At 37.7% G+C, this 72,089-nt stretch overlaps 2 protein-coding genes and 1 long non-coding RNA gene across 6 annotated transcripts; 1 reads left to right on the forward strand and 2 right to left on the reverse strand.

Annotated features, from left to right (window-relative positions):
- Positions 1-13,412: 13,412 nt before the first annotated feature.
- Positions 13,413-16,620, reverse strand: LOC130013509 (uncharacterized). Its single transcript, XR_008788674.1, has 3 exons — positions 16,465-16,620; positions 15,572-15,664; positions 13,413-13,598 (listed from the first exon to the last, which is right to left on the reverse strand). It is a non-coding gene; the product is annotated as an uncharacterized LOC130013509 (long non-coding RNA).
- A 3,465-nt stretch (positions 16,621-20,085) lies between these two features.
- On the forward strand, positions 20,086-31,399 carry LOC126827806 (uncharacterized). 4 transcript variants are annotated; one of them, XM_050557367.1, is made up of 3 exons: positions 20,086-20,226; positions 25,012-25,094; positions 27,956-31,399. In XM_050557367.1, exon 3 carries the CDS (start codon positions 28,512-28,514, stop codon positions 29,979-29,981), a length of 1,470 nt encoding a protein of 489 aa, XP_050413324.1. In that variant the 5' UTR covers positions 20,086-20,226; positions 25,012-25,094; positions 27,956-28,511; the 3' UTR covers positions 29,982-31,399. The 4 variants fall into 4 exon arrangements, with proteins under 4 accessions (XP_050413324.1, XP_050413325.1, XP_050413321.1 ...); XM_050557368.2 differs by lacking the exon at positions 25,012-25,094 and having other exon boundaries at positions 20,086-20,234; XM_050557364.1 differs by lacking the exon at positions 25,012-25,094 and having other exon boundaries at positions 20,086-20,230.
- A 9,251-nt stretch (positions 31,400-40,650) lies between these two features.
- Positions 40,651-50,399, reverse strand: LOC126827811 (hematopoietic prostaglandin D synthase). Its single transcript, XM_050557376.2, has 5 exons — positions 50,102-50,399; positions 46,353-46,445; positions 45,556-45,671; positions 44,337-44,447; positions 40,651-41,214 (listed from the first exon to the last, which is right to left on the reverse strand). Exons 1-5 carry the CDS (start codon positions 50,244-50,246, stop codon positions 41,050-41,052), a joined length of 630 nt encoding a protein of 209 aa, XP_050413333.1. The 5' UTR covers positions 50,247-50,399; the 3' UTR covers positions 40,651-41,049.
- Between the last annotated feature and the right edge of the window lie 21,690 nt (positions 50,400-72,089).

Genomic DNA, 72,089 nt, shown 5'->3' on the forward strand with positions numbered 1-72,089 from the left:
ACTGGGGTTTTGAGGGTTTTTTTGTTTTTGGGGTTTTAATTTGGGGCTTCATCTAATTGCTTATATTGCCTTACAATAAAATAAAATAAACCTATATTTCCCGTGCAATGAAAAGAAATTGAATGAAAATTATTTTTGTGAATGATAGTATGTTTAAATTATATAACCTGGGCCATTGGCAATATTATCATTATTCCAAATATATCCATATGTCGCAATAGATCCCACAACGTAGCTCTAATCAATGTTTGTTAATGTCGTGATTTTAAGTTAGAAGAGGGTGACGGCTGCCCTAATTAAGTTAAAATTGATTTTAGTTAAAATTGTCCCTAAAATAGCTTTGTGAAACGCCACTATTTTAAGTTAAGATACAATTACTTACAATATTATTTTAGTGGATTTTATCAAAAATGCTTAAAATCGTTTTGTGAAACGCATCTATCTTAAGTTAGGATGGAATTTTAGTTTAAGACGATTTCAAGGAGATTTAAGTTTTTGTGAAACAGGGCCCAGGTCTTAGAATTGTCCCCGGGTCCTTCTGGTGATTTAAAAAATACGAGTAGACTGTTTTAGAAATATTAAAATTGCGATAATTCATAAAATGTCAATAATTTCAGTTGATCACACTTTAACTGTAAATAAACATGCATAAAATGTTGGACATACCCTCTGGGTATTCTCTGCACACATCCAGTAGAAAATATTAAACATATTGGGCAGAAATATTGTATATAGAAACAAATGACCAGGTTCAAACATATGATTATTTTATGCATGTTTATTTACAGTTAAAGTGTGACCTACTGAAATTATTGATATTTTATGAAATATTAATACAGAGAAATCACTTAATATTTTTAAAACTGTCTACTCGTACTATGGGTTGATAACAATGGCCGTAACCATTTTGTGTGGAACCATTTTGATACAACAGGGCCCCGTACTACCGACCACGTAGAAGGTTGGCATTCTAAGTTGAATAAAATGACAGCATGCCATCCTAATATTTACAAGTTCATTAACTTAATAAAACAAGAACACTCTTATGTCGAAATCACCATTTCAAAGAGTTAAGAAATATCGACAACTTGATACAAGAATTGGCCATTTGAAAACACAGTTATTAAATGGCACTTTAAGTGTAAATCAGTATGGAACAAATATTTCCTATTTAGTGGTGCTGTAAAATGATTGTTATGTTGTAAGGCATTTATTTATAAATTACATAATGCTATTTAATAAAAGTTAAATGTGTAAATTGCAGTGCATTTTATATGTGTAAATTATTTAATGTTATTTAATAAAAGTTAAATTTGTTAAAATCAATACAGTTTTATTCGTAAAATAGATATGGACTATAGTTTATAACACCATTGTTCTAGGATTAACTCTGGATTAGCGGCAGTATTTGACATCAAAGCCTGCCGGTAAAGTGGGAACAGCCCATATAACAAGCCCACAATCAACTCTCTAGGGCTTCGAGGGGGGGCGGATGTGATTTTGAACGGATTGAAACACGGTCGACATTTTATAATTTTATTTAAATACGGATAATCGAGATTTTTTTTTATTATCGTAACGAATATATGGTAGCAATGAAAAATGTGATACGCTATTTTTTTCAAACATCCATAATTTGAATGATATTTTCATTATATTCCTTTTTCATTATCTATTTTTAAACTATTTTTGCGAGAACTGACATGTCTTTATTTACATCTTACATAATGCATCTATAAAATATTTTCAATATGACTTTAAAAAATGTAATTATCGCTTTAAGAAAATCTCATAAAAGGTGATTACAATCTTTAACACATTTCATCATATTTATGTTCTTATTGTTTAGTATAAAAAAATAAAATTATTTTACCTGAAAACCCAAATGTATATCCAGGGTTGGACTTTCTAGACATGTAATGTCTACATCTATAAGATCGGAATAATATTCTCGGAGTAATCCAGCATCCTGGTCACACACCATCTCATAATCAGGACAGCAATTCTTGTAGATTAAACAAAACTGGTCACATGAACAAGGCAATGAACGATATACCCCACATTGTTTACTACACGAAGCTATAACAACTTTTGAACAATTTCTCAGATCTCCCTTGGTTATTGAATTCAACGAATGTTCTTCTGTAATTGATGTTGTCGTAGCTGGTGATGTTACTGCATCATTGTCGCTATCTGTACCTGTTTCTGGTATTGACACCCTGTCTTTATCAATGCCTGAAGATGTTGTTGTCAAAGAGCCTACCTGGTTGTTACTGGCATCTTTAGCATGTGTTGTCAATAAATCTCTATCGATGTTTCTAGCGGATGTTGGTACTGTGACTCTATCAACGTTTGTAGTTGATGTTGTCACTATGTCTCTATGGACGTCTGTAACTGGTGTTGATACTGTGTCTCTATTGACGTATGTAACTGATGTTGCTGTTGTGTCTCTATTCACGCCTGTAGCTCGTGTTGTCACCGTGTCTTTATTGACGCCTGTAGCTAGTGTTGTAAATGTGTCTCTCTTGGCGTATGTAACTGGTGTTGCTGCTGTGTCTCTATTCACGGCTCTAGCTGGCGCTATCACGGTGTCTCTATTGGCGTCTGTAACTGATGTTGTCACCGTGTCTCTATTGACGTCTGTAGCAGGTGTCATCGTGTCTCTATTGGCGTCTGTAACTGGTATTGTCACCGTGTCTCTATCGACGTCTGTAACTGATGTTGTCACTGTGTCTCTATTGACGTTTGTAACTGATATTGTCACTGTGTCTCTATTGGCGTATGTAACAGATGTTGTATCTCTATGACCATCCGTTGTTTGTATATTATCATATGTTGTTACTGTGTTTCTATTGACGTATGTAACTGATGTTGTTACTGTGTCTCTATGACCATCTGTTGTGTGTATATTATCATATGTTATGTCTCTGTTGCCATCGTTAGTTGTTATTTTGTCTCTATCGATGCCTGTAGGTGCTGTTATTCCCTGGTCTCTGTTGCCATCGTTAGTTGTTATTTTGTCTCTATCGATGCCTGTAGGTGCTGTTGTTCCCTGGTCTCTGTTGCCATCGTTAGTTGTTATTTTGTGTCTATCGATGCCTGTAGGTGGTGTTATTCCCTGGTCTCTGTTGCCATCGTTAGTTGTTATTTTGTCTCTATAGATGCCTGTAGGTGCTGTTGTTCCCTGGTCTCTGTTGAACTGATTAGCTAATGATGTCCAGGTGTCGATATCGTCATTCGTCGTGTTTTGAATTAGATTATTTCCATGGGTAACAATTTTACCAATCAGATAAATAAGTAGAACACACACGAAGCGCAAGGATATTTTACCCATCTTGTGTAAACACAAAACATATTCTAATCGACAAAAGACGGTGTATATAAACTATAAGTTAGAAATCAATAATGTTGTCATTTCTTTTGCAGCTTCACATATTAAATTGATGAGATCGCGTTTCATAGTTTCATAATATTTGTCGTGGGCATTGTGATATAATGGAATTTCTTTTTTCTGTAGACTTTAGTTGCTTTTAGGAAGTTTCATTCAAAAACCCCTCAAACCATTTTAATCGGACAAAAGTGCCACATGCCGCGAGAATCTTTTTTTTGTTATTTAACCTTTTTCAGTACTTGCCTTTATTGATTAAAAATTTAATTGTAGCTTATTTTTGTCGCAAACCGCTCTCCATTTATATAAGAAATTTCCAGGATGATCACCTGCCGACTTCTTTTTAGTGGAGGTTTAATTAAAGATACATTATGGGAGATAAGATAAAGGGCTGGCACTATAATATACTCTTCAAAAAAGGGAGGGGGATATTGAAATGAAAATACCTATGCAGGTTGCTATATGATAAATAGTCATGGACATTTGACATGCTTTTAGAGTATGTTCAATAGCGCCATACACTTGGGAGGGGTTCATTGTCAAATTTGACACTTCAAAGAAGGGTAGATGAAAACTGTCGCGTGCTGGTTTATCTATCCATGCTTGCTTTTCTATTGGTTCTTGCATAAGATTTACTGTTTAGCGTATCTTTGCTTTAGTGTGTTACGTTTAATTTGATCGGGAGACGTATTCGTCGACGTCAACGGACAACACTGCAAGAATTGACCGTGGCACTTCAAGAGGAGTGGGTCAGATTGCCCCAAATCGGGATTGGACGGTTGATTAGGAGCGTGCCACGACGAATTGCTGAATGTCATTATTAAGACAAAATCATAAACGTCCATTTTCACTTTTGACGGCGTATCTCTTTGCGAGTGAAATGGGACCGTCAGATAAGCCACCCATATGAAATGTTTATGTTCATGTGTAGGCAATTGGCCTGTTATTAACATACACTGATTACCTCTAATAAAAACAGCAGTACATTTCCGCAGTTTTGTATTGTATCTGAATATCCCCTACTTTTTTATGAAGAGTATAGTTAAAACCTTGATACTTGATAATATAAAGGCAATTTGCTGAAAATTGAAATCAAATTGATTTACTATTAACCGAGAATTAAGCGATTGAAATTTCGGCCTTGTCTCGATCATCATGAATGGAAGTTGAGCAGCAAATCGGATCAAAATCCAGTAAACATCGCAGGCTAGCGTTGACATCGAGAGTTGATTATGGTCTGGATAAATTAAATAATGTCTATTTAGTAATTTAGAGAACATTTCGGGCCTAAAGAAAGACCTGCAATAGGCAGATTTAACTCTTGCATAATGTATGGTTAACTCAATGTTTTTACAACCGTTAGCCATTGTCAACACATTAGAAGCTACCCGTACATCACTCAGATAGACAGGCGGTATTGTATGGATACCCTTACATTAGAAGCGATGTGAAGTTAGCTTGTGGTTCACCAGTACCGAACCACGAACTAGTTTGTCGTAAATTACCAAAACATTCCGAAAGAAAATCGAAATGAACCGAAAAAAACGCCCAAAAAATACCAAAAAACTCTAAACACCGACAAATAACTAAATACCGAAAAAAAACCAACACTGATTACTGGAAGAAACCCTAGGTTCACACATTTTGGAGAAATGTTTTGCAAGATTTGTATTTGGAGATTTGTATTTAGAGATTTGTTTTTCGTTGTAATTCTCTGATGAAATGGAAATGTAGGCTAATTTTTGATTTTCTAAAATAAATTTTATATTTATATTGAAATACAATTAAAATACATTTTACAAATTAATATCGATCCACACATGGTTCAAGTCCCTTCTGTATCTGAAACGATATGGGGTTTAACATCACATTTTTCCATTTAGTATTTACAAAATCGAAATTTCATCGATCTATGTTGTTCGCTATGCAGTAGGCTAATGATTATCTAACATTATAGTTAAAAGTACATATTAGCTCGGATTAAGCAGTGAGAAAGTCGATTCAAATGAAGCATCGATACTTTAAGTAACAGGAGGAAAATAAAATGAGCTCAATAAGAAATCAATAGTTTTGTCATTTGCTTCCAGCTATTAATTTAATTGAGGTTTTCTTTTGTCCATTAAAACATGTTTTATCTTTACACAAGATGGGTAAAATATCTTTGTTCTTCACGTTTGCATTGCTGATTTATCTGATTGGTAAAATTGTAACCTCGGCATACAACGATAGAGCCTCGGTAACGACACACGTCGATAAGGACATAGTGACAACACCAGCTATGGACCTCGATAGGGGCACAGTATTAACACCAGCTGCAGACAACAATGGAGACATAGTAACAACATCAGCTACATACGTCAATAGCACAGTCACAACATCAGTTACAGACGTCAATAGAGACACAGTGACAACATCAACTACAGACGTCAATAGCACAGTAACAACATCATCTACAGGCGTCGATAGAGACACAGTAACAACATCAGCTACAGCCGTCAATAGAGACACAGTAACAACACCAGTTACATGCGTTGATAGAGACACAGTGACAACATCAGCTACAGACGTCAATACAGGCAAGTGACAACATCAACCACAAACACCAACAGAGACATGGTAACATCAGCTACAGGCGTCCATAGAGACGCGGTTACAGCATTAGTTACCGACGTCCATAGAGACAAAGTGACAACACCAATTTCAGTACAATCGCTGAATTCAACAACCAAAGATGCTTTGACAACACCTTCTTCAGGCATTGATAAAGACAGGGTGTCAATACCAGAAACAGGTGTAGATAGCGACAATGATGCAGTAACATCACCAGCTACGGCAACATCAATTACAGAAGAACATTCGTTGAATTCAAAGTCTAGAGCTATCTGAGAAAATGTTCAAAAGTGGTTATAGCTTCGTGTAGTCAACAATGTGGAGTTTATCGTTCATTGCCGTGTTCATGTGCTGAAATACTTCGAGAAGATTATTCCGATCTTATAGATGTAGACATTACATGTCTAGAAAGTCCAACCCGGGATATACATTTGGTTTTCAGGTAAAATAATTTTATTTTTCATACTAAACAATAAAAACATAAATTTGATGTGTTAAAGATTGTAATCATCTTTTATGAGATTTTCTTTAGTATTAAAGCGATATAGCTGTATTTTTTAAAGTCAATCAATCACCGCAATTACCAATTCTTCTAATTTTTGGTACACTAATGTGAAGGGGGTGAAGGGAGGCTGGGAAGGGGAAAAGTATAGTCGTCTGGTGGGACGAAAAACCGAGGTCAGGTGTGCACCTTGGCGTGCACGTACAAGAATCATTGACAGCTGAATTCGATATAAAAGTAGTCCGTAGTGCAAAATTTCATTCGCAGCACACAGAGGGCCTGACAAGGACCAAGGACAGCTGTCGGTGTACACATTGACGTGCACGTAAAAGATCCATTCACGGTTGGAATTCGATATAAGAGTAGGCCGTAGTGCCGCTGTCCGGGCACAATTTCCCTAATAGCACAGCGTATGGCGTATGCCCGTCTTCATTAGTCCAGTTCGGAGCAGAACAGTAGGACTTTATACACCATTTCATTGTTGCTTAGGTTCTGAAACGGATAAGGCGGCAAAAAATCGGCACCATGCTCAATTAATTATCTGGATTTCGTGCTCGTGACTACTGTGCTTGATTTTTATTATTCTACATCCAGACATGGATATGAGAATTTCGCTACCCACAAGCGCAGTGAATATCGGGAATGAAATTTCTTTAGAATAACAGCCGCAAAATATTCATATTGTCACGTCAAGCAATAGTCCATGCACAGATTTTTGAAGCCTCTGAAGAATCTAAAAGATTATTTAAAACCTGTTACATTAAGCAACACAACCCTTCATTTTATCAACCTTCATTGTCTCATCTGTAATGGCTTTAATTCTAATCATATCACCTATTGGAATCTTCAAATTATTCCCCACACAATCGATCTGGCTGGAGGTTTTATTCCCCACACAATCGATCTGGCTGGAGGTTTTATTCCCCACACAATCGATCTGGCTGGAGGTTTTATTCCCCACACAATCGATCTGGCTGGAGGTTTTGAACAGCTGATATAAGCGAGAAGAGTTTTCCGTGTGTCCGCTTCCTCAATCAGGAATTAATTTAACGTATTGTTGTAATAAAATAATTGATCACTGTGAAGCCCCAACTACCATGGCAGACAAATTTTCTAGTTCTCGTAGTTTCTATGTAAAATATGGTTCTAAGCGTACATATTGTCTTAAAATTCAGGCGATCTTACGACAATTTGTTGCTTTTATCTGAGCCACTGTTTGAACAGATATGGCAAGTGTATGCCAATAACTTGGAAGTCCACATTGAAAACTACGCGATTTTTTTTATTTGAGCGGGAGGGGGGGGGGTGTCACAAACATTCAAGTGACGCAAAAGAACTGCATCCCCTTCACTCTGAAGGAGTCGAATCTGGCACGATCATTACTTTCAAAGAAAGTATGACACACTCTGATGTAAATGCATCCCCGAACCACTTCTGTCATATTGAAACGAGATTTGATTTTTTTTTCGATTGGCTACTTCCCTTTTTTTCAAGTTTAATCATTTTACACATATTATTTTCTAGTCGTATCAAACATCATTGATACCATTTAATTCATTCCGAAATTATTTGTATGGGACTTTTAGAGAGTTCATAGCTGAAAGCAATGCTGGGCCTATTAATGATGAATCGTTTTCTCTACCTCATAAAAACCTCTCCTGCAAGTATTGGGGTGAAATGCTACACCAATGAGGTGATTTTAATGATGGTGGCTAGATTTGAGGCTTTCTATAATTCCCGTCCCAGCCTGTAAAAAATCCCTTCTAAATTATCGCTCCAGTCATCTATAAGTACTGGTGGGTGTCGTACACGACCCAATGTATGCTTAATTGTTCGATATCATTTTGGACATGATGTTTGGACATCATTTAGTATTCTCAGAAGGACGGTGTCACAGCCTCCTAGGCCGAGAGGCTAGGGAACACCACCGCAAAAGAACAGCTAGGGTATAGAGAACTTATATTTAGCTTATATTTAATGTCATAGCTGTGTATGTAGTTTCCTGTATATAACCGTTGTATTATGGATGTTATAAAGATATAAAAACATAGCTAAACCAACAAAGTGTTCCAGAGTTAATTGATCTTATACACAACGTGAAGTCAAAGTTAGTTCCTATTTGACAGTAGCGTCACTGTCCTCTATTATTGGAATCTGCGACCAGGATAGTCACGCCTGTCGCCCGTAGTGTCACAGTATTCATATTACATTATTATATGCGTTGCAACCCATTCGTGTCCATTTCTAGGTGCCAAAGAATAGCGATGTGGCTCCTTTAATAGCATGATTGTTGGCAGCTCTTGACGAGGAGTAGGGGCAATAATCTCGAGGTTATAATTACCGTGTTCCATTCCCGATGTGAACATTAACAAAACACCATGACAATTGGAAAATAATCTGAGGTAAATCTTTCTCCCTGCCACAGAAAACAAAATCACCGTATGTAAAGCCTATCTCACTGCCCGTCGTACTTGCTAGCCGTAGAGATTGTTGGTCCTGCAGACCTGCACATTCAACATTGTCACCTGTTTTCTTGCAGCTTGTCGGAGAGCTACCAATCCCTACGACCCGTGCGTGTCAAAACGTGTACGGCGCGGTATAAGCTAGGTTTAAGTCATATGTCAAAATGATCATAATATCGTGTTGTCTTTACTTTAATCGCTATTTTGTTCCTTTTTTACATAACAATGGTCGTGTAATAGGTCTTGTAATGGGACAAACAATTCTTGTCATTCATACCCAACTGAAGTTATGTAAACCTTTTACAAAGGTGTAGTATATAGAGAATCTCCTACCAGTTTTTTTTTACTTTATCAACGAGTGTTGATATTTTTTGATATCAAAAAGACGAGTAGGAGATTTTATTTATCACTCAATCCCTTCTTACATGCACAAATAGATAAATATAATTCTTTGCTGTAGATTTCACTTCTACTGAACATTACGGCGTAGTGATACATCATTTTTTGACAGCAATTCCACCAGTGCAAAGTCCTTTATATTGACCCAGTGTTTCCATCAAGGTCAATTGAATAACAATAGTTCATTTTTGATAAAAATAAAAGTTACTTTTAATAAGAAATGAACTGTCCTTTGAAAATAAAAAAAGTAGTTCCTTTACAACTGACCGATCATTTCATCTCCTAAGGAGGTATCGCAGTAGATTTTAAATATATCACACAAGCGATATCTACTGTAGAATGTATTATTGGGTGATAAAATTGCTTATTAGCCTAAACATGAAATACTTATCAACAAATTCAGTCAAGGCTATCGGACCAAGAACAGAATAACGGATTATGATATATATCACACAAGCGATATCTACTGTAGAATGTATTATTGGGTGATAAATTTTATTAGTCCATTGTTCAGATCTGGGATTTAATATATCTCTGTATAATGTCTGCTAAGAACAAAGCTACGGTACTGTCAACGACGTTTATAGGAGCCTGCAATTAATTGTTACCAATGTGGAAATGGTGTCAGAAAATCACTGTAGCCATGGGTACGGACTTACGTTTAATGTGTGGATATAGTTTATGATACATTAGTGTTGCTATAACAGTCTACATAAACATTATAAGATACAGTTGTACAACTAGGTCATATGGTTAAATTGTATTTCAATAATTCGCTTGCGCGTAGAGGCCTTTAGCAGTGGGGGAAAACCGGAGAACCCGGAGAAAACCCACGAGATTGGTACTGTATAATGACTTATGTATTAGTGCGGCTGTGAAAGTCTATATAAACATATATAATTTAACTATTGTACTGTATAATAAATTGTATATTAGTGTTGCTATAGAACTGTATGTAACTGTTGTATTGTATAATGAATACCATATTATGTATTTGTGATGTTATAGAATTCGATATAAACATTAAGAAACCCAAACCTGTGATTCTGTACGGAAAATTCTTATGATATTATAATTAGAACTTAAATAAATAACATATAAGTATATGTCTTTGGTTATTAAAATAATGGATAGAATAAATCTAACGATCTTTACGTAATCAACCAGTTCTAATGGATAATCTGATATGGGATTTGGTATTACAATTACTTAATGAACGAGCAGTCATAATTTTCATAATGACGTTAGATCTTCCCTAGCATGTTTAAAACAAAATAAATATGATATTTCCTTAATAAAATACAAAATGTAAACTTAATAATTTGTTTTTTATATTTTTATTCCCTGATTTCGTCGTAGTTACGTAGTTACCGGTAACCGAAGATGCGATAGAAAGTAAAATACCAGAATATGATCACTTTCGATATTTCTTAATTTAGAACAATAAAACTACAAACTCTTACGACATGAAAATGAAATTAAATTGAAATATAGGGGCGTGTTCAACAGGCTCATTTTCCAATAGAAAAGTCGTTCCTGTTAGCCCTAATATAAATACAACAAAGCACTTTTCCAACATGAACTCTGCAGAATTTGATCTTATTTGGTTATGATGGCGTCGTTTGGAACAACTGTAGCAAATACGATTTCTTAAAATTTGAAAATTATCATGAAAATTCCGTGAATACTTTATCCAATCTACTCTGTATTTCCCATCTGCTGAGTTAATTTGTTCCCAGATGACTTGACACACCGGGGCCAGTTTGTAGCTATAACTGCCTTGCTAGCTTATGCCATGGTAGTGCAATCAGTGTTTGAGACACTTCGAAGGACTTTAACAAGTTTTAAAGGCACCAACAACAAAAGGGGAGAATTAAGGTGAAATATTTCACTAATAAGCGTTGGCAGTGGCGCCGCTTTCCTTGAAAACATTTCATCCCATCTGAAAACTTTTCCGTGCCCCCCCCCCTTCCCGTGTCCTTCACCCCTGACATGGGGAGGCCTCACCGGAAGATCACGAGGAGCAGTATGCTAGTGACCCAGCGTCTCACTGAGCCAATGCAGTCCCCAGGAAAATCAAAACGTATTTTAATCAGCTTATGTTCTTTATCAATGCAGGGGGGGGGGGGGGTTTGTAGGATTGCTGAATGGTTAGCGTGCGCGCGCTGTATCATAAAGTCTGTCATTGAGTCGACTGGCGTGGTTTCGAATCCCCGGTTGTACGTGACAAGGAGTAGGGTCGCCTGTCCAACCTCGTGGGTTTTCTCCGGGTCCTCCGGTTTCCTCCCACTGCTAAAGACCCCTACGCCCAAGCGAAGTATTGAAATAAAATTAAAAACCATATGTTAGTCCCGAAATGACCTAGTTTGTGTCGAGTGGACGTTAAACCCCATTTCTCTCCCTCTTATCAATGCAGATGCGAAGAGGTTGACATAAACAAATATTTAATACAAATTCAATAAAAACAATGACTCTCATAAAATAAATTTCATTATAAACACAACATCGTGTATATTTTAAACAATTTTCTTGGGACTTTGTGTTCCCGGTGTTATAAGCTTTCCAAAAATGTATAGTTGGTTTATCTAAGAGGGCCATATATGGTGGAACTGTGTTTCTAAGCAACTAGAAATTTTGGCTGCATGCCAACAACAATTAAATCAGTTTGACTAGACGTTTTAAAAACTATAATTCTTAAATTGGTAGCCTTCCAAAATATGGTTTGTTTACTGTGGTTCTATGGAAGACTGGTGTGACCATTTTATAATCTCGAATTCTCACAGCGAGAAGTAGGGGAGCCGGAAGCGAGAAGTTGAGGTGCGGGATAGAGCTGGGCGATATCCCTGGAAACAAATATCGCGATATTTTTGTTTAAAATATCGCGATACAATCACTATATCGCGATATTTATAAAATGTCGATACCTTCAGTTTATCACTTTTTTAAATGTAAATAAACATGCATAAAATGTTGGAAATACCTCTGGAGTATTCACTTGACACTTTCTAGTCAATATTATTATTTCTAGTCAATATTATTTTGAGCATAAATACAGTACCGAATTCACAAACAGAATTTATTGAGCTTCTTCAAACATAAATCTATATAGCCACGAAAACTTGCTAAAGTTGTTGTTTATTACAATTTTAATTTTAAAATTATTAATTATAATGTACATATGAGGAGGCACATAAAACATAAATAAAAGTATGTTTTCTTTCAGTCGTGCATAATTTTATAGTTACGGGTACAAGTGGATGTTATTCATTTAACCTCGTTCATTTTTTCTCGTCCAAGCGTATACATTCTAGAAAATGCATTATACAATACCAGGATACTAAAACATAAGTACTATGTCAAAATGTGTTCATTGATTTAGTCAAATATTTTTTTTTTTTTCGGATCACGGACCGCCATGACACGTCCAACGCTGAATGTTCTGCTCCCAAACTGGGCTAATGAAGACGGGCATACATAAGCCATACAGTGTGCTATATCGAATTCCAACTGCCAAGGGATCTTTTACGTCACGCCAATATATACACAGGACCTCGGTTTTTCGTCCCATCCGAACGACTACTCTAGTTAAAATGGAAACATATAGATACCGCGATATTAATAAGGTAATATGTCAACATATTGTCATGACTGGACCCCTGAAAAGACAATATTTGTCTAGTTAATTAAATCAACGCGCTATTTTGTATGTCATCATATCGTTTTATATGTGCACGTTAATATTATTTCTATTTTGACGCTTTTTCAACATATTCTATGTTGCTGTAGTACAAACATGTCGATATATCAATATGCGCTATGTCGACATATTCTATAGCGAAATGGAATATGTATATAAAACACATTTAAAACACAGCGCTTTGATTCGGTTAACTAGACAACAATCGCAATATGTTGACAGAGTGAGAAGTTAAGATTGCAAACAGGCTGCAACGGGTTTCCATAGTTTGCAGTAATCAAGAACCGGGAATGCAATTACCAGAGCTAAAGCTGTTTATATATTAATATACATATTCAAAAACACATTTATGGCTTGTATTGACTGATTGTCACTCTAAGATGACGTCATTGGACGATTTTTCAGATATTCAGAAAGTCCAGGTAATGACGGCACTAATTTAAAGATGGCTGCTATTTATGGGTGATTATCTAAAACATTGAGTTTAAACGCCATTATATGATCCATCATGTCAAATACGGCAAGATCTGCCCAGGACAGCTGAAAAAGAATATATTTTTTCATAAATTGATTAACTTATGTCCCATACATAGTTTAAGGCCAATGGCTACGGAAGACCATCAGTGTAAATCAAATGAAAAACAATCTGATGATCTGGTAATTACAAGATAACTCCCATCGATATATTTTGATAAGCACAATAATTATTTTTCATTCGAGTGACCTTTTGGTTTGACTCCAACGACCATTTGATGCAGTTCAAATTTTAACTCTACATTTTATGCAAATCAACGGATAAAAATCCAATGTGCATGTACAATTTTATCAGAAAACAATATTATTCACACGTTTTGTTCAATTTATTTTATAATCGCTTGCTTGATAAAGAATGGCGTAGTTTAGATAAACCTAGGCCGCTCTCTACACGAGTTATGCCCCTTTTCTACTCGGATTTTTCGTCCATAATAGACACGATCTTTAATAAATGAAAGAAATGTATTCGGCACCTGTATCAATGAAATGGTAATTAATTATGATACGGGTTGGAATATTAGTGTAGATCTGTGTAGTATGGAAGCGTATAGGGGTCAATAGCGCGATAAATACCGCAATATTAATTTGGTAATATGTCAGCATATTGTGATTGTTCTATTGATTTTATCACTGAAAAGACAATTTTTGCCGAGTTAACTGAATAACTCTCTATGTTGTATGTAGTCATTTCGTTTTAAATGCACAAAAATTTGATACTTTTGTAGTCATGGGAACGCTCGGTGAGTAAGGCGCTGTTTTGTTTAACCAGGAATAACTATTTCATATTATTATTCATTATACCAAAATTTAGTTTGTAACATTTAAATTGCCAGTATTGCGGAGGAAGTTGGGCAGGGTAGTCCGAGGATGCCTTTTCTCCCTGACGAGAGACTTACGAGAGAAATATTTTGAAAAACTGACTGTAAATGATATTTTCTATTATATTGATGGTTCTAGCTTATGCACAAATTGAGCGTGTGACATTCTGACAAATTCGTCAAAAATGTCATGAATTGGAGACTAAAAAGGGCTCCAAAACTACTTGAGAATTTTAATTATTTCTTTATGGGCTCCAAAGCCTACCATACACGTCCGTCCGTCTTTAGGTCATCCCTAGAGTTGGGCATTTTCACTTGCTCTGATTTCTACGTCTTTCCATAAAGCCTGTCATTGAGTCAACTGGCGTGGTTTCGAATCCCCGGTTGTACGTGACAAGGAGTAGGGTCGTCTGTCCAACCTCGTGGGTTTTCTCCGGGTCCTCCGGTTTCCTCCCACTGCTAAAGACCCCTACGCGCAAGCGAATTATGTAAATAAAATTAAAACCATATGTTAGTCCCGAAATGACCTAGTTTGTGTCGAGTGGACGTTAAACCCCATTTCTCTCTCTACGTCTTTCTCAAGCGTTAACCAGATGAACAGTTCTCGTATCTGGATAATCCGGTCTACAATTGTATCTGTTAATAATTTCTCGTAGTTGTTTTTACCATCCAGACCTATGATATACTATATATAATATACAAGGATTGTTTTTAGCATCCAGACCTAAAATGTACTATACATAATATACAATAGTTGTTTTTAACATCCAGACCTAAAATATACTATACATAACATACAATAGTTGTTTCTAACATCCAGACCTAAATATACGATACATAATATTATATCATAGTATATATAGATAATGAAAATAAATGAAATGGGGGTTTAACGTCCAAGTTTTCTGCACCGATTGGGCTAATGAAGCCAAACCTGTTGACGAGAACAGTATTATTGGTTTCTTTATTTCATGTGGATAACGCAAATCAGTCCATAAATCTTGAAGACATGTCTATGAAGTCATCTCTTTCTTTTTAAAACAATAGTTTTAGTCAGGATGTCTAAATGGTATTGAGGAACGGGCCTAGATGTAAAACCCATCTCCCCAAACTAAACCCATCTATGAAGTCATCGTGAAACATTTAGGTTACAATACTTACCAAATTCACGAGCTAAATATCTGACTATTAAGACACTATCCCCAAACAACTGACCATCAAGTTCCAGAACAGGCAGAGTTCCACCAGGCATAGCTGTAATACAGAAATCAACGAAACATACAGCCGCGAAGTCGTGCGGCAGTCATTTTGTGGGTAATGAAAACACCTGTACACATGGAATACGACCTCACCTCTTGATGCAAAGATCAGTAGGATCATCCCTACTACGTTTCACACTGAATTATATGGGACCCCCTCCCCCACTTCTTGATACCATCAAAACTGGGCAGCCATTTCAGGGGTGACGAGCATCCAATCAGATAGATACGATTCTTTATTGAATTTTAAATTATCACTGTTAACTTTGATGAACAACATAATTTATGAGAATAAAAGTTTATTAAATCTGTTATTACAGAGAGGGCATCCCTTTCAAGAATTGGGGGGGTGGGATAGAATAAGAAGATGGAATAAAAATAATTAAAATAAATTATGTTTTAAAATCTGTAATAATCGCTGTTAACGTTAATTTGAATAAAAAGTTTATTTCATATGTTTTTATATATTTACAATGTGTCCCTTTCTCACTTTTCTGAGCCCAATAATTGAGACTTGCGCACATGCCACCAAGAAGTTGTTCCAGAGTACAAATAAACCTGTCTATGCCACTGCAATAAACCCAGACCTTCGGTGATACAGGCTTCTCTTGAATAGAACATCAGAGGATAAACCAACCGGCGAACAGTCCCACGCCTTTGTTGATACAGGCTTGGCTTAAATAGAACCCCAGCGGATAAATACACTCGCGTACTGCCCCAACTTACTTGGTTTTAGGTCTTTCCAGTCTGACTCGGGTTCAAACCTTTTACAACTTACCAACCTTCACAACTTACTTGGTTTAAGGTCTATCCACTCTGACTCGGGTTCATATATTTCCACTCGAATATCTTCATAATCAACACCAGCAGCGACAAACAACAATCGAGACAGCTCTCCACTGGATCCGTAGTTTTTAAAGAAATAGTACGTGTATTTGGGTGGCATTTTGTTTCGACTTCGTTCAAACTATCTGATCTGGTAATGCTTCACCTTAAAAGAAACAAAATGGGGTTTAACGTCCACTCGCACAAACTAGACCATTTCGGGACTAACATATGGTTTAATTTTATTTCAACAATTCGCTCGCGCCTTGGGGTCTTTAGCAGTGGGAGAAAACTGAACCCTACTCCTCGTCACGTACAAGTGTTGGCTAGACACCATGCAACCTGACTCAATGTTATAAGTTAAGATTGACAATATTTCCCCAGCCAGCACCCTCTTGTGTTCTACTTTCTGATAAAATAAGTTTTAGTCCTTACGTAATAATCATACTTTTCACCGGCTTATCTCAAAGGTTACAACGATATTAAATGTTCTATCTCGGATGGCTGTTCGTTTACTAAGGTTACAACGATATTAAATATTTTAATCTACTGATAATGGAAAGGTTACTATAAATAACTATATTATGATTATACATTTTATCATGATAATATGTTTGTTATTGTGATGATTAAATTTATCATCAGCTATAGAATAATCTTGATAATAGAACTCATCATGACAATACACTATTATAACTCGATGTTACACCTCACCCCCACCCTCTCTCTCTCTCTCCCTCTCTCTCTCTCTCTCTCTCTACAGAGAGGGGGTATCGCCCACTCGACACAACCTAGGTCATTTTGCGACTAATACATGATTTAATGTATGGGTCTTTAAATGTGAGAAAAAACCAAAGGACCTGGAGAAACCTCGCGAAATTGGACTAGCGACCACACTTGACTCAATAACAGACCTTATGATCTAAAGCGCACCCGTAGGAGATTTTATTTATCACCCAATCCCTTCTTACATGCACAAATAGATAAATATAGATAAATGTAGATTTCACTTTTACTGAACATTACGGCGTAGTGATACATCATTTTGTGACAGCAATTCAACCATTGCAAAGTCCTGTATATTGACCCAGTGTTTCCATCAAGGTCAATTGAATAACAATAGTTCATTTTTAATAAAGAAAAAAGTTACTTTTAATAAGAAATGAACTGTTCTTTAAAAATAAAAAAAGTAGTTCCTTTACAACTGACCGATCAAATTCATCTCCTAAGGAGGTATCGCAGTAGATTATGAAATATATCACACAAGCGATATCTACTGTAGAATGTATTATTGGGTGATAAAATTGCTTATTAGCCTAAACATGAAATACTTATCAACAAATTCAGTCAAGGCTATCGGACCAAGAACAGAATAACGGATGGGCAGCATAACGACCACGAAGTAAATTGTTATTATTTTTAACTCATGGAAACATATAAGGGCCAAGGTGGAATAGATACCTCGATATCATTTTAATATAATAATATGTCAACATATTGCGATTGTTGTCTAGTTAACCGAATCAAAGCGCTGTGTTTTAAATGTGTTTTATATACATATTCCATTTCGCTATAGTATATGTCGACATAGCGCATATTGATATGTCGATATGTTTGTACTACAGCAACATAGAATATGTTGAAAAAGCGTCAAAATAGAAATAATATTAACGTGCACATATAAAACGATATGACGATATATAAAATAGCGCGTTGATTTAATTAACTAGACAAAAATTGTCTTTTCAGGGGTCCAGTCATGACAATATGTTGACATATTACCTTATTAATATCGCGGTATCTATATGTTTCCATTTTAACTAGAGTAGTCGTTCGGATGGGACGAAAAACCGAGGTCCTGTGTATATATTGGCGTGACGTAAAAGATCCCTTGGCAGTTGGAATTCGATATAGCACACTGTATGGCTTATGTATGCCCGTCTTCATTAGCCCAGTTTGGGAGCAGAACAGTAGGACGTCAAACCCCATTTCATTTCATTTCATATTAACTAGAGTGTTAGCGAGTAAGATCAACCATTAGTGTCTAGATATTTGAGTCTACATAGTCATTCATACACACTAGTCTATGACCTCGATGTTAAAGTCACGCTGCCCTAAATATTTGGTTTGTGCTATTAATAACAATAAAGTGACACGGGTATTTATAAATATACAAGTCAGATTGTACAAGATACGTTTAACAACTTACGTTATTCACGAGAAGCAACAAACTGTACTGATGTAATTAGATTTTGTCCCGAATGTCAGGTCAATGGAAAAAGCAAACGTCTTCCACAACATGCCCCACTCCTTTTATTTCCCCAAAAAGGCGAGAGGGGGCGAATTGGGGTCATTTCGAGACAATTATATGATACAATTGTATTTATTATTAATTCGCTTCTGCGAAGGGGACTTTTAGCAGTGGCGGGAAACCGGAGGACCCGGAGACAACCATTGAAATTGATCAGGCGACCCAACTCCTTGCTACGTACAATCTGGAAATCGAAACGACGCCACCTGACTCAATGACAGATCATATGATCTGAAGCACAGGCGACAGACCACTCGGCTGCCCCGCCACATTTGTAAATAGTCAGTAGTCTTCTTAATGTGTGTGGCGTACCACACGGCTTTGTTCTTGATCCTGTCTTATTTTCCTTATGTAAAGCGTGTTTGCTTTAAATTAAACCCAAAACCCAAAACCCGATTCTTTTGTAATTTCCGAATTGATCAAGAGCAATATATTTCTGAAAACAAAAATTATGAATATCTTTAAAGTGAACGATTATACAGCTATACAGAGAGAGAGAGAGAGAGAGAGAGAGAGAGAGAAAATGGGGGAGAGAGAGACAGGGAGAGAGACAGAGAGAGAGAGAGACAGAGAGAGAGCTTAACGTTCACTTGACACAAACTAGGTCATATCGGGACTAACATATGATTTAATTTTATTTCAATGATTCGTTTGCGCATAGGGGTCTTTAGAAGTGAGAGGAAACCGGAGGACCCGGAGAAAACCCACGAGGTCGGACAGGCGTCCCTACTCCCTGTCACGTACAACCGGGGAATCGGCACCACGCCAGTTGACTCAATGACAGATCTTATGATACGGCGCCCACGTGCTAACCATTCGACCATCCCCCACCCCCATAACATGAGAAAGTTGGTTAAAATTAGGAAATGTATAGGTTTAGATGATACCAGGCTTCAATTAACGTTTTAAATTGATTGGTGTATTACAGAGAGTATCCGAGATCGTCTCACCACAGATGGAGCAACAGGTGGCAACCCATTGCTCAAAAGTACGTATAAGGTTAACATTTGCGATACACAAACTGGAAGTAAAGACCACAAAAGAGGCAATTTCCGCCCTACATATCAATCTAATTACCAACCGCTCAACTCTCGTATCCTTCCGCCTCAAAATCATGAATATTCACCAAAACCTGGCAGAGAATGGGTTTCCAAATCCTTTTCTTCGATTCTACATCACACAAAAATGGGGTAAAGGGAAAGGGAGAGAAAGAGAAAAAATAACTTTCGCCTTTTTGTGACGGCGCAGGAATATTTGGTGAGCTGTGTCCTATATGTGATGTCAATAACGCAGCGACATTCAACATATTAGGTCACTCAATACCTGTCCCATGACATCTTCTAACTTCCTGGTCAACTAGGCTAAACAGTTTTTAGAATCTTGGAGTCGGTGTCGCATGTTTTCCACATCATTCATGAGACGTAAGTAAGTAAGTGTTTATATCTACTAATAGTAGGTTACAAAAGAATGTGAATAATTGTGACAGCTCGTTGAGTGAATAAAACGATCAATAGTCATGTATGTATTAAACTACTATACATTTCTCTTTAATAGTGCAGTGTTATGTTGTTAGGCAACAAAACAACAAACCACCAAGCCATAGCGTTATTAAAGAGATAAACACTTAATGTTTCGGATTTGGGATGGGGTGGGGGGGGAATATTATGACCCATTTGATTCTGCATGTTTTCAGATATAAATGTGACCAGCATATTGTATACGTCATATAGGTATATTTATAGAAAGAAAATTTCCCCATACATCACAAAACAAGCTGTTGTAACGTTTCCTTGAAGGGATAACCACGTTTGGGGTACGGGGAGCTTGGTATCTCTGCCACCAGTGATCAATTCCTGGCTGATCACGAGCCACCGGTAAACGGAACTTCGGAAGGGTGTGTGTAAGGACCAGCTAAAAAGTGGTCATTAACGGTGTTTTGCTAAAATTATGATAAGCTTCATGTAATAAAAACTTTCAAAATATATAACAGTATTTACAGCTTTTATACGTTTATTTCTGTTAACTGTCCTTTTTCAGGGGGGTTGGATGACTGAATGGTTAGCGTGGGCTCGCTGTATCATAAAGCCTGTCATTGAATCAACTGGCGTGGTTGGCAAGGAGCAGGGTCGCCTGTCCAACCTCGTGGGTTTTCTCCGGGTCCTCCGGTTTCCTCCCACTGCTAAAGACCCCTACGCGCAAGCGAATTATTGAAATAAAATTAAACCATATGTTAGTCCCGAAATGACCTAGTTTGTGTCGAGTGGACGTTAAACCCCATTTCTCTCGGTGTCCTTTTTCGGGTGAACAGTGCTCACCGTACCCTAGAAGTGTCTTTCCTTTTCCGGGCGAATAGCATTCACCGTACTTGTTCATGAATCTGCAAAGTGAATTGAATTTGTCTTTCCTTTTTCGGTTCGCGTACTTATTCTTGAATCAGCAGCTTGTCTTTTTCGGGCAATACTAGATTGCCGTACTCTTTGAGACAGAAAGGGCAGGGACCTCTTACGTGAGAAGAGGTTCTATGCCTTCGGAACGTAGCTTGCCGATACTAGCGATTTAACTGCTGTTGATCGGCCGCAGTCTCAACGGTCGAGCAAACTCCGGCCATCTAAATATATCTGTAAGAGACATTTATTCCGACTGGCAGTTTACACATATTGCATTCAAAAATTCAATCACAAGAATATAAAAACGACTAATACACAGTATCCTATTGATCCTAACAGTATAATGTATATATTGGTTACACTATATATATGACAAAACATCAATCATATATATAGATAATAATAATTATTTACTAATTATATAAATCACTTTACGTGGTAGGAGTTATCTTTTACCCTAATCTAAAAATAATTATCCTGGTTACAAAGGTATGGAATATTAAGGTATTTAAAGAAATGATTACAAGAGAATATAAAACTATAGACTTCTATGATAAGACATATAATATCATACGGTCTGTCATTGAGTCAACTGGCGGGGTTTCGATTCCCCGGTTATACGTGACAAGGAGTAGGGTCGCCTGTCCAACCTCGTGGGTTTTCTTGGGGTCCTCCGGTTTCCTCCCACTGCTAAAGGCTAAAGACCCCTACGCGCAAGCGAATTATTGAAATAATGCCTGTCACATACAAGTGGACAACTGAAACTACGCCTCTGGACTTAATGACAGACCTTGTGATCAAATGTGCACTCGTTAACCTTTCGGCCACCCAATTTACTTAAAAAGCATTCAGCTAATGTATGTACATCAAATGGAATAATCCACATTATTTACAATTTGTTATACCCACCTGTTATTATATTAAAGTCAACAAATCCTAAATCACATTTCAGTTCCTGGCCTATATTTCTGAAAAATAAATAATGTAAATGTGTATTTTTCAATTCATTTTCTAAATCCAGCACATACACAAATTCTCAATATACATGTGCACGTGTAAAACATTCAGCATTATTTGCAAACTTTCCAATGGGAAGTGATATCAGATGTTCTAGTTAATTAGATGCTGACATACATGAATCACATCCATTCACAGATGTACAATGTTTCTGTCTTCTAGAAGGCCTACATAGATTTGTAAACTTGCCAACAGGGTTTGTGTAATATTAAAAGTGATATTTTGGGCATACCCTGCCCATTCACAACACTCGTCACTTTGCAAAAGTGTAACTTAACTGTCTAGATAGGAAATGATTTGATTGGCATGTATGTAATGGTTGCTTTTGGTATGCTAGATTTAAAAAAAAGACAGCTACCATTGTAGATACATTAACCATCAGTTTTGAGGATTTTAAATCCACACATAGTATGTATTCACATATTTTATATGACTCGGAATGTTTAATGTTTTTGAGGGGTTTTTTCATATAAATTGACAATATGTACCATTTTAAAGGGTTTTTTTTTTATCATAAATGCCACATAATTTTTAATGATGCTTTAAATTCCATATAAATCATAGTTTTCCTTGTTTATCTGTCAAATTACACAAGTCTCTAACTCAATATCATCCAAAGTCTTCCACCTTGAAAATACAAATTATTTGTCAGTTTACATCAACATTGATGTTGTGATCTTACCGGGTAAAGATATTCTGATATCCGATAATTAAGACAAAATAATCATTTTACCATTGGTACACGTATCGTGTACCATAATGCGTTTCAGGACCTTTTGTAATAAGGTACTCGAAGAACGAGGCTAGACACATTCCACAAGTCATGTTAAGCGTGATCCATATTCTTATCTGGAGAGTATGCACAATAAATACTATCGGCGTAGACTGGAATAACCAGACGCTAGGAGATTGTCATTCCATTGAGACTTCTGACATATTTCGCCGAACATAATTGATTTGAAATTTGAGTAAAAACGGAAACGATTGAATGTAAATCAGTTACATTATTATATGCGTTGCTACCCATTTGTGCAATTTCTAGGTCTCAAATATTAGCGATTTACCTCCTTTAATGTTGGATGGCTGATTGGTTAGCGTGCGCGCGCTGTATCATAAAGTCTGTCATTGAGTCGACTGGCGTGGTTTCGAATCCCCGGTTGTACGGTCCTCCGGTTTCCTCCCATTGCTAAAGACCCCTACGCGCAAGCGAATTATTGAAATAAAATTAAACCATATGTTAATCCTGAAATGACCTAGTTTGTGTCGAGTGGACATTAAACCCCATTTCTCTCTCTCTCTCTCTCTCACCTCCTTTAACTTTAAAGCAACACGGCCACCATAATCTGCGTAGATTATCTTGTCCAATTCTGTAAAATAAGAATAAAAATTACAAGGTATATCAATGAAAAGTTTATATGAAACAAATCCTAAATAAACAACACATAAATTATAATAGTATAATTATTATATAATAATTTTAAAAATGAAAAACCCAACAAACCATCTTTTAAATAAAGTACGTCACAAAAAATAATTTAATAATATAGGCCTAGGTTAAAACTTGATAATTTTAACTTATATATAAACCCACAAAATGTATCACTAGAAGAAATTGAAAATATCCAACAATTAATTTTCAAGTTGATAATAATGCACTTTGGCAAAGTTTTAATTTCAAGAAGCCCAAATGATTAGGCAAATAAATTGAAGACTGTCGTCTTTGGTACGTGCAATGCAAGAATGCAGTGTGTACTTACCAATATGAAAATAAAATGTATTCAACGAATTTGAGATCACTTGACGACGAAACCACATGTACCAACTTTTTTTGACAGTTCGTCCCATCTTTCTAAAAACAAACACCTCTCCAGAGATTGGCTATCCGATCACAAATGACATCGATGCTACATAATGCCACAGTACCTTTCAAATTTTCTCCTTACAAAACATTTCTCTCAAAGTATTCACGAAATAAAGTTTTTGTCAAATTTCTTAATTGTTGACATTTGGAGGCCGAATGACACCTTCTAGAAGTTCTGCAGCGAATGGCAATAGTCCGGCAAAGCCAATTTAAAACCCATAAGTTACACTTCACCAACAAATTGTAATACAAGCAACATACTCTTACTGATATGTGTCAAATAGTATGCCACATAATATGACACTTATTACAGCAAATTATAAATTTGAGCCAAAAACTCATTGAACGCTGAGTAATGCCTGTAAAGGGTGAAGGTCGTTTTCACTGTGTTCGGAACTACGGCTTGCATTTAATGGGTGATCAGAAAGAAACTGCAACGGTTAGGGTTTTTCAAAATATATAGATATGTAAATAATTGATCTCCCTCGATTTGTATTCCGTCAGTAGGTTCGATCAACCTGGCGATTTTTTGTGCTTCAGTGATATGCCAACAGAGGGTCACTGGAGAAGAAGGGCGAGACTAAATAACAAAATGGCTAAAGCACATGCGAGTATGTACCTAACGTAATGAAATACGTATTACATTAATAGAGAGAGGTTAATTGAAAAAGCGAGTCTCGACGGTTGTTGTACACACCATGGGACAATAGTTGAATGTGATAAGTAACGTCAGAAAGTTCAAATAATTCTTGTAGGTGTAACCGCGTTAGTTGGACATTTTGCGATATTTTCACCATAAATTTACGCCTCAGTGATCACAAGATCAGTTTAAAGGGTCAGTTGTAGTAAAAAAAATGATCTGTGAGTAATGTTTTTTATTTTAGACTTTTGTACCAAAGGCCACTGTTCTGGTTTTTGAAATAATTTTTTCATCTTTTCAGGTATAAAACACAAATTTATATGGAAAGCAATCACTGGGTTTATTTCACACTACGTTTCAACAAGTTCCTCTTGTCGTTCTCAAGTAAGTAATAACTTAATAAGAAATAAACCCAGTGATTGCTTTCCATATAAATTTGTGTTTTATATCATATGTTCAGTTACTAAATGCCGTATAAGGATTTCATCTTTTCAGGTGTTGTGACAAAATGGTGTCACTTTACCTTGCCCTTAAAGTTCATACAGTTAAAGGGACAATAACACTCTTGATGGCTTGACAGCTCCAGTAAATAAATAATAGCCTTATTCTAAGTACTAGATGTGTTAGTGTCTTACTGTGTAAATTATCCATTAAAACCTATTTTACTTGTCCAGAGGGTTCAAAAATATTTTTAAATCCAAGTCACATTTGAAAAGGTTTACGTTAGGCTTTTCAAATCATTCAGTCGAGTTTTTCCAATTTTTTAAATTAGGTGTGTTAAGATAAAATTTGTATCATCAATTAATTGGAATATTGTAAAATAGTACACTTTGTTGATCAGAATAAAGATTGGGACATATTATTTAGTTACAACAAGAATGGTATTGAGTCTTTAAAAGCCAGTGTTAGCCTGGTCCCCAGATCCATTCACTTGATGTGATATTTGTTGTTTATTGCTTTCTGTGTGGTTTGTTTCATGTCCGCATGTTTGTCTTAACCAGTTTGTTTGCATGGAGCGTGGTCAGATGGAAACTAGGATATCACTCCCCGCATCATGGTGGTCTATGCAATCTTTTCGGTTCCATTCGGATCTGTTTTAACACGATTTCTAGGTAATGTTCAATGCAGGCAGTTGGGTATCTATGTATTATCTACAACCATTGATAAAGTAGTTTGAAATATAATATAGTCAGTACGGCCAACTCTTTATGTAAACCTTACATAATGCCCCGTTAAATTAGGAGTAACACAAGGTGATTTATCAATAATAATTTGAAATGGTTGGATAGAGAGAGAGAGAGAGAGAGAGATGGGGTTTAACATCCACCCGATACAAACTAGGTCAATTTGGGACTAACATATGGTTTAATTTTATTTCAATAATTCGCTTGCGCGTAGGGGTCTTTAGTAGTGGGAGGAAACTGGACCCGGAGAAAACCCACGAGGTTGGACATGCGACCCTACTCCTTGACACGTACAAACGGGGATTCGAAACCACGCCAGTTGACTCAATGACAGGCTTCATGATACAGCACGCACGTGCTAACCATTCGGACATCCAACCCCCCGGGGAAAGTTAGATACATACGATTCATTCAGTCATTCATTGATGAGAACAAAATAAACGTAACCGTGACTGATTTCGACGGATATCACCGGTTGACTTTGTTACATTAATTGTGAGTCATCAGCACACATTTGGTAGTCTATATTGTCATGGTTTGCGCCACTGAGGTGGCTCAGTGAGTAAGACGCTAAAACCCATAATATTTCTCTTGTAGTATAAGTGTATAAATCCAGGCAATGTTTTTTTTATTGCATATATTATATTTTACTTTTTACTCTTGTACACTATAATATCAGTGACCGTTGATGGAAAATTGCCTCAATGAATATTTTCATGTTCCGAATATGGGCCCAAGGGTTGCTTCATATTATAATACTATAGGGCCTATATAATGTAGAGGTTATCTAAGTTCTGTAAAGATGTTCTGGATAATGTATTGAAGTCGTTAGCTAGTACTAGTGACAACGAGAACTGGGTTAACAAGGATAAGTCTGGTAGTTTAAAATCGGGCAATGACATCATAGTCTGATAATCCAAATATTGTAACCCCATGCGTTAGAAACGTGGTTAGCCGTCATCCTGGGTGTCCATATAAGTACACTGTGTTTAAATCCAGTGTAGCGTCTGTGCAGCTGACCAATCCGATAAAGGAAGAATCTGCATCAATTTCCCGGGGCTCAACACTGACTTATAAAGATATAAGAAAGAACGAGTTTAATTTCACTCCAGACATCTTCGAGAGGCTGGGAAATAGATATCATGATGAGACCGTAGAGAAGATATAGAGCGGTCCGAAGGGGGAACATCACAGTCTTCTCGGCTGAGAGGCTAGGAAATACCACCATCAAACACAAGCTAGGGGATAGAGAACTTATATTAAGCTTATATTTCATGTCATAGCTGTGTGTGTGTGTGTAGTCCTGTATAGAACCTTTATATTATGGATGTTTGTGATAGTATTTGTTTCAATCAGGTTCTGGATGACAAGACTAGTTTAACATCTTATAATACTTTTATTCTTCTTTTAACATATTATGAACAAAACTTAAGACTCCGTAATTAACTTGTCTTGAGGGAGCCATGACCTTAGCTTGGCTAGGCACGTGTGCCAACTCCAAACTAACTTACATTACATGTCCGGTGTTAACTCGAGACCTGTGTGGCCTCAGTTAATTTCTAGACGTCCTCGCCTAGCCTCCGACTCTCCATGTCCTGGCCGGACCCGTCTGACTATGCCGTTTCCATTCTGAGTTTATAAACACTCCCACAGACAAAAGATCTTATTAGGCACCTGGCTAATGTATCATGTATCATATCAGGTTTAACATTCAGTAAAGTTAGATAAGACATGCCATCAACAAGTTAAAGTTACATAATGATATAAGGAATGCTACCACGATCTCCAGGGATCGGACAGGTTGATACACGTGTCAAGATGACAGGAAACATAACATCTGTCATTTTGTAACATGTTGTATTCGATATATAAACTTAGTTATGGTAAAAAAAAGTGTTCCGGGGTTAATTGAACATTGGAAATAGTTATCACCACGTGAAGTCAAAGAAATTGCTAGACGAAAATGTCACATCTGTCCCCGTAGTGTCACAATATGCAATAAATACGAGTTGGTGTGACCCACTATATCACAATTAATATGTCCTGTGATTTATATTTTAGATATAACGGAGCCAACAGACCTCAAAACAAACTTGACGAATTTAGTATGAATTTTCTAAGTGTTAATGGTTCTGGACCAGAGTGATACAGTTACAAAATATTCCCAAGAAAAGATTATATATTCAGTGAACGGGATATACAGTGGTTATAGAAACAGAACTTTCTAGGTATTAATTGTTGTGGACTGGAAGGATACTATTAATAATAATCCTTAAGAGCAGAAAAGATGACATTTTCAGTGAATAATATACATATTTAATTTATTGCTTTTCCCTGTCTTGCAACGTAACGATACGGAGCATCTTTGTCTACAAATACGCAAGTTGCATGGCACACATGACTCGGAAGGATTGTAAAGGATTGTTATAAAAATGTATAATTTTTCATGCGACGCACAATATTATGCTAAGTGTAGTGGTAGTGGCTATTAACGCGAGAATCTGGTTTTATAAGGTGTGAAAATATATTTTGTCTTTGAAGTTAACATGCACCCACGTGGTTTCATTATAAAACAGTAGTGTTATATACATGTACAAGGTGTTTAAAGAAACACAAAATGAGATATTTTCATTATTTTTATAGATTATTTATCCGTATATTTAAGAATCTCTGGAAATGGGTTGTTGCCAATCTTTTTATAACTCTTATGTGTTTCTCGATGTGTGTCATGTTTTTGGTTATATTATCTTTTACAAGGGAGACAACTTCTAGAAACACTCCTGATCATCCACCAGTAACAAACACGTGCATCGGTGGGGACGTCATGTTTCGTTGTTGTTATGTAGTCCTAACTTACAAGACGTCACTTCCTCCGCCAGCAGATATAGTGACGTGGGAACGAAATGACGAGTCGGTAAAACCCAGCAGACGACAGTTCTTAACAACCAAATACCAAAAATTAGGAACTGATACCAGGGTTCAGTCGTTCCTCGTCCAATCTTATAAAATAGACAGTACTTTAGATATATATGGTGTACAAACTAAAGATTTGGGGCGTTATAAATGCTACGTTGTTGGCAGTAAATCATTCATTCCACTTATAGCATCATCGTGTGAAGCAATGTCACGTGATCCACGCCCAACATGTGAATGTGACGTCACGGGAGATTTCTATCAATATACGGCAACGGAAAAGAAGATTGCGGCCATTTTTAAAAAGGGGGTTACAGTAAACTCTATCTCGGAGTTTGATTTACACTGTGACCAAATAGACAACAATAAATGGTGGATATTTTGGTCCGCCCTGATTCTAGTATTGATTGTATTACTCCCGATATATGTAGTATTAAAATATAACCAAAAGCACGGCCCAAGATTCGGTAATGTTAACTCATACCTAACAACTAGGTATCGCGTGTTTCTGTCTTATAATGACCATAACTATGATTATATTAAAGATGAAATTATGCCGTTTTTAAATGAATTTAATATAAAGTATTTTGACAAACAATTTGACATAATACCTGGTAGACATAAACTACATGAAATTGGGGAAGCAATCGGTAGAAGTGAGGCCTTTATTGTTATAGCAAGTCATCAGTTTGTGAATGAGTTTGAACAAAATACATTCGAAATGAACATGCTACTTAACAAAGCTACAAAAAACAACCTTGTTATCTTAAAAATAGATGATTGCGTCATAGATGATGTTTTTAATTGTTATAAAGTAATTGACTGGACAGGTGATCGTGTGGAAGCCACCTATCAGTTACAAGAGTGGACTGGTGATCTTATGGAATTACACATTGAATCACTTCCATGGACTGAAACTTATTTTCAAGGAAACAATTCACATTATACCAATCAATGTCCTAGCTTTGATCCTCCGCTAATTGGTATTATCTTCGTAGTATTCTTGTTTTGTGACAAGGTAATGTTTAACTCGGATATTGATGGTATTCATATTTATTGGGCGGCAGTCCTTGTGTATTATGTTTTTAAAGAACTATTTGCAGCTCCGGGGTTTTTCTTCCCTCCTAAAAAGGGAAATAATTCCACCTTAGCCTCCATCAAAAAAGGACAATAATTCCACCTTAGCCTCCATCAAAAAAGGGAAATAATTCCACCTTAGCCTACCTCAAAAAAGGGAAATAATTCCATCGTAGCCTCCATCAGAAAGGGGAAATTGGCTTATGAAACTTGCCCACCTTCAATGAAAAGTACTTTCCTTTTAAAAGATAAAATCTATGTATATTTTTTATGTTTATAAAATATGAAAATTATGGCAAGCCAAAGCGGAATTAATTGCAAGACCGTTTTTCTGTATGGAAAGAGAAAAACCGAGTATATAACAATTTTTTCATCACCTTCCAAGCATGAAAATAAACAAAGTCTGTACAAGTTTTATTTCCTTATGAAATCACATTCATATCAATGTAATTATAGTTTTAATTGAATATATATTTTAATCACGATAAGTCTGTTCTCCTCCTATTTATTCATATGACAATGTAGACAAGACTGAATACAGTTTTCAGAGCCGCGGTGACTCAGTGGGGTCTAGGGGTTTTGGCCGCGACAATTCTTCTGATTTTTCCGGTGCGGTTTCCCCTTGACAGTGTCAAGTCTTTCGGTTGGTACGAAAATTCGAGGTATCGTGAACACATTGACGTTCACGTAAAAAACACGTTGACGGTTGGAATTCGAAATAAGAGTAGATTATAGCCCAGTTAACAGTGTAATATTTCTTTCATTAGCTCAGTCGCTGCAAAAACGTAGGACGTTAAATCTTATTTCAATTCATGCCATCCTGAATATATTGATTATATAGGAAACGGGAAATATGTATAATGTTTCAGTAGAGGGGGTGGGGCGTGACTTGTAATATAATTAGGAATTACTACCATATGTGATAACAGTCTGGCCTAAAAAGCAATTAATTTGCTTTCAAATTATGAATAAAATCAGGATGTTTTGCAGACGTATCCGTGGTTGTCGAACAACAAAATGTGTTTGATGCAGTTTTCAGTTCTTAATTACATAATTGAAATGTGGCTAATTATTTGGATTGAGAGATACTGAAAAACATTTTAGACTTTTAAATGCTTATGCTTATATTTGTAATATTATACCTGTTGTAATATCATACCTGTTGTAATATTATACCTGTTGTAATACCATACCTGTTGTAATATTATACCTGTTCTAATACCATACCTGTTGTAATATCATACCTGTTGTGATATCATACCTGTTGTAATATCATACCTGTTGTAATATTATACCTGTTGTAATATCATACCTGTTGTAATATTATACCTGTTCTAATACCATACCTGTTCTAATATTATACCTGTTCTAATATCATACCTGTTGTGATATTATACCTGTTGTAATATCATACCTGTTGTAATATCATACCTGTTGTAATATTATACCTGTTGTAATATCATACCTTTTATAAACGTTGTATTCTGATTAATACAAATAAATCTTTTAGAAGAATATTGTGTTCCTATGGTTTGTATCTGAAGTCATAGTAAAGTGATATTGACGTTACGTCGTGGTCAGGGTAAAAGTCAAATATTTCAGTCCACAACGTGAAGTCCAGGATTGGAGAGCTACAGCCGTATACACTTCAGCCATACCCAGACTATCAATGGCCAAAACAAAGCAAATGTAGCAGGGACTAATAGTGTTACGCGTAGATTTTGGTTAGCTTGTGGTTTAGCTTCCATATTGGTTTGGTTATGCTACACACTATTCTCATTCTAACATATTCATTAGTCAGTATAACCAACTGTACTTTACTGTCAAGGGATCAACCCTTGGAGGACATCAATTAACTGGGGTATTTGGCCAAATATACGTTTCATTTATCTAAGCTTTGCGCCCGCTTCAACCTAGGGTGATAGTGCAGACAGCGGTACACATCCCAAAGTTAATTCTTATTTATACTACAGAGCTGTCTCCATCCCAAAGTTACTTCTTATTTATACTACTGATTCAAAAGCATGTCCCGTGACAAACAGCGACTCTGGTGACAACAATAATCCGAGGTGAAATTATTTATATATATATATAGCTCCAGATTAATACTGTCTTTACGAATAAGCCGGGATATGCGGTGGCTCAGCGGGTAGGATGTTGGCTCGCTAAGCTGGAGGTCCCGTGTTAGATCCCTGTGTTGACGACGACAGTTTATCGCCACCACCACCACCCTCCTCCTTTGGTGGGTGATGCAGGACGTTGAGATTGGATGAAAAATTGGGTCTCGTGTACACATTAGTATGCACGTAAAAGATCCATTGGCAGATGGTATTCAACATAATACATAATACTTATTCAATATAATACTCATATTATAAGTAGGCCGGGCGAAATTTCCCTACTAGTACACTGTTAGGTGTATGCATGTCCTCAATAGCCCAGTCGGAGCAGAACAGTAGGAAGGAAAATTGTGTTGATCTAGATCTGTTATATCGATTAGTTGTGAGGTAAGTTCAATTTCTATTTTGGCTTACTTGATGAAGCTCACTGGAAACCACATATAAGAGTGGCCTACGATATAAGAGTAGGTCATAGCGCCGCTGCCCGGGCAAAATTACCCTCATAGAACACTGCATGACATATACCCGTCTTCATTAGCCCTGTCGAAGCAGACAGTAGAACGTTAAACCCCATTTCATTTCCATCTTGTGGGTCCTAGGCGAAACCCCTTTATAGAACTGTTGAATTGTTTTAGTATTAGATCTTGAAACAAACTAGATACCCGTTGATAATAGGCCAATGGTCTACAATGCCTAATAATGCCTTTAGTTCAGAAAAACTTGTAATACAATAATTTGACATTATTTATCTACTCAGTGTATACAGATCACAAAAACAAATGTGGACAAAACTTACGAATTCTACTCCCACCCCTACAAGAAGTTATATTCAACGCTGGAAGGCGGATATTGTTCACTTATAAGCTATGTGTTGTGACCTGAATATTGTTCATCTAACCTTTTGTTTATAATCGGAAATTAACAACTACGACCGTTCTATGGACCAGGAACAGAGTATGACGTCATCGCAACCACCCTGGAATCGATGTCCTTTAATTGATGTGCAGTTTTTCAAGGAACATGCATTCCAAGTTTCAAGTTAAATACCTGGGCAATTTTGAGAAAAAATATGCCGAATGTCAAGAAAGGGTTACGAAAAAGGAACGAAATTAAAGAATCATTTATGAATTGTAGCGAATCAATTACGAATAATTTACGAATATGGCGAATCGTTTGCGAATATGGCGAATTGTTAGCAAATATGCCGAATTGTTTACGAATATGCCGAATTGTTAAGCGAATACGCCGAATTCAGTTACGAATGCACTACGTTGGACGAGATACTGAATTCGCGGGGTATTTGTGATTTATTCGGCACATTCGGTAAAAATTCGTGTGTGGGGGGATTCGTAGTTGATTCATGGCGGATTCGGGACATTCGTGCCTGTTCAGAGCGGTTTCGACGACGTTCAGTAAATATCAGGGAGCCACGAATGGCCACGACTTTCACAGAATCGAATAGGAAGATGTTACGGCCGATAAGAAAGGATTACGACGTGTCCACCAATTAAATTCGTAGACCGGCCATGAAAGTTTTTGAAGAACACAAACTTGCGTGGCAGAGCTACGAAATGCTAAGGACAATATGAATGGGTAAGAACCAAATAAAAATCATTTAAGAACTTGAAAATACCGTCTAAAATTTATCTACGAATCGGAAAAAGTTTGGATTCGTGACGAATATCGTAAACGAATAGTGCCGAATATCGTAAACGAATAGTGCCGAATATCGTAAACGTTTTGTACGTGTATCGGCATTAGTCGTGAGATCGTAGGGCGTACTCGATTGAACGTTCCGGAATTGAATTCTCTCAATCCCAAAAATAGTGACAATGGAGTGAAAATGGGTACTTCGAGCTACAACGCATGCGTCGACTAGATATATAAATATCTCATCCAACCATGTAACAGAACTGTGACAGGACTGAATTCCGCGTCACTTGATTGCAATTCTGTCAATTCGGGACGTTCCGGACTGTGAATCGAGCATCCCCTGTATTTGTCACTGAATTTAGTGTATTCGTAAATAATTTGGTTTATTCTTAACCGAATCGCTAAAATTCGTAGATGGTTGTTTCATTTCGCACCTTTATCTTAACCCTATCTTGACATTCGACAAGTGGCGTCCTTGGACTCATTATGTAACATCGGTAGATAATGAAATAGTACAGCAGCATATTTTGTTATCTATAAATATCTTATATCGCAAACCCTTATGTTGGACGCATTTTTCACCACTCGACCAGACCTCCATTTGTGTGGCCATTTAGCTCAGACTTTACTCTATCCGCACAGATAAGGCCCTGCATACGAAGATTGTAATCTGCGAGTATTAAGCTGTTGTACAGATTTTCAAATTTACGGTAATTACTCCTCGATGTTTTTAAAGATGAAAGTAGTGTGTCAGACCTGCTGTGTAGGATCTGTCCTCTATCGACTTTGTCCTGTAATCGTTTTTCAAATAATTTCAAATCGACAAGATGCAGTAAAGAAAGTGAAAGTTGGTGTGGAATTCCAGTCCATGTAGGCTACAATACGATATATGTCCCAATTATTTACCTCAACTGATCACGTTACTGAATATCCAGATACATTTGCTGTAATTACCGTAAACCTCCGTGTTATTGTTGCATATCCCCATATATTTGCTGTTATTTCCGTAAACTTCCGTGTTATTGTTGTATAGTTGAAATAAATACTTATATAACAAACAGTAGACAGATTTTTAAATGTTTCACCAAAATACAATGTAAATGTTTCTCAATTCTGGGCAATGTTTCTCGAAATCTTAACTTTAGATAAAATCCAAATCTTAGTAGATACTTCAATTTGGATTGGCTAAGCACTGAAATCAATCTAATATTATCCAATCAAATTACTAAAATTTGGATTTTATCTTAGTGAAAATTTCGTGAAACAGGCCCCTGGTTAGGTAAACATAAAGCAGAAGATAAATGTATGCGTATATATTGACCCAACATTTTTAAAAGACAGTCGGAATGTGACGCAGCAACAATTAATAGTAAGTAGGATTAGGAGAAGGATTATCATGATGTTGTGTATAAATGTGTATAAATTTGAAACATATAAAAACAAAGTTCTTGTACATCAAAATGTCACTTTAAAACACAGTGTTAAAATTCGCAAGTAAGAAGAGAGGGTGGGTCATAATAAAAACAAGGTAAAACAGGAGGTACGACTGAGTGATGGTTGGTGTCATGAGATAAAAGCCCGTGGGGTAAAAGAATCCTCTCGCTTTATGTGGATAAACGACGTTCTCGCAGTAAAATCTCTCATAGCTGGCCCCATGGATTATTAACATATTTTAATATGGGATAATTAATCCATTAAATAACATGAATAGACTTAAATCTGTGGGCGTAGATTAGTAATTGATAATTAGACATAATCTGAGCTCGATGTGAACTCTGCGCCCAACATATACTTACAATCGGATAATAGATAGATAAATGCACATTACAAATGAGTAATAATAATAATTATGTCATCTAATAACGTTATAAATGTCACCTGGATATAGATAACCGATGTTACGTATCTCAAATTTATTATCTGAAAATAGATACATCAAGGTACTCAGAATGTGTATTATGTTTCTCTGAGAAAACTAGGACTTGCTTCAGGTAAGCTTACTAGTATCAATAGGGACTTTTGTATGACATAACATTGGTGTTTCAACAAAGAGCGGATGTGCAGAGATGTAACCAGCCCCAGGTGATTTCAGCATATATGTGTCCAGGTCTCGAAAGAGAGAAGGGTCCCGATTTTTGTAAGATCCACGAGTACAGTAGATCATCAGTACAGCGAATTAAGTAGCTTGATTGTTTCCTTTCTGTTGAAAATACGTCTTTATCACGGACACGAGCATTTTTAATATGGTCATTCGCTTCCTGATGGGGATCACGTGGCTAAGTGGGTAAGACGCTGGCTCGCTAGCCTGGAGGTCGGGTGTTCGATCCCTGCATTAGTTCATCCAGATTTTCCTGCGTGGTTTTCCCCCTTGTCAGTGATTCAGGATGGAGGGCCTCACAAGGACAGCTGTCTAGTCGAAAAACCGAGGTCCCGTGTACACATTGGCGTGCACGTAAAAGATCCCTTGACAGTTGGAATTCGATATAAGAGTAGGCCGTAGTGCCGCTGTCCGGGCAAAATTTCCCTCATAGCACACTGTATGGCGTATGCCCGTCTTCATTAGCCCAGTAGGACGTTAAACTCCATTTCGCGCTCTGATCTTCCAGCCTATATAAACCTCGGGTACATGTCGATTGATTGATATCCCCCTTTGACTATCGGCTCCGTTCCAAAAGCGTGTTCCTGGAGGTATATTTTAGGAACTGCACAATACATGTATATGGTTTGTGCTTGTCGCAGCCCAGTGCGTGCGTTCTCGCTTATCTTCAGAGCTACGCCGATTCTTTGGGTGTCTTGTAAACTGTGTGCACACTGTATGGCCGTGTCCGTCTTCATTAGCCCAGTCGGTGCAGAATAGTAGGAAGTTAAACCCCAGTTCATCTTTCTTGGGAGAAATGAAATGAAATGGGGTTTAACGTCCTACTTAAAAAAGAGACGGGTATACATCAAACAGTGTGCTATAAGGGGAATTTTGCACGCATAGGCATTGATGTCCCCATCAAATCATCAGTTCCGGATTCCTCCATTCAACACGTGATGCCATTTACTACTCAGTCCAATAAAAACGACGTCCTTTAAAACGAATTAATTCCATTGATACACTCTTCAAGATTAAATTGCGATGTTCTACCTAGATCAAAAGGGGATCAAACACAAGCGCGTGAGTTCGATTACTCGCTTATAAGAGACAGTGCGTGGGATCGTCTGTCCAACCGCGTGGCTTTTCTCCGGTTCCTTCGGTCACCCCCCGGCCCCCTACTGCTAAAGATTCCTCGGCCCTGTGGTAATATTGAAAAAAAAATGAACCATATGTTAGTCCCGAAATGACCTAGTTTGTACTCTCTCTTCTCTCTCACACACACACACACACACACCCACACGACATGCTCCGTGTGGCACACTATATCACAATTAATATATCCTGTGTTTTATTTTTTAGATTAAACGGGAAAACACAGACGTGAGGACTTCAGCATAACACTTTTTTCTCTCTCTCTCTCTCTCTCTCTCTCTCACACACACGACATGCTCCGTGTGGCACACTATATCACAATTAATATATCCTGTGTTTTATTTTTTAGATTACACGGGAAAACACAGACGTGAGGACTTCAGCATAACACTTTATAGGTGCTGTTGCTCTGTACTGGACTGATACAATTACAAAATATTCCCAAGAAAGGGTGATATATTCAGTGAACAATATATAAGGTATTTATTGAAACACAAAATGAGATATTGTCTTTATTTGTATCGATTGTTTATCCGCGTAGTTAATATGTTCCGGAAATGGGTTATTGCCAGTCTACCTCGAAGAGCAATGGTCGTTCTCCGACTATTCTGGGAAAAGGTGTTTGACAATACGTTAATACATTTTCTGATTATCTTGATGTTTTACATTTATTGGTATATAGTCAGAAATACCAGTGTAAGGGAGACAACCTTTACAGACACTCGTGATTATCCACCATTGGCGAACACCTGCATCGGTGATGACGTCATGTTTCGTTGTTGTTATGTAGTCCTGACTTATATGGCGTCATTTCCGCCAGTAGATGTAGTGACGTGGGAACGAAATGACGAGCCGGTAAAACCCAGCAGACGAAAGTTCATAACAACAAAATACAAAAAATTAGGACCTGATACCACAGTCCAGTCGTTCCTCGTCCAATCTTATAAAATAGACAGTACTTTAGATATATATGGTGTACAAACTAAAGATTTTGGGCGTTATAAATGCCACGTTGTTGGCAGTAAATCATTGATTCCGCTCATATCATCATCGTGTGAAGCAATGTCACGTGATCCGCAGAAAACATGTGAATGTGACGTCACGGGAGATTTCTATCAATATACGGCAACGGAAAAGAAGATTGCGGCCATTTTTAAAAACGGGGTGACAGTAAACTCTATCTCGGAATTTGATTTACACTGTGGCCAAATAGATCAAAACAAATGGATATTTGAGTTTCTCCTGGTTTTAATGTTTATTCTGATCGTGGCCGTTCCATTTATAATATACTTTCAGTCATATGCATATCGAAAATTTGAAGACAAACGAGTCCCATTAGCCAATGTTAACTCATATCTAACAACCAAGTATCACGTGTTTCTGTCTTATAATTACTCCAACTATGATTATGTTAAAGATGAAATTGTACCATTTTTGAATCAATTTAATATAAATTATTTTGACAAACAATTTGACATAATACCTGGCAGGTATAAACTACATGAAATTGGGAAAGCAATCGGCAAAAGTGGGGCCTTTATTGTTATAGCAAGTCATCAATTTGTGAATGAGTTTGAACAAAATACATTCGAAATGAACATGCTACTTAATAAAGCCACAAATAGCAACCTTGTCATCTTAAGAATAGATGATTGCGTCATAGATGATGTTTTTAATTGTTATAAAGTAATAGATTGGACTAGAACTGGTGATCATATGGAAGCCACCAATCAGTTACAAGAGTGGATTGCATCATATTTCCAGAGTTGCCCTCAGCTGGTTAGATATGTCCACACCAGCGTTGATATTGATTCTACTTCTGACAGTTTGGTGGTTACTTATTTCCTTGTTCAAGCAATTTATGGATTGTTTTATGATACGTTTTTTTTCTTCATCACTGTTCTGTTTTTTTGCAATGGTAATTTTCGGGAAATTCTAAGACCTTTGTTTACATAAATAACCAGAATGTATGGCGACATGTAGGGTTGTATTAACAGCGTAGTTGTGACGCGCGAGGTTTTCCAGAAGGACAGGAGAGCCTCGAGGCCTCAATCAGAAATGTTGTAGAACTACTGGCGTTATACGCAATATTTGATTTCGCACTCCAATCCCCATTCCAGACGCCATGAAAGGATTATTCAAACATCGATACTGTGTATGTCGACTTTTTTTTTCTTTAATGGTGTGAGTTAAAATCTATACAAATTAATTATTTTTATAAAATATGTTACAAATCCGTTTTCCTTATAAACTGTATTACATGTATGTCATATATATATATATATGAATGTATTTTAACTAACTAAAGTAAATTGAATAAATAATTAACTATTGTTGCATATTCCAGAAATAAAAAACGTGAACGACATCTTAGTGCACAATAAATTAGGCTAAATAACACCAGCCTAACCCTGACCCGAAAGCGAAAATATATCAAACCATCATAAATCAATTTAACTAAATATAAAATACGAAACCCTAACCCTGAACCGGAGATGGTGGAATAAAAACTTTTAAAAAAGATTCAATCTCTAATAAGAAACACAGTAATTTCATTTGTCCTGCAGAAACAAATCAAGGAATACCACACGACGACCAGGGGCTTGTTTCACGAAATTTTAACTAAGATAGAATCCAAATTTTAGTAATTTGATTGGATAATATTAGATTGATTTTAGCGCTTAGCCAATCAAAACTGAAGTATCTACTAAAATTTGGATTTTATCTTTAGTTAAGATTTCGTGAAACAGGGCCCTGGGCCACTAACGAAAAACCATCAGAACTAGCGTCACGTGGAACTTCTATATCAATTGAATCGGGGGGCGGGGACCAAAAACCGAGGTCCCGTGTACACATTGGCGTTCACGTAAAAGATCCCTTGACTGTAGGAATTCGATATAAGAGTAGGCCGTAGTGCCGCTGTCCGGGCAAACTTTCCCTCTTAGCACACTGTATGGCGAATGCCCGTCTTCATTAGCCCAGTTCGGAGCAGAGCAGTAGGACGTTAAATCCCATTTCATTTCATTCATTTTATAAATTTAATCATACTAGGTTAGTGCCCGGGAGGTTGGGATGGCCAAGTGGTCTAGATTGTCATGGATACCTGGTGTGACAGTATGCGGCTTAGAGATGGGGTGACTCCTCAATCTCGTGGGTTTACTCCGGGTACTTCGGTTTCCTCAAACAGGACTGAATTGACGGGTGATAACAGATACATGGGCGAATTTCTGCCCACTTATAATTCCTTCGAAGACCAAAAGTTGTTGTATGGGACTGTGAAAGGATATCTGACAATTCATAAACAAAATTGACTGTCACGAGATAAGAGAATTTTTCTTTCGTGTTCTCTTATCTAATGACATTCAATTTTGGTCTTCGAAGGAATTTTTAGTGAGCAGAAATTCGCCCATGTATCTGTTATCACCCGTCAATTCAGTCAGTTATAATAGAGGGATAACTCGTGTTTTCCTTTTGCATTCGTCACTTCCTATTGTTGAAACATTGATTACTCATCTATCGTAGCAATGATCTCTGTCATAAAATAATATTTGGAACGTGTTTAACCAGTTCTATCACATATGTGATAATGACTGGCACCAATATTGTCCTTTAAATAAACATATGTGGAGATTTAAACCGTTATTATTTACGTGTAGAAATACGAAGAATTTGACATGAACTGGTGCAATATAGAGAACAATAAACACATCATATCTTTATAAACATAATATTATTGGATCCTGTACACAACTTGGACAAACATATCTTTATAAACATAATATTATTGGATTGGATTGGATCCTGTACACAACTTGGACAATTTTGATTTAAATTAAATAAATTGTTGGCTGTGATTCCCATTTATGACGGAAGATGGTTCGAAACGATTAAATCTTCGTTCCATGAGTGACGGCCAAAATCCTTTGCTTTCATTAAATTTAATTTACAAAGAATAAAAAAAAGATAATGAAAATTCAATTTACAAAAAATAAAACAAGATAATAAAAAAATTGTTTGGCTGAATCTGCGTACATGTAATTATAATTGTATAACGAATCAAATTTAATTAAATCAACAATTTAACTTTACTCAGATCAAATTAACTTCTAGAAACACGTCACAGCAGGAATTGTTTTGTGAACTACCAACAGTTTGATGAATTATACTCGTGTGACTGGACGATTTTTCAGGTATTCAGAAAGTCTGGGTAATGTCGGCACAAGTTTAAAACTGGCTGATATTTTTGGGTGGTTATCTAAAGCATCCGGTTTAAATGCGAGTAAATGTTCGAACATATCAAACAAGGCTAGGTCCGCCCAGGATAGCTGAAAAATAATATACATATTCATAAATATACCAACTTATGGTCAATACACAGATAACGGTCAATGGCTACGGAAGACCATCAGGGTCAATGAAATAAATCATTCTGATTATCTCGTAAGTTATTAAATTAAGACAATAACCCTTTGTGGCAGAACTTGATCGTTTTGGGCCTTTAGTGGATCTCTACTGAAATGTCCTCGAGAAAACCATTCCGATTATGCTTGTGGCAATACTTGATCGTTTTTGGCCGTTGGTGGATCTGTACTGAAATGTCCCCTGGAAATCTGGTGCTTGATCAAACCCGATCACTAGTTGTTATGTTAGGGGTACCGTCCCCTTGGCTGACAACTAAAATATTGCCTGAAGGTAAAAGAACCCTTGCAATGAAGTGGGGTTTAACGTCCTACTGTTCTGCAACGACTGAGACAAGGAAGACGGGCATACGAAATACAGTGTGCTATGGGTGGCACTACAGCCGTCTCTTATTTCGGGTTCCACCTGTCAATGGATCTTTAACGTGCACGCCAATGTGTACAAGGGACCTCGGTTTTATGTAGTACCTACTATACATTACCCTTGCCAGACTTTCCGTCCTGCAATATTGTGACGGTTGAATCTCAGTTCAAAAATAGTTCGATTCCGTTCGATTTACAAACATATGGGGAATCAATATAATTTATTGGTAGTAGATAAACCTGATGGGCCTAGTTCAAATCGAATTGAATCCAAGCTGGAACATTATATAGCGTTGGTATTTTGATTTTTGATAGTTAAATAATCAATCGGGGCATGTATATATTGGAGAAATGTGATATTTTAGCGACAAATATCAATGGCTATACAAATTTTTAAAAATCGTATTTTACCGACAGGGGAATCAACTCACCTTATCACCAACAAGGGAAGTAACTCACATTATCACCAACAAGGGAAGTAACTCACCTTATCACCAACAAGGGAAGTAACTCACCTTATTACCGACAAGGGACGTAACTCACCTTATCACCAACAAGGGAAGTAACTCACCTTATCACCAACAAGGGAAGTAACTCACCTTATCAATCAGTCAATCAACACAGAATTTGTATAGCGCAAACAATACTTTGATAAAGTTCCTAATGCGTTTAAAAGTTTTTTTGGGGGGATTCTTTTAGTGTTTATTTTCGTCAAATAGATGTGTCTTCAAACGTGACTTGAAGATGTCTAGAGTTTTTGATTCTTTGATGTCGAAGGGTAGAGAATTCCAGAGAAAAGGTGCTGCAAAGTGAAAAGATTGTTTCGTCCGTTGAAGTCTGACAGCAGGAGTAACTAATAATGACTTGTTCTGAGATCTTAAGGTTCTACTGGATTCATATGGAGTAAGTAGATCTTGGATGTATTGTGGCGCTTGATTGTTGAGTGCTTTAAACGTCAGTAAAAGTATTTTGAATTTGATTCGCTGATTTATGGGTAACCAATGGAGGGTTCTTAATGATGGTTTAATGTGATCCCTTTTCCTGGTTCCAGTGATGAGTCGAGCTGAAGCATTCTGAACATATTGAAGCTTCTGCAGCTGCCACTGTGGTAGACCATACAATAAAGCATTATGGTAGTCCAGCCTTGAAGAGATCAAAGCATGAACGAGGATTTTTAGATTTTCACATGTTAGATACTTCTTTATCTTTGCTAATTTGTAGATCTGGTAAAAAGCCGAAGAACAGATGGATTTGATGTGGGTCTCAAAAGTTAGCGTGGAATCAATGATAGCACCGATGTTCTTTGCCTTGTTTGTTGGTTGAATTAGCTCCCCAGCAATCGAAAGGCTCCCCCTTTTTACTTTGTTGAGTTGTTGTTTTGTACCGATGTAAAGAACTTCAGTCTTGTCTGGATTTAATTTTAAAAAATGAAGAGTCATCCAGTTGTGAATTTGATCTAAACATTTCTCGACATCATGCACAATGGTACTTTCAGATAAATGATCAAAGCTGATATATAACTGTGTATCGTCTGGGCTATTGCATTAAGTGGTCTTGTGAATATTATGAATAAGACAGGCCCCAGGACTGATCCTTGAGGCACTCCGCAGATCATTGAAACAAAGTCTGAGGAAGTCCCATTAATGCACATAGCTTGCCTTCTGTTGGTTAAGTAAGATCGAAACCAGTTGAACACATTGTTACGCAACCCAATTTCAACCCATAATGTGTCTAGGAGATCACTGATGTCGAGAGTATCAAATGCAACGGATAGGTCCAGCAAAATCAGCAATAGGCTCTGTTGTTGATCAATGCACTTGTGGATATCATCAACAATTTTTATGAGAGCAGCTTCCGTGCTATGGAATTGCTTGTAAGCCGATTGAAGAGGATTATCAAGAGCACTCTGACGAATATGCACGTTAAGACGCTGTAGCACACATTTCTCAATGAGTTTTGATATGTAGCTCAGGTTACTCACAGGCCTGTAGTTCTTCAGCAGATCAGCATCTAGGGATGGTTTCTTGATCAGAGGTGTGATCATGGCTTGCTTCAGGGTACTTGAAAAGACTCCGTCTAGAAGCGACTTGTTGACAATAATTAAAAGGATTGGTAGAAAAGCATCCAAATTGTCTTTTAGAAGCCATGTTGGAAGTGGGTCTAACTGACAAGACTTCGTCTTGGTTTTAAGCACCACACTTTTAAGTTCCTCTAAGCTGAATGCTGTAAATTCTGCTAGCAGATGTAGAGTGGGAACTTTGTAAGACGGACATTGGGTTTGGTCAATAAGGGAGGTCTTTGTGATGATGTCATCTCTAATTTGCACAATTTTTTGATTAAAATATGTCGCAAATTTATCAGCAAGGTTGGATAGAGATTCATGATCTGGTAGAGTTTGTTCTGTCTTTGAGTTCAGTAACTCATTTGATAAATTAAATAATTTCTTTTGATCAGAAGCACAGTCGACGACTTTAGTATTGTAGTACTCCGTTTTTTTAGATTCAACTAACTTTGCTACAGATTTTATTTCAGTTATGTAGATTTGTATGTGGACAGATATCACCAACAAGGGAAGTAACTCGCCGTATCACAACAAGGGAAGTAACTCACCTTATCACCAACAAGGGAATCAACTCACCATAGCACCAAGAAGGGAATTAACTCACCTTATCACCAACAAGAAAATCTCCGGTACATTTATTTTCTTGGGCATGTTTCTGAATTAAATTCATAGCAGCTGGAAGCTGTTCATCAAGAAACTTCTTCTGTGCTACTGCCTGAAACACATCAAAGACAAATAGAAAGTCGTTGGCTCTACATTTACATCCGGGCTCTCTGTAAGATCTCATACACGGGTTAATCTCGTTAAGGCGTGGTCAGGCTTAAGTTGACAGTTTCATAGGCCCCGCCCTGTCATTAGTTTATATACATTATACAGGTCACAATTCTATGGAATACAATTACTGCTTTTTACTGAGCGACGTTTCGACTAGGCTTCTCTAGTCATTATCAAGCTATGATAAAAAATGAAAATATGACAGGACAATATATACATGTACACCACAATGCTAAGTTAATGATGACAAACCAGGGATGTAACTTAATTACGTGTACCTAATGGTAATCTGATTTAATTGTACGCTAATAAGTAATAATACCAATTAACCTAAAAAATTGACTAATTGATTAATGGATAAGTTGTTGTGGAGTTTATATACAGTGAACAAATTCGTATCATTTTAAACAAATTCGTATCATTCTAAACCATGGTGTATCATTCTAAACAACTCTGTATCATTCTAAATAACTGTGCATCATTTCAAACAACTGTGTACCATTCTAAACAACTCTGTATCATTCTAAATAACTGTGCATCATTTCAAACAACTGTGTACCATTCTAAACAACTATGTATCATTGTAAACAACTATGTATTGTTCTAAACAACTGTGTATCATTCTAAACAACTGTGTATCATTCTAAACAAATTCGTATAATTCTAAACAAATTTGCATCATTCTAAACAACTATGTATTATTCTAAACAAATTCGTACTATTCTAAACAAATTCGTACTATTCTAAACAAATTCGTACTATTGTAAACAACTCTGTATCATTCTAAACAAATTTGTATCAATCTAAACAAACGTGTACCATTCTAAACAAATTCGTATCATTCTAAACAAATTTGTATCATTCTAAACAACTCTGTATCACTTTAAACAACTGTGTATCATTCGAAACAACCGTGTATCATTCGAAACAACTCTGTATCATTCTAAACAAATTCCTTTCATTCTAAACAAATTCCTTTCACTCTAGATAAATTGCCAGGTGCTTGAAATATTAACGAACGAATAAGTGGCATTAAGTGTTCAACATACCTTGATTTCTTCATCTTTCTGAAACATAAAACCGACTAAAAGTTCTCGTAATTGGATGATTCTATCTACTATTGTGTCGGTTAATAACTTCTCATAGTTGTCTCTACCATCCAGACCTAAAATATACGATACATAATATACAATAGTTGTTTCTACCACCCAGACCTAAAATATACTATACATAATATACATTGGTAGTATCTATCATCCAGACCAAAAAAAAAGAAAGATCTCCAACCTCGTGGGTTTTCTCCGGGTCCTCCGGTTTCCTCCCACTGCTAAAGACCCCTACGCGCAAGCGAATTATTGAATAAAATTAAACCATATGTTAGTCCTGAAATGACCTAGTTTGTGTCGAGTGGACGTTAAACCCCATTTCTCTCTCTCTCTCTCTCTAAAATAAAAGATCAAAATCTACTATCAATTCCCTCACTTCATTTTAAACAAACACAGTCTAGTGCAACCTAGAATGCGTATTTGAAGTTCCTCATCATTAGTCTCAAGTTATCTAAATGAAAACCTTACACAAATGTCGTATTATTGTTCCTTGAAACTATACTTAATACCTATTCGTGTTCAACAATGTGTGCGATATGCCTATAACTCCGTGATCTGATATATGCGTTTGTTGTTTTTGGTGTCTGTATATTGAGTCCTGTCCGTAGATTGGTCTTGTATAATGGTTTGTGTGTGGTGAGCACCCCTCCACACCCACACACACAACACACACACAAACACACACCCTCATACACATCCCCCCCCCCCCTGCACTAGTAACATTGTGGATGAATACTTACCAAATTCACGAGCTAAATATCTGGCTATTACCACACTCTCCCCAAACAACTGACCATCAACTTCTAGAACAGGCAGAGTTCCACCAGGCATTGCTGTAATACAAAATTCATTTATGGTTTTTTTTAAACAATACTTATAATATCTATGTTACATACAATTATGATATCGGTATCGACCCTACCACTTGTCACATAGAACAATGATATCACCCCTATTTCTATCTAATTATGACATTGACCTTACATCTCGTCATCTACAATTAAGGCATCGGAACCGTAATGACGTTGACCACACCAACCAAACAATATTGGTTCTTTTGCAGTGTAATATCAATTATGATATAGACCTTAACAACTCGTCAAATACAAGTATGGTACCAAGCCATCTATGGTATCGACCCTACTCCTTGTCACATATGGTGTTGACCCTACTCCTTGTCACATACGTTTACAGAGCCGTAATTACTTTACCAACACAGACTAGACAATGATGACTCTTCTGTATTCTAATATCAATAACAATACACACCAGTTGGCCTAGTCTATTGAAATTTACTGCCCATAATAAGACTTTTATATTAATTGTATTGTGATTTGTATTCAAGAAGCGAGGTTAGCAACATTCCTGGATGACCGTCATTATTTGATAAACTTAAGATTTTGTTGCATTTGGAGGAGTTTTGTAGGGACGAAAAAAAGGGGCGTATCTTCAAGAATCTATATGCCACCATACCGACGTCGTTAGTCAGATAAAGAAGTTACGAGTCTTTTAGTCACATTGATAAAGAAGAAGTGGCGAGTCTTCTAGCCACATTCATAAAGCTCTCAATAAAGAATAGCTGGATGTCCACATAATACCGGCGACCGTAGTAAGGAATAACTGGATGTCCGCATGATACTGACGATCGTAGTAAAGGAAGCGGGTGCGATACTGGCGGTTGTAGTGAGGAAATGAAATGAAATGAAATGGGGTTTAACGTCCTACTGGTCTGCTCCTATGCTGGGCTAATGAAGGCGTACATACGCCATACAGTGTCTTATGTGGGAAATTTTGCCCGGACAGCGGCACTACGGCCTAATCTTATATCGAATTCCAACTGTCGAGGGATCTTTTACGCGCACGCCAATGTGTACACGTGACCTCGGGTTTTTCGTAAGAGAAATGGGGAATGGATGTCCGAATGATGGCGACGATCGCGGTAAGGAATGTAGGCGTGATACTAACAGTATGATAGAACACGGCGGTTGTATATACGACCCTGTTGATAGTAGTTAGGGACATCAACTGGCCCTGATAACAGAGAGAAGGTATATACAACCCTGTTGATAGTAGTTAACTGTCGCTGATAACAGACAGAAGGTTTGGTCTTTACAAACACAGTAGATAACATGTAGCTTTATTTACTGAACAATATCAACACGTTTAAATATCTGACCAGTCAGGTAACAATATAGGTCAATTAGGTCAAATTTCTAGAGAAATATCGGTGACTATAATTCATCATGACTCTGCTGTTCATATGAATTTACCAAATGCTGTAAATTATACAGTAAACTACATTCTAAAATAGTTCACAGTTCCATATAAATTTACCAATTGCCGTGAATTATATAATACAATTTAAGAATTAAAAAGTTTAGTTGGTTGTCCGATTTATATTACAATCGATTAACGGTTCCCTACCGCAGATCTTCTTTAATCATCCCCACGTCTTCATTAGCCCAGTCGGAGCAGAACAATAGGACGTAAAACCCTATTCCATTGGTCCTACGACTTGTCACATGCAACAAGTGACTTAATGGCCTCGACATTTTACATTATATTTCTGATATTAAAATCGCACACTTTACAAATATTTTTTTCTTGGGGGTTCCAGAGGCATAAAATTATCACAAATTGCGCCGATATCACGAGTAGAATAAGAAGAATAAATACCACAGTTAATAATTAAAACAGGGAGGTTATCATGCGTACATACTGACTTAAATTAAAAATATTCAGATTTATCATCAGTCAATTTTAGGATATTCTTTGACATCCATTTCCCAAGTACGCTAATGCAGTTCTCAGTTGCAGTTTTGATAAATTGAACGAAAATGGACAATCTGGTGTAAAAGAAATATATAATGAGGTATCATCTGCATATAAATGAAAGCTGGGATGGTGACGTGAACAGTGCCTAATCGTGACGTATAATGTGTAAATAAAATAAGACAAAGAACAGAACCCTGACGAACACCAGATGATAAAAAGGATTCAGTCGAAGATTTACAATTAACTAAAATACATTCAGTGCATAGCCGCTAATACCGAATTTAAAATAAAGTATGCGTAAAAGGATAGAAGGACACATCGTGTCAAAAGCGGCATATAAATCTAATAAAATTTAAAATGTACTATTTTCATTTTCGATTTTCGATTTCTAGTAAAATATTATCTGAAATCTGTCGACCAACAGAGTGCCACGGTGGCTGGGTGAGCAAGACGTTGGTTCAATTTAATTTCATGTCGACCAACAACGTTATAGCCTGCAGTCAATGAATTTACCCTCTTTTACAATATATATATATATACAACTATGTCAATGAATCAAGTTAACAATTCAATATGTCAACTAATCATTTTTACTCTCTACACGACTCTATAGAAATACACACCTAGTGTTACAGTGGTATAAACATTGTACAAAAGATTAGAAATGTCATTTTGAAGGGTAAACCTGAACAAGTAATGATGATTTAATACACCGTGACTGAATCAAACTTCGATAATACCCTAGGTATAACTGAAACATTTAATTCAACAAGATAACAAATGAAAGGAGTGGATGTTAACATACTGTTATATGACCACGTGTGCATATGCAATGTGGGATAACAAGGGTGGATCAAGAGACCAAGCGCACACAACGCACAACAGGGGGTCCGGGTGGCCATCCCCGGTAAATATCGAAAACTAGAAGTCCGGAAATGCCAATGATCTTAGACAAGAATCCGCTTCTAAAATAATGATTAATAATGGAAATTTTTCTGTCAGAAATCCAGATAGGTTGGTGGGGGGGGGGCTTGTAAGTAGTGCAGGAAGGAGGGCCTTCTAAGGACAGTGTCTGGTTTTTTCGGATATAACTAAAAACGTGGCTTGCACGTAAAAGAACCCATGACAGAATTCGATATAAGAATAGGCGGTAGTGTCTTTGTCCAGGCAAAATTTCGCTCATAGCCCACTGTATGACATATGTCTGTCTTTATTTTCCCAGTCGGGGCAGAAGAGTAGGGCGTCAAACCCCATTTCATTTCGCTCATAGCACACTGTATGGCGTATGCCTGTCTTTAATACCCCAGTCGGGGCAGAAAAGTAGAACGTTAAACCCCATTTATTTCATTTCATATCCCGCCCTAAACACACGAATAGAACGTTGGTAAACCTACACGAGACATCATCAACACTCGTTAAGCCCCCGTCAGACCGGGGTAGCGTCCTTACTGCGACCGTACGGCGACCAGAAAATGCACAAGGTCGCCGGCAAACGTGAACACAACGCGCGAAAATGTCCCAAAAAATTACAAACTTGAAAAAGAGTCGTATTCTCATAGCTTTCCAGTTTAGACCCGGCGATCATTGGTGACCACTGCACGATAGTTGGCGTTTCCACCACGTTTATGGCGATCTTAACGCGCTCTTAAACCATTTCCATCGCCGTAGCAGCGAAGTAAGGACGCCACCCCGGTCTGACGTGGGTATTACTTACTTGGTTTCTTGGCGTCCCACTCTGGTCCATGTCGTCCCACTAGAACATCTTCATAATCAACCCCAGCAGCTACAAACACCAATCTGGGAAACTCCCCACGAGCACGGAGATCCTTAAACCAGTGATATTTGTACTTGGGTGGCATGCTGAATGACCAAACAATTATTTCCCTGTGTCTAGATTAACTGACTATGATCTTCTATCTGTCGTGTCCTGACCAAGATCTTCGTAAACACGTCCGTGATGTCCAAGAAAACGTTCAAGATTATTAGAATGTTAAAGGCCCACTTGGACTATGTACCGTGGTGAACGCCCACGTGGACTAAATACTATACTGTATAATGACTATGCGTTTTTATATTAGCGCGCCCCGTCCTGTATGTTTACAAACAGTTGTATTATTCACAAGTGAGTGTTGTGTGGTTAGTAACCTATATATTCTATACTATAGATAGGTGAATCTCTTATCGTACTCTGTGACAGCTGTCTAGTCGTTCGGATAGTACGAAAAACCAAACCATTGGCGTCGATGTAAAAATACACCCTTGGCAGTTTGAGTTCAATATAACAACAGTAGGCCGAAGCGCCCCTGTCCGAACATGTGCCTACTTCATTAGCCTAGTCGGAGCAAAACAGTAAAACGTCAAACCCCATTTCCTTTATTGTACTCTATAGATGAGAAGGGGGTAGAGGTGGCGAGGGGGCGGGGGGCCCACGTACAAGTAGAGTGGGTTCGATTCACCGCTTGTACGTGACAAGGGGTTGGGTCATCTGTCCAACCTTGTGAGCTTTCTCCATGTCCTCCAGTTTCTCCCCACGGCCAAAGAGCGCTTTATTAAATTAGATCAAAATTAATGTTAATCCCAAAATTGATCTCTCTCTCTCTCTCCCTCATTCTCTCTCTCTCTCTCTCTCTCTCAATATTATGTATATAGCTAGGCTCCTTGATGATACGCTATCATATTTCATTATTTGTATACAAATCAAAGTCCGGTATAATTTTCTAGGTAGGATTATAACAGAAAATACGGTATAACGATATATATAAGGCTGAAAGTCCACCTACTACTCTGCGACTGCTACGCCATCGTGAGCTTGCGTTTTAAGCGTACCTAGTTATGTGTGTCGGTTTAATGGACAGACTAAAAAATCCAAATGGCGGATTGAAACAATCGTATGGACAGGCTGAAAGATCCAAATGGACAGACCAAAAGATCCGAATGGACAGACTGAAAGATCCAAGTGGAAAGATGAAAAACTCCGAAAGGACAGACTGAAAGATCCAAATGGACAGACGAAAAGATCCGAAAGGACAGACTGAAAGATTCGAATGGGCAGATTGAAGATTCGAATGGACAGACCCGAATGGGCGAACTGAAAGTTCCGAATGGACACCTTAAAAGATGACAGACTGAACGATCCGAATGTACAGGTCAAAAAATAAGGCATCAATTGCTTACTTTGATATCCGTAGTAAAGTTTATCAACGCCGAACCAGCTGTATTTTGTGAACCAATTTAACGAGTCATTCGAAGCTTGACTCCCTTGGTTTCAGTCCTTTGGGTGATAATTGAGCGTTGCCTGCATAGTGCTTGGATTATCACTGAATGCCTTCTGTGTGTGTAAATATAACTTACACACGGATATATACATATTTATAATTCCATGAAAAGGTCATCAAATACACTGAATAATATTACACAAGGTATTCATGTACAAAGTCACTAAAACACGTGGTTACTATTCATATTAAAACAACGTCATTGGTTAAAACATAAATCATTCATTCACAAAGACACTAAAACAACTGCATTAGTTAAAACGGGGGGTTGGATGGCCGGATGGTTAGCGCGTGCGCACTAAATCATAAGGTCTATCATTGAGTCTCCGGTTGTAGGGTCGTATGTCCAACCTCGTGGGTTTTCTCCGGGTCCTCCGGTTTCCTCCCACTGCTAAAGACCCCTACGCGCAAGCGAATTATGTAAATAAAATTAAACCATATGTTAGTCCCGAAATGACCTAGTTTGTGTCGAGTGGACGTTAAACCCCATCTCTCTCTCTCTATTATATATGCTTGCTCGATTCCCTAATAATTGTATGGTGACTTATTGTATGCCAGGTTGATTTCCGCTCATGTTGTCATAATGTTCCGGTTCGATTCCCCGGTTGTATGTGACAAGGTGTAGGGTCGCCTTCCAACCTCGTGGGTTTCCTCCTACTGCTTATCACCCCTACGCGGAAGCGAATTATTGAAATAAAATTGAACCATGTGTTAGTCCCGAAATGACCTAATTTGTTTCGAGTGGACGGTACCCCCGCTCCCCCCCCCCCTCTCTCTCTCTCTCTCTCCCTCTCAGACAGGCGGTGAGTATATCGCGATTTTAGTAAAGCCTCTGACATCGAGATCATTTTTGTCCCTATTCCTTTGTTTTCCTTATTCATATATTAATGATGTTGTTGAAAATATTAAATCTAGTATATCATATCAATACAGGGGGATCACGTGGCTAAGTGGGTAAGACGCTGGCTCGCTAGCCTGGAGGTAGGGTGTTCGATCCCTGCATTGGCCGAGAAAGTTCATCCAGATTTTCCGGCGTGGTTCCTCCTTGTCAGTGATGGAGGACGAAGGCCCTGACAAGGACAGCTGTCTAGTCGTTCGGATGGGACAAAAAACCGAGGTCCCGTGTACACATTGGCGTGCACGTAAAAGATCCCTTGACAGTTGGAATTCGATATAAGAGTAGGCCGTACTGCTGCTGTCCGGGCAAAATTTCCTTCATAGCACACTGTATGGCGTATGCCCGTCTTCATGACTTAAAGGAACTAAGTCGCTAATATTTGGGACTTAGAAATTAGAGACTTTTGGCAAGTGGAATTTTCCCCATCCGTATAACGTATCCGTATCGTCACGTGATACGTTGCGTTAATTTAGTTTTAGAGTTTTGGCAGATTTTCGCGCCGTCTACGTGTGGGTAGCTGATCTGAGATCAGTTCTATTACAGCATGATGGCAGTTATCTACCAAGATCAACATCCGTACTAGTCAAGTACGTAGCCTACAAATTCCTGAAGGGAGTGAAGTCGTTCGACAGTCGCTGAGTTATTTAAAAAAAAAATTAATGTCGAATCTTATTAAAGCGGAAATTGCAAATTTTCTAAGAAAGTCAAAACGTAATTATTTCTATGTCTTTTGCTCAATAGGTTGTCAACTCACAATTATACGATCATAGGTGTCATTCTCACACTTAAGATTCATTTAGACAGGAAATAATAACACAATTACCTCCCAATTACCTCCCTTGTTTTCTATTCTCCACCATGGAGTAGCGATATTCAAACGTTTGAAAATGAAGAGGAAAATGATATTTTTGCCAATTTCTCAGCTGGCAATAGTGAATTATAGGATTAATAGGATTATTCTTTAACAAGGTAGGACTGTTTATGGATACCATCTATTTTCAGGCTTTATTTTAATCAATTTTAAAAATATAACTTAAAAATCAGCTATTTCAGCTTTAAACAATATACCCCTTTTACAGATTTGCAAGGTCCCACCTCCCTAAATTTAGCGCGTAGATCAACCAGCATGCAGACAGACAGGAAAAATATGAAAATTCTGCGAAAAGGTCATCAAAAGTAATGATTAAATTCTAGTCTTTGCCATGGTTAAAATCACATCAAATATACACCTTCGTGTTCTAGGATACACATAGATTCATAAAACGCTACGGCACAACATTTCAGCGTCTAAAAGTAGCAAAAAATACGATAAAAAGACGACGATGTTATACGGACCTTTTCCGTATGAAAACTGTTCGATACGTGCTGCCGTATCCGTGTGCCGTATCGCGTATGAGAAATACACACGCATTGATGACGTCACACGCAAAATCGCTACGGATACGCAATACGGACGAGGAATTTACGCTTGCCAAAAGTCTCTAATGACACAAATGGGTCGCAACGTATACAATAATGTAATATGAATGTATATAAATTAATTTACATTCAATCGTTTCTGTTTTTACTGTAATTTCTCATCATTTAGGTTCGGCGACACACGCCAGTATTCTCAATCGAATTTATTGGGCATGCTCTCCAGATAAGAATATAGCGTCACCGTTTGACATTACTTGTGGAATATGCCTAGCCTCGTTTTACGAGTCAGTCCCTTAGTACAAAGAGCGCTGAAACGCATTATATCAATGGTAAAATGTTTATTTTGTCTTAAATATTGGATATCAGAAGGCCATCTTTTCCCGGTAAGATCACAACATCAAAGTTGATTCAAACCGACAAATAAATCGTGTTTTCAATGTCGAAGATTTTGGATGATATTGAGTTAGAGACTTATCTACTTTAAACATGATAAACATTGTATTGGTGTGAATTTTTAATTTAACCGCGTAAAATATGCCAAAACAGTGTTTACAGAAGACTGAAACTTTAAAAAATATTCTACACAAGCTGGAAGTAGAGACAAGTAAACATGCAATTTTCCGCCCTACATTTCATTCTAACCAACCTCTCAACTCTTAAATTGTATCCTTCCGCCCCAAAATCATGAATATTCACCAAAACCTGGCAGATATGTATATTCAAACCCTTTTCTTTAATTCTACACCAAAACGTCAACAAAGATCGCCATGCAAAAGGGTGAAAAAGAGAGAGGGAGGGAAGGACTAAAAATAACTCTGGCCCTTGTTTCGTGGGTGACGGCCCAGGAATATTTGGTGAGCTGTATGGTGTCATGAGGAGACCCTTACTTAGGATAGCCCATAAAGCCTGACGTATATAACATCCGTTGCTTATTTCCAAAATGGGGTCCAATTTCTATACGATATTCATATTTGTGTGATTTCATTCGAATATCATTAAATTCCTCTAAAAGCAAGGGGGGGGCCGAATGGTTAGCACGTGCGTGCTGTATCATACGGCCTGTCATTGAGTCAACTGACGGGGTTTCGAATCCCCGGTTGTACGTGACAAGGAGTGGGTCGCCTGTCCAACCTCGTGGGTTTTCTCCGGGTCCTCCGGTTTCCTCCCACTGCTAAAGACCCCTACGCGCAAGCGAATTGTTGAAATAAAATTTAAAAAACATATGTTAGTCCCGAAATGACCTAGTTTGTGTCGAGTGGACGTTAAACCCCATTTCTCTCTCTCTCTCTCTCTCTCTCTCTCTCTCTATAAAAGCAAATAAAGGAGACTCACACAACATGCAAAACAGGATCGATAAGACAAACCTACGGACACGACAAACAACACATGGATCCTGGGGCTTTCCTGTAGGGATACGAAATGAAATGAAATGGGGTTTAACGTCCTACTGTTCTGCTCCGAACTGGGCTAATGGAGACGGGCATACGCCATACAGTGTGCCATAAGGGAAATTGTGCCCGGACAGCGGCACACCCTTATATCGAATTCCAACCGTCAAGGGATCTTTTACGTGCACGCCAATGTGTACACGGGACCTCGTTTTCGTCCCATCCGAACGACTAGACAGCTGTCCTTGTCAGGCCCCCTGCCCTGCATCACTGACAAGCAGACCTGGAAATAATGGTTTTAGATGTACCTGACAAAATGTCAAGCACTAATGAAATAGTACCGGACATTTGCAACTTAGTGCCGGACATGTATTAATAATATCAATTAAAACACAAATCAGTGCCGGACAAAATGACAGGTACGAGAGGTTTTATGCCTGACAAAGCCTGAATCTGTGCCTGACATTTTCTGTGACAGGTGCCATATTTCCAGGCTTGCTGACAAGGGGGAACCACCACGGAAAATCTGGATGAACTCTCACGGTCAATGCAGAGATCGAACACCCGACCTCCAAGCTAGCGAGCCAGCGTCTTATCCACTTACCCACCGTGACCCCCATCACACATAAAGACTTTATCTAGTGAAGAATATTGAGTTCATTTCAAAATGTGGTTTTAATATTGGATTGAAATAAAGACTATAAATCAAACCGATTTATTATTTAGCTCTTCGTGTAAATTCAATTATTGTTAAATTTTGTTAAAATTTCAAAACTTAGATATTTTGAAAAAAGCAACTAAGAATTTTTTTATTTATTTTTTTATTTTTTTTTCGTGAAGAAATTGGAGTGAACTTATGAATAACATTATTATGTGATCATTTTGAGATGTCATATGATAGGGAGCCACGGTGGCTAAGTGGGTAAGGCGCTGGCTCGCTAGCCTGGAGGTCGGGTGTTCGATCCCTGCATTGGCCGAGAAAGTTCATCCCGATTTTCCGACGTGGTTTCCCCTTGTCAGTGATGCAGGACGGAGGGCCTGACAAGGACAGCTGTCTAGTCCTTCGGATGAGACGAAAAACCGAGGTCCCGTGTAAACATTGGAATGCACGTAAAAGATCCCTTGGCAGTTGGAATTCGATATAAGCGTAGGCGATAGTGCCGCTGCCCGGGCAAAATTTCCCCCATAGCACACTGTATGGCGTATGCCCGTCTTCATTAGCCCAGTATAGGAGCAGAACAGTAGGACGTTAAACCCCATTTCATTTCATTTTTGTCATATTGTAAGCCTTGTGGGCATATCAGTGTCATAACATTGTGATGACATGATGTATGGATATATAATACAAAAGGTCATGTGTAGTTACATTTGTTGGTTTTCATTTATTGTATATATTTTTTTTCTTCTAAAATTCCCATTACGAGGTTTTTAAGGTCTAGTGAACAAATCGAACAAATCTAACCTATAGCGTAGCCTTTTATTTGCATAAAGTTTCGTTATCCAAATTCAAAGGTGTTTTTCCTTTCCTTTAATATCGATAGCTTTAAGAACAAAAGGTTGTTTATTTAAACCAGAAGTTGAGGTAATATGTATTAAGAACGGTGATAAATCATTGGGTGTTACAAAATATGACAGGGGACAGTTAGTGCTAAATGTTATGGTCACGAGATGTAAACAGGGCTAGCGCCAATCCCACCCCGAACCCTAACCCTGGACCTAGCCCCAATGCTTACCCTAAGCCTAACCTACAATATCGCCAACAATCAAATGCCCTAACCTTATTTGCATCTCAACGACCTTGACAAAATGTTGACAAATAGATATAGCCGGTGATATATAATGGGGTGTTACAACGTATAACATTGTCCTTTGTCTTTATACATTAGTTAACATACATAGTGGTTTGACGGTTACTTTATTCATTTTAATATTCTACATGGAAGATTTAAAGTCGATTTTAAAAGCTCACTAGAGCTTGTACTGTTGTTTTATATCGACTATAAATAAACACTACATGACTTTTGATTCTGTAACCCCATCATTTGAGAGGAATAGCTGTTCACAGATTCGTATTGTGTAGGATTTTGGTACCCGTTTATCTGAAGGTATTATTGTTTATTATTTTCTTCAACTGTATCATCTTGGGTTTTTTGGGGGTTTTTTAAATTTAATTCTTTTTTTTTCTTTTTTTGTTGTTGTTGTTTAGTTTGGTTTTTTTTGGGGGGGGGGGGTAATGGGAGGTTTTAGCAGTGACGTATTTCCGGTGTCTATTTTTAGTTCTGGAAGACTGACCGAATTCCTCACGTGTCTTAACATGGTAAATGCTAGGTAAATCGAAGTTTTCAGTATTTTTTTGCTCTTTATAGGAAACGTACCTATTCTTTAACGCATCTCTTGTAATTGTACATAGCATACGTGACAAAGTATTGATTTCAAAATATGTCTAAATTATATTTTTGTTGTTGTTGTTGTTGTTTTAATGGCGATATATACTGCGCTGTAGCAGACGATATGTCATCCTCGCACACAGTCCAGTCCACCGCTGTATGAAAAGCATAAAACAAGACTGAATTAAAGGGCCAATCCCGATAATATTTTAGAGAATAAAACTGCTTAATTTTGTGTTAAAATCCCTTAAAATCCTCTACATTAGCGAGCAACTAACTCAATATATGTGATACGTTTTCAAACAACTTAAACCTGTCAGTCTTCATCTGGAAATGGAGACCGGTGTCCCAAGCTGTATTATGCGGTGTCTGGATAAAACCAGACTTTTACTTTATAAAAATAATGTGTCGGTGAAATTTACCTTCCGTTATCAAGTATAGCATATGGGTCATTCACTGTATAAACCTCAAAAGGAACGGGAATCGATTATCAGGTCACCCATCGAAAAAAATGACTAGACATCTTAAAAGGGTTACGTGCCTGGATAAGCAGTTTTGATGTTCACGTCCAAACAACTCAATATTTTGATCTAAAATTTTGAGACCGGGTAAATACATCATTCCTCTATATTTTGGCGTTTAAATTTCATACGTACTCAGTCTTTTATTTCCGAGACTCTGTTCAAATCGGGATAGTCCCTTTAAGCCGATTTATATGTTTTGTGTTAATTTTACTGCAAACAATTAATAGATAACATCTGTTTGGTTGTAAAATGCCCGGAAATAGAGCACCAGGGTCTGGGGGTCCTCCACCAGAAAATTTTGAAAATTTGGTGCACTCTCCTCGCATCTGAGTGCAATCCTGGGCCTTAAATAGATGTGCCTCAGGTAGGGTTCTATGGCTGAAATTTCCTTCTTCGGCTCCTCTTACTTGAGGGTAGTAGAGAGTGTCTTTTGATTTAAGCAGAGAACTGTGCGTCGGGGGCCTGTTTCACGAAATCTTAACTAAAGATAAAATCCAAATTTTAGTAGCTACTTCAATATTGATTGGCTAAGCAATAAAATATATCTAATATTAGCCAATCAAATTACTAAAATTTGGATTTTATCTTAGTTAAAATTTCGTGAAACAGGCCCCTGGGCAATACAGTTGTAGTATCAAATTTCAAGTGAACTATAGGTATTCTATTATTCTATTAATAGAATTACAGTATAGACTGCACAATAGGCACCTTATGTTAGACACAATAGGAACTACATTTTAGGCGCCCGTAGGCACCCTACATCGGGTGTAGGCAAATGCAAACATTTGAACCGGCGCCTTGTATTCTGTAGGCGAACAAACAAAACCAGGGCCTTTTTTAAAACCCTAACCAGGGTATATAAAATGGCAGGTCCCAGGAAAACGGCGATAAATTATAACACCAGAAAACAACCGGAAAACTACCAGAAAACACCGGAAAACACCATGTTATACTGAATACCGGAAAAAACCAGAAAAACACTAAATACCGGAAAACACACTAAATACCGGAAAACATCCTAAACAGCTATATTAAACGAGAAATACATCCTTGTTACGTCCTTCCTTTCTCATCGAGGAAATTACATTTCTACAAAATGACACACGCACATCTGACAAATAACAACATTCATACAATTGGAGACAAGGTTGCTATGCGACAATAAGATCATTCAAGGGTGACTGTAAAAATTAAAAAACACCATATGTTAGTCTCATAAAGATTGAGGTATTATGTTGACGTCAATCTCAATTCCTATTCTTAAGCTGATTAAAACACGGATCTTATTTCGCCTCGTTTTTATAGTTCAAAATTTCGTTTTATTTGTCTGTACTACACTAGGAATTGGAAGAGTTGTTATATAAAAGGCGTTCTGGATGGCGTGAGGGATTAGCCAATCAAACCATCTGTTACGACGACTTGTTGGCGCGCGATGCACGGAACAGTGGGTAAACCACTAGAAACGTCAACGCTGATTGATTAGTCAATGTCTGACGTCGTAGGATCAAAGTCCGCTCGTACGACCCCTGACGCGAGCTATCACTACAACCGGCCATCGAAAGTATAAAAAACGAAACGAAATATAGATTGGTATTTGAATCAGATTGTTCCTATACTGTACTTGAAATAATTCCTGAAGCGGAAGTCTAGTCATTGTTCAGATGACTTCTTATCCTGCCTCTAAGATGATATTTAGTTGATATATCTCCATATCTATTGACTATATTCATGGCTTCCGAAAGTTACATCGTTTAAACGGTAAAGGGTACCTGCGAAAGTAGTGCTCAGGAGACCTGTAAAACCAGATATTACTGCATCACAGGTTTAGTTATTATACTCTTCAAAAAAAAGTAGGGAATATTGAAATGCAAATACCTATGCAGGTTGTGAGACATGCTTGCTTTGAGAGTATGTTCACAGATGAAGAACTTATCGCCCCAACAGGGGATATTCAGAAACAATACAAAACTGCGGAAATGCACTGCTTTTTTTATTAGAGGTAACCAGTGTATGTTAATAACAGGCCAATTGCCTACACATGAACATAAACAGTTCATATGGGCGGCTTATCTGACGGCCCCATTTCACTCGCAAAGAGATACACCGTCAAAAGTGAAAATGGACGTTTTTTGATTTTTGTCTTAATAATGAGTAATTGCTCCACCAATCCTCAGACATTCAGCAATTCATCTTGGCATGCTCCTAATCAACCGTTCAATCTTGATTTGGGGCAATCTGACCCACTCCTCATGCAGTGCCACGGCCAATTCTTGCAGTGTTGTCAGTTGACGTTGGCGTCGACGAACACGTCTCCCTATCAAATTAACCGTAACACACTAAAGCAAACAGTAAATCTTATGCAAGAACCGATAGGAAAGCAAACATGGATAGATAAACCAGCACGTGTTTAGATCCAGAAACCGGAAGTAGCCGCAAAAAATCCGATATTTTGATTACAACGTAAAAAAGTAAAACAAAAAAAGAGGTGCTCTTGCAAAAAACGTGATTTCTACGCTAGATGTCACCGGATCAGAACAACTAATGATCCATTGTATGACATCTAAATGATACAAATTCGATGGTTAGGTAATAAATTATGGAACGCCGAAAATATAGTATCCTCTTTCTGGAGCCTATTCAGACGCTTTTATTTCTTTTCATAAACGTCTGTTACTTAAGACCTGTCGGTTTTCTAGGGTGTGAATCCAAATGTAAAAGCCTCGAAATGATATAAAGGGTCCAAAAGGGTCCTCAATCTTCGAAAAAAGTCGAATAATCGTTAATTTACTGAAAATGCTTTTCTAATTTTTGTTTTGTTTTTTAAGCTGTTCAATAGATGGTTCTGAAACGTATGGAACAGGAAGATAAGTATTTAGTCCACGTGTTAAAAGTATCTTGACATTAATTTGTAAACCGGAAGTTGTCGAAAAAATATCCGATATTTCGAAAAAAAACTCGTATCGTTGGATAGCTCGATGCATAGGCTATCGTATGACACGCTTCCTGTCTGCTTCCTGAAAGCCGGTTCAGTGCTCCTTGCAGGTCTAATTATTCTTATTTTTTTCCAATTTGATTGTATCTCAGAAACTACTTGTCGGATCAATTCGATGTCGTCGGTTTTACCGGGAAAGTAGGCGTGACTTAGAGATTTTGCATTTTCACCGAACGCCCGAGTAATATTAACAATAATCATCGGATTTTAATATATGATGCATTTTTACATAGTCGAGGACAGCTACTTTTGATTTTTGATTTTCGTCGAATCTTCGAAGATATTAGGCGCCAAATTTTGTAAATTTAAATTTTTACAATAAAAAAACTTTTTTGTTTATGACTATTTTTTGATGGTATTTTACAAAGGATTAAAGGGTCATTTGACTTGAGCAAAAATGTGAACAAATTTTCGTTAGCTGCTATTGGCTAATTCAGGTTCTCGGTCCTAGATTCATTATTATTTATTGTTTTATTTGTATAAAACAAAGTTTCATATACTCCGTGGTCCCGGGGGGGGGGTGGATGGCTGAATGGTTAGTGTGCGCGCGCTGTATCATAAAGTCTGTCATTGAGTCGACTGGCGTGGTTTCGAATCCCCGGTTGTACGTGACAAGGAGTAGGGTCGCCTGTCCAACCTCGTGAGTTTTCTCCGGGTCCTCCGGTTTCCTCCCACTGCTAAAGACCCCTACGCGCAAGCGAATTATTGAAATAAATTAAACCATATGTTAGTCCCGAAATGACCTAGTTTGTGTCGAGTGGACGTTAAACCCCATTTCTCTCGCTCTCTCTCCGTGGTCCCAAATGTCATTTTTTTTTTTTACCGTTAAAATTTCCAGTCGGTACCTGAAGTGACGTAATTTTACCAAAATCTACAATTATGACAGTTTGGTACCAAATGTTAATTTTTACAAATTGGATAGATCAAGATGATTGCTCATGCTAAAGGCGCAAAATATATCGCGCTCAGTTTTTTTAATTCCGGTTTTGTATTTGCACCATTTTGATTTAAATTGAGCTATTTACAACCCATTCAGGCTTTTCGTGTTTTAAAACATTTCTTCGTAACTTTCATAAACTTGTTGTATTAATCCATACGAAGAAAATGTATGTCAAAATTAGTTTGTAATATTAGCAGTTGCCGAGAAATAGTCAATTTTGCACAAGTCACTTTTCACGTTATTTTGCTTGTAAAATTATAGCATATTTATATAAGTTATACCATTTGATACATGAAGCAAATATGCGTGATCCCAACGTTCGCGAGACAAGACGTGAAATAAAATGTTGATTAACGTCCTTCTGTTCTGCTCCTAACCTGGGCTAATGAAGACGGGCATACGCCATACAGTGTGCTGTGAGGAAAATTTTGCCCGGGCAGCGGCGCTTTGGTCTACTCTTATATCGAATTCCAACTGCCAAGAGATCTTTTACGTGCACGCCAATATGTACACGGGACCTCGGTTTGTCGTCCCATCCGAACGACTAGACAGCTGTCCTTGTCAGGCCCTCCGTCCTGCATCACTGACAAGGGGAAACCACGCCGGATAATCTGGATGAACTTTCTCAGCCAATGCAGGGATCGAACACCCGACCGCGAGACAAGACAGGAACACAGACGCCTGTAACGTGAAAAATATTTCAAAAATAACATTAGGCCTAAGCTATATATATGATTAAGTGTAATGTTTAAAGCCTGGATACGATTTCTAATTCAAGGGTAAATAACTCGCCTGAAACCGATTCACTTTCAGTCGATATACATGTAATAATATCAAGAATACTGCACTCAGCGATCTATCTACGTCATACTTTGAGAATATGATCACTGCCCTAAATACCGTTCATTTAAAACGCTTACGTGATCATTTTGGGGCGGGACTTATCGACTGGACTACGGCTTTGTATACGTAACAAAGTAAAAATAACATAAAGCACGTGTTTTATGTAAACACATGTCAGGTTGGCAAAATGTCAACTTCTGCCACTCCGGTAAAAGCGATATATAATGTGCTAGTGGGTAGTATTGCAATACAGCCTTTACCATTGTAAACTGTCTTTAGAGTTTCGATCTGTTTATCTTTCAAAACAAGGTTAGATACTCCTAAATTTGTCTTCGCAAACAAAACCGCCTCTGTGAAATTATCTTTCATGGGCGCCGCCATATTGAATAATTAGAGTACTATTTTGTGATTCGGCTCTGATTAGTTTGACATCTTTCATACACACAACGGCTAAATAAACATATTTAATTTCATTCAATATGACAATAGAAGAGAAATAAATACTTCTAAAAATTTCTAAAAGCATACTTAGTGTTTCGACTAAAATCGTCGATGTAGGAATTAAAATGTCGGTTAATTAGGTTAGGGCCTGTTCACAAGCGGAGCTAGCTGTAGACAGGCAGTCTAAGTTTGGGATGAATATCAAGCTGAGAAACGGTTGGAATTAAATAATTGAGGTCAAAGTTCACTACTCTAGATTCCGTCAACCAGAGGCAATACTCACTAATTTTCGCTAGATAGACACGTGGATACTTTTAAAACGTCATCGAAGACTCGATTGTCTACCTAGCGAAAATGTGTTATTGGGTAAGCCACGGTGCATAAGTGAGTAAGACGCTGGCTCGCTAGCCTGGGGGTCACGGGTTCGCCCCCGGTATTGGCCGACAAAGTTCATCGTTCGAATGGGACGAAAATCCGAGGTCCCGTGTACACATTGGCGCGTACGTAAAATATCCCTTGGCCGCTGTCCGGGACAAATTTCTTAGCACACTACATGGTGTATGCCCGTCTTCATTATCCCAGTTGGAGCAGAACAGTAGAGCGTTAAATTCCATTTCATTTTCATAGAAGTTATTGATGGAACTCGGCGAGGGACAGAAAATATAAACAAAAATATTTTGCGCTCCGGATAACTTATTGGACTCCATTGTTTATTTTCTGGTGAAAACTAGTTTTTTGTTTATATTAATATTACCACAGGAAACCATGATCTATCTGAGAATGTGAGTAATAATGACTTTTATCACATAAATCACAAATATATCTTCCAATTGTACAAGACAATGACGCATTACACTTGATAAGCATTTGAAAAGATTATCTTTAAAACACGAACCCATAGTTCGGTAAAAAAAAAATGTATAGTCTCAAACGCGTGGTTTTATTGAGTGACGGTCAACTAGACAAGAATTGATATTAAAGCGACAGGAAATATTTCGTGTTCTATATATATCCAAATTTTATCACTCAAATTGGGTTATTTCCCTTTGGTGACTTTCTTTAAAATCAGGGCGATGTGATGTCTAAACTCAATCTAATTAAAATATAGATCTATATTTCGTTTCGTTTTTTATACTTTCGATGGCCAAGTGTAGTAAAGACAAGTAAAATGGAAATTTTGAACTATAAAAACGAAACGAAATTGGATCTGTGTTTTAATCAGATTGGTACAAACTGAACATGATCAAAACCATTGCACGTTTATTTTATTAATTAATTCTAGTCTGACAGTACAGAATAAAGATTCCTCCTCTCTTGACGTTCATTCGTCGGTTTGATTATTTTTCTTCTGTGAGCAGCTCGAGTGTCCTTATCAACCATCAAAGATAGAAAGAACCCTGCAATGATTTATAATAACAAAATAAATAGATGATCTTTTACAGGCATTTAGTATATGATAGTAGAGCAATAAACTATAACACATACTTATGGAAAGACCGCTACTAATTCACGCAAGGGGGGGGGGGTGGATGGCTGAATGGTTAGCACGTGCGCGCTGTATCATAAAGCCTGTCATTGAGTCAACTGGCGTGGTTTCGAATCCCCGGTTGTACGTGACAAGGAGTAGGGTCGCCTGTCCAGCCTCATGGGTTTTCTCCGTGTCCTCCGGTTTCCTCCCACTGCTAAAGACCCCTACGCGCAAGCGAATTATTGAAATAAAATTAAACCATATGTTAGTCCCGAAATGACCTAGTTTGTGTCGAGTGGACGTTAAACCCCATTCTCTCTCTCTCAATAATTCACGCAACGTTATCAAGCTAATACGGCCACAGATCACTAAAGATTGCCCCATTGACTTTAATGTTAAATCTCGTATCTTAGACCGGCTCTAACTTTTCCCAAATTTTCGTTGGGTAGAACGCTTTCTACCACAGATGGAGCAACATGTGGCAACCTCTTGTCCCAAAGCACGTATGAGGTTCTTCATGAAAAACTTGAGATACACAAGCTGGAAGTAGAGACTAGTAAACATGCAATTTTAGGCCCTACATTTCAACCTTACCAACCTCTCAACTCTTTTATCCTTCCGCATCAAAATTATGAATATTCACTAAAACCTGGCAGAAAATGTATTTTCAAACCCTTTTCTTCGATTCTACACCAAAATGTCAACAAAATCGCCATGCAAAAGAGGGAAAAAGGAAAAGGGAGAGGAAGACTAAAAATAGCTTTGGCCCTTGTTTCGTGACAGCGTAGGAATATTTGGTGGTCTGTGTCCATACAGCAATACAATGAAAATAAAGTTCTTCAGGATGTGATTTATTTATTTTTTTATTGATTCATTGATTTAATAATTGTAATTTTTAATCTATCAATATCTCACCTATTGCAACTAATCCAGCAGACAATAAAAACACATTTCGCCATCCAAGTATAGGTTGAAGAGTTGAAGCCAGAATTGAAGTGAGTAGAGCTCCTAATACCTACATGGAAACAATTATATCAGTTAATGGAAACAATTATACCAATTTGTTATTAAAGGTACAACAATTATACCAATTTATTATTGAAGGTAAAACAATTAAACCAATTTATTATTGAAGGTACAACAATTAAACCAATTTATTATTGAAGGCACGACAATTAAACCAATTAGTTATTGAAGGCACAACAATTAAACCAATTAGTTATTAAAGGCACAACAATTAAACCAATTTATTATTGAAGGTACAACAATTAAACCAATTTATTATCGGAGGTACAAGTATACCAATTTATTATCGGAGGTACAACAAGTATACCAATTTATTATTGGAGGCACAACAAGTATACCAATTCATTATTAAAGGCACAACAATTAAACCAATTAGTTATTAAAGGCACAACAATTAAACCAATTTATTATTGAACGTACAACAATTATTAAAGGCACAACAATTAAACCAATTTATTATTGAACGTACTACAATTAAACCAATTTATTATTGAAGGCACAACACGTATACCAATTCATTATTAAAGGCACAACAATTAAACCAATTAGTTATTAAAGGCACAACAATTAAACCAATTTATTATTGAAGGTACAACAATTAAACCAATTTATTATTGAAGGTACAACAATTAAACCAATTTATTATTGAAGGTACAACAATTAAACCAATTTATTATTGAAGGCACAACATTTAAACCAATTTATTATTAAATGTACGGGGATCACGTGGCTAAGTGGGTAAGACGCTAGCTCGCTAGCCTGGAGGTCGTCGGGTGTTCGATCCCTGCATTGGCCGAGAAAGTTCATCCAGATTTTCCGGCGTGGTTCTCCTTTGTCAGTGATGCAGGACGGAGGGCCTGACAAAGACAGCTGTCTAGTCGTTTGGATGGGGCGAAAAACCGAGGTCCCGTGTACACATTGGCGTGCACGTAAAAATTCTCTTGGCAGTTGGAATTCGATATAAGAGTAGGCCGTAGTGCCGCTGTCCGGGCAAAATTTCCGTCATAGCACAGTAGGAAGTTAAACCCCATTTCATTTCATTTATTAAATGTACAACAAATAAACCAAATAATTATTAAAGGTACAACAATTAAACCAATTAATTATTAAAGGCACAACAAGTATACCAATTAATTATTAAAGGCACAACAATTAAACCAATTTATTTTTAAAGGCACAACGAGTACATCAATTTATTATTAAAGATACAACAAGGAACAACAAGTATGCGAGTTAATAAAGCTACAGCAATCCACACTGTTCTCATATATCTCAGGTGGTGGGCATCTAATTAGACAACCTCGTCATTATAGGCAACAGTTTAATACAATAACATTTATCTTATTTATTACATTATAGTTACGATACACTAATACGTACTCAGATTGATTATTTAACATTTAATTAAGAAATCAAAATACCAACGCTAGATAATGTCGCGGCTTGGATTCAATCGGATTTAAAACTATTACTATCATTAAATTTTCGTGGACAACAAAATGGCGGTGGGCTTATAGCGAGCAGCATAGATCCCACATATCTTTGTGAATACTGAACGGAATTGGGCCATTTTTGAATTTTTGAACTGATTTTCCTATTAAGGATTCACCATTCACCATATTGTCGTGTCCGTCTACAAGGGTTCTTTACCGTATGTTCCTGAAGCAACGACGGCAAGTTTAACATCTAGTATAGGTTGAATTTCCCGAACTTTTAGGTACATTATCTCCCTTTACTGTAGACACGTGAACAATAACGTTATCCAATCAGAGGTCGTGATATAAACACATTCCCAGAACAAGCATGGCGACATCCACGAAAAAAAGAATAGATATGTTTACAGCCGTTAAAAGATGAAAAACTCACAGAAAACCAAAGTAAAGCAATCGAAGCTGTTTTAGAAACCTGGATATTGAACACTCCTAAAACTTGGTATTCGGATGGAAACCTGGACATTGAAAGGTTTTGGAACTTGGTATTCGCGATATTTTCTAGTGGGGAATTTGATAGGTCTAGAACTTCGTCCTAGCCTAATCTAAGCTTTGATCAGATGTACTAAGTTAAAGCGAGATCAAGCCTTCTATTGAATATGTACCTACCCCTGAGGATTTGACCATACCATAGGCCGTGATGTTAATCGTGATTCCATAATTATCCAAAACAACAGCTGGTAGAATGGCAAACATTCCAGAAAAGAAGAAATATATGAGACAGACCCAAACAAGATACAGATATCTTCCCAGTAACTGAGTACATCCAAGAGTCGCCATAGTTGAAGTGAAACCTGCCGCCAAAACTGATATAGATGTCTACAAAATAAGAATTAAAGATCTACAATTATACACAAACTCTCTCTCTCTCTCTCTCTCTCTCTCTCTCCCTCTCTCTCTCTCTCTTTAATAAATCCCTTAATGTCTTAATTTCCGATACCACCCCGGCTGCGGAATATACGCATGTTCCTGAATCAACGACTGCAAGTTTCACAACATCTGCCCGTTGCTTGTTTACTTCACAATTCCCGAACTTATAGCTATGTTATATACAGTAGCGTCCAGTCAGAGGTTGTGACATCGCGACCTCCACGAAAACCTTGACATTGAATGAACCGTGAACTTTGCAACTCGATTATCACAGGTAGACATTTTAGCTTGAAAGCGCGAGACTTGGTATTCGATCGAGGAATATGATAGGCTCACAAGTTGGGTTTGTACCCAATCGAAATTAGTACCGCAATATGCAGGGTATTACGCGAAGGCCTTGATAAGATGTACGTAGGTAACGCGGGATCAAGCCTTCTATTGAAGATGCGGAATACGGGCATGCTACATGCACTACATGCAATGTGCTATGAAGAGAAATCTTATTTCAATAATTCGCTTGCGATTATGGGTCTTGAAGCAATAGAGGGAAACCGGTGAACCAGGAGAAAACCCATGAGGTTAGACAGGCGACACTACACCTTGTCACGTACAAGCTGGGGATCGAAACTATGCCACTTGATCTAAAGCAGGTGCCACCCAACTCCCCGACATTAAGAAGAGTGAATCATTTACCGTTTGTCCAATTTTATGTGAAATAAATCCCCACACAATTCGTCCGCCAGAATTAAAAAAGGCGCCCATTGAAGCTGTTAGGGATAAGAAATGGTCGTCATGAATAAACGTCTGACCATAGGCCTGAAAAATGATACACAAATAACATGCAAATGGTACAGTCTCAATCCCATCTCTGGTAAAACTCGAACTTTAAACAGGTATTTTCCTGTATTTGAATATAAGAAGCCTGGGCTATTGGGAGATTGGGGGTGTTATTGACATAATTTCTAATCTTAAACATAGTGAAATGGGATTAAGCCCTAACTTTTTGCATTTTGCACCAACCACTTGACTAATGCAGAGAGGCGTACGCCATACACTGTGCTACTCTTATATTCAATTTAGACTGCCAAGTGTTTTTTACGTGTAATGTCAATAAGTATACATACGGGGGGGGGGGGGTCAATTTTTCGTTCTTTCCGAACGACTAGACACTAGACAAGCCCGTGGAACACCGGGAATTCACTGAGCCGCCGTGGTCTCCTTTTCTAAATGCCTATATGGGACTAGTTAGCTACAAAATTAGGTTTGTTAATTACCTTAAATGACGTCACCGACATCCCCACAGCTACGTCATAGAAAACAAGCATAAAAAACATTAAATAGAATATCTTAGATTTTAAAATATCTTTAACTGTATACTCCCGATGTCCGCTGAAAAATAATAATGCAGAAAGGTATGGAGCGGAATATTGTCCTTTAACCTGTTTTGTCACATGTAATATTGGTGCACACCAACAGTGTCCTTTAAAGTAAACATATTACCGGGCTTAGAGTTTGAACTGTGTCGTGCATCCCACTACATAAAAAGGTGGATTACTAAATGAAATGGAGTTTAACGTCCTACTGTTCTGCTCCGAACTGGGCTAATGAAGACGGCCATATGCCATACAGTGTACTATGAGGGAAATTTTGCCTGGACAGCGGCACTACGGCCTACTCTTATATCGAATTCCAACTGTCAAGGGATCTTTTACGTGCCAATGTGTACTATAAGCCCCTGTTCTCCGACGTAGCTATAACCTGCTGCTCCCAGACGTAGCTATACCATACTGTTCCCAGACGTAGCTATAACCCACTGCTCCCAGACGTAGCTATACCATACTGTTCCCAGACGTAGCTATAACCCACTGTTCCCAGGCATAGCTATAACCCACTGTTCCCAGACTTAGCTATAACCCACTGTTCCCAGACTTAGCTATAACCCCCTGTTCCCAGACGTAGCTGTAATCTTCCGTGTGACCATTATTATTTAGGAATATGTGAAATGTTACCCTCATTTATTTACGAGTTCGTTAAAAAAAAAGTAACAATTTCTTCATACATATTCCTCATCCGTCTTTAGGGACAGACGCAGTCGACCGGTCAGGCATTATGGGTATAATCACGACCGAAAGACAAAACTTTCATGATTTTTCAAGCAAGGCAGGTGTAAAGACCGTGGGGCTAGAGTGAAAAGTGTGCATAGTCGTTCGGATGGGACGCGACAAATCGAGGTCAACTCGACAGTTGGAATTCAAAGACGCGTAGGCTGAAACGGTCCCCGGGAAATTCTTAACCATCACTCTGTACAGCCATGCAGTACGTGACAAGGAGTATGATCGCCGGTTTCCTCCCACTGCTAAAGACCCCTACGCGCAAGCATATTATTGAAATAAAATTGAACCATATGTTAGTCCCGAAATGGCCTAGTTTGTGTCGAATGAACGTTAAGCCCCAATTCTATTCCATACCTGTTTTTAATATGATCCTGGCTGTCATTTATACTATCAGCATTATTAATAGAACCATATTGTGCTGGATCTGTCTTGGTTATACCAGCCGTATTATTTATAGAATCATATTGCGATGAATCTGTCTTGGTTATACCAGTTGTATCATTAATAGAATCATATTGTGATGAATCTAATTTGGTATATATTTTTCCTCTGATCTCCGCCTGTAAATATGTTGATACATGTGTCAGTGCAAGATAGAATTTGCACCCCACTTCACTCCCACTTCTTTCCAATAAATATGTAAGAATAATGTTTGTTACTAACTTTACCCATGCATGACCATAACAGGGCATCGGAGATTAGATCAGGGGCTCTGCAACACGGACAGGGGCTACGATGGCTAAGTGGGTAAGGAGCTGGCTTGCTAGCCTGGAGGTCGCGTGCTCGATCCCTGCATTCGCCGAGAAAGTTCATTGAAATTTTCCGGCGTGGTTGCAGGGCGGAAGGCCTGATAAGGACAGCTGTCTAGTCGTTCGGATGGTCCCGTGTACACGTAAAAGATCCCTTGGCAGTTGGAATTCTATATAAAAGTAGGCCATAGCGCCCGTTGCCCGGGCAAAACTTCCCTCATAGCACTCTGCTCATCTTCATTAGCCCAGTCGGAGCAGAACCGTAGGACGTTAAACCCCATTTCATTTAATTTGCAACACGGACAGCGGCCTTGTCGGTGTAAAAAAAACGCGAAGCGACTGTACACATCGCTTCTCGGACTTGATAAAGTAATTTTATACTCTTCAAAAAAAGTAGGGGATATTGAAATGTAAATACCTATACAGGTTGTCATATGATAAATAGTCATGGACACTTGACATGCTGTGAGAGTATGTTCACAGATGAAGAACTTATCGCCCCAACAGAACCACTGAGCTGCACATGCGACACGCAAGAGCGCCATAACCGTGGGGGGGGTTTCATTGTCAAAATTGACACTTCAAGGAAGGGTTGATGAAAACTGCTGCGTGCTGGTTTATCCTATCCATGTTTGCTTTCCTATCGGTGCTTGCATAAGATTTACTGTTTAGCGTATCTTTGCTTTAGTGTGTTACGTTTAATTTGAAAGGGAGAAGTGTTCGTCGACATCAACGTCAACCGACAACACTGCAAGAATTGGCCGTGGCATTGAAAGAGCAGTGGGTCAGATTGCCCCAAATCGTGATTGGACAGTTGATTAAGAGCATGCCACGACGACTTGCTGAATGTCCATTTTCACTTTTGACAGTGTATCTCT

Source organism: Patella vulgata, chromosome 7 (genome assembly GCF_932274485.2).
Source record: "Patella vulgata chromosome 7, xgPatVulg1.2, whole genome shotgun sequence".
In the NCBI taxonomy this organism is placed as follows: Eukaryota; Metazoa; Mollusca; class Gastropoda; family Patellidae; genus Patella; species Patella vulgata.

Bases quoted from the DNA above. Each gene is read 5' to 3' on its own strand.
- LOC126827806 (XM_050557368.2), top strand. From the start codon at position 28,512: ATGAGATATTTTCATTATTTTTATAGATTATTTATCCGTATATTTAAG.
- LOC126827811 (XM_050557376.2), bottom strand. From the start codon at position 50,246: ATGCCACCCAAGTACAAATATCACTGGTTTAAGGATCTCCGTGCTCGT. The intron at 46,446-50,101 runs GTAAGTAATACC...TTTGTATTACAG, and splicing joins GTGGGACGCCAAGAAACCAA to CAATGCCTGGTGGAACTCTG. The intron at 44,448-45,555 runs GTATGTTGAACA...GATGTGTTTCAG, and splicing joins AGAAAGATGAAGAAATCAAG to GCAGTAGCACAGAAGAAGTT.